This window comes from Lissotriton vulgaris, chromosome 4_1, assembly GCF_964263255.1.
Source record: "Lissotriton vulgaris chromosome 4_1, aLisVul1.2, whole genome shotgun sequence".
Lineage (NCBI taxonomy): Eukaryota > Metazoa > Chordata > Amphibia > Caudata > Salamandridae > Lissotriton > Lissotriton vulgaris.
The window spans coordinates 869371755-869443843 of record NC_141691.1 but is presented as its reverse complement, the minus strand read 5'-3'; positions in this window follow the sequence as shown (position 1 = coordinate 869443843).

The window sequence follows — 72089 nt, the reverse complement described above, 5'->3', positions numbered from 1 at the left end:
GCCTGAGCCTGGTTCAACCCGGTTTCGGAGTACTCTGTTGACAGGACACTGCCATCTTCTTTCAGGGTGCAGGGCAGAGACATCAGACGCTCCGCAGTTGTTATTTTATTTAAGTTGATATATTTAATTTAATTTATTTTCATATATTTCCAAAATAAATACATTTGTCATATATTTTAATTGTCTTTCATTTGTGCACTTTAACACCAAATGCAGACACTACATTTTTTTTATAATTCAGTTATAGTGCCTTGTTCATATGTGTAGGAATAATGTGGTGCATTCAATAGTGGTGACACAAAAAAGGTTAGAAATTGTAATCAGACAATGGCAGATTGATCCTTCTACTAAGTTTTTGCATCAGGTTTCTCAACCCTCTGCATGCCTGTGCTTTTTCATCTTGGCTAGGAGCCTCTCCTGCCTACAGCTCTGCGTTTTTCTTTGCTAATCAATAGAAGGTGTGATATCTACAAAAGGCTACAAAAAAAAGAGATGGCAGAGGCACATCAAACCTATGGTGCTTCTTGCACCCCATGGCTCCTCCTGCTCCTCAGTGTTTCTTATGCCCCACCTGGTGCACATCAGGTTAGAGGATGGATGACATTAAAATGTTGCCCCCCCAAGGAAATATTTCTGTGAACACCCAAGGACCCTCTTAGACAGGAGAGAGACCGCATATCTTATTCTTCTCACTCTCTCTGCAGCATTCAACACTGTGTCCCATCACACCCTCCTACTCGACTGCACCAAATGGGAATCCAAGGGAAAGTCCTCAAATGGGTCTCTGCTATGCTCTCTGAACATATTCAAAGCATCCATCTCCCACCTTTCACCTTGGGACCGGAAGACATTGTCTGCCGCGTACCACAAGGACCCTCTCTAAGCCCAACCCTTTTCAACACCTACATGGCACCCCTGGCCATACTGGTAAGATCCCATAGCATGAACATAATCTCCAAAGCTGATGACGCTGAGTTCAACCTCTCACTCTCCTCATACCAGATCCAAATCTAACTTTCAGCGGTGCATGACCAGTGTCGCAGGCTGGATGCATAGTAGATGCCTCAAACTCAGCACAGACAAAGCAGAACTACTCATATTTGGGTGCACTAATCCCTGTGCGACAATTCCAGGTGGCCAATGGAGCTTGGCCCCACAGTGCATACTAGAAACCTCCAAATGATACTCAACAGCAAGCTCTCAATGAGGAATCACATAAACTTCATCTAATCCATTTGCTTTCTCACCCTGCAATTACTCCGAAAAATCTTCATATGGCTCTCCTTCGAAATCAAGTGCACCGTCACCCAAGCCCTCATCACCAGCCGCCTGGACTCCAGTAACTACCTCTATGTGGTAATCACTGCACACCTACTAAACAGACCCCAGACCGTCCAAAGCGCAGCAGCCAGGCTCATCCTTGACCTCACAGGGTAGAGTCACATTTCCCCCACCTTAAAGTCCCACACTTGCACCCCATCAGCAAACAGTGCCATTTCAAACTGTTCACCCATGCCTACAAAGTCCTTCACAACAAGGGTCCAGTATACCGCAACCACACGTTAAAGATTTGTTCAAATAAAAAGAAGTGATTTGGAAATGATTTTGACTGCTGCATCTTGACCTTGCAATGTGTGCACCTTTCTTTGAAAAAATCGACAGGTTGAACTTCCACCAACCTATCCACATACTTCATTCCTCATTCCTCTTCCTGGCCCACAGTCTCCACATCGACAGAAGCAGGAGTGGTGGCCTTGCCTTCTCACACCCGGCGGCCAAAACCTGGAACGACCTCCCTCTTCACTTCCATACTTTCCGTCACTGCAGGAGTTCAGGAAAGACCTAAAGACCCTGGTCTTCAACTAATTCATCTCAGCAGCAGCATCCTCCCCTCCACCAGAGCCTGTATACCCTCAGGAGTGACAATCAGCACTCTACAAATCTTATTTGATTGATTGATAGATATTAGTGTTGAATAGTGGTAACAGTGTGCATTCTGCTTTTTAAGTGGCTATTTCAAATGTAATAGGGTGTCTACTGACTAATAGTCCCAAAACAGTTCAAAGCTGCATTTATTTCAATTGTACATTGAATAGGATGTTTGTTAAAGCCCTGATGGGTGTATCGTGTTAAGAAAATTATCATATTTTCTGACTAGTTGCTTGGTCTGCTTCCAGACTTTAAAATCTTTCCAAGGGCTTTTTCAATATCATTTCACAAATCCTCCAAACATATCTAAAATACAGTGACATTTAAAAAACAACAATGAAAGAACACGTCTGAAAAATAGTAACTTTGTACAGAACTTGGTAGGTCCAAATACTTCCTGCTAGCCAAGAAATAGCAACAATTGAAGTATTCGCACGTTAAATCGCTGTGTTTGAATCTGTTTGACAAGTTACTGTAGTATATAATCCCAAGAAATAGTTCAGCAAGAATTCTTGTTGTCTTGAGCACTTTTTATGTTATTTTGTTTTTCATTACACCCGTTGACATCAAAATGTATTCCCGCTATACCATTGTTCTGTCTGTTAACATCCTTTTGGAGATCAAAATGCCTATGCTATTTTCTTCTCTTGTTGCAATCTTTGTCAAAGAAATGAACATGTCATGTTTCCTTAGCCCGGTCCCCCTTCACCAGGCAGCAAGCAAAATCAGAAAGATGTTTCTTTGACTCATTTTGAAACTTGTATTTGTCTGAGGAAAAAAAGACAAAAGTCTAAAATAGAACATTCTCACTATGGAACAGGCTATAAAAACTCTTGAATGCCACAACCATTACCATGATTTTGTAAGTGGAAATGTTCCTTTCTTAAATTCAAATGCAGATTTAATCCACTACATTACAAAAATGTGCCTGCTTCATATTGGTTTTGTCGTGGACGTTTCTAATGGTCTTTTCTGATTATCTCAGTGTCGTAGCAATGGTGCCTTGGGCTCAAATGGAAGCAAGCGAATTGGGCCCAGATTTGCAATTTTTTTAGTAAAACAAAATCTATAATTAAGATATAACAGACCCGTCTCTCCACTTCCCCTGGGTCCAGGTTCCGCTGCACCTGCTACACTATTGATGGCTACTGCAGGGAATGAGCTTCATTCCAAATTTAAGTGCAATTAAAGGTCACCCGACATGTTATAAAAATCCTGTGAAGATTTTAGAAAAAACTCGGAAGCACTGTTGTCATCCAATTAAAAAGCACCATTAACTACTTTTTTGACTGGCCTTATTCCATGTTCTTGGTTTTGTTAAGGCAATGCTAACTTCAAACACCTTCAGCCACCCTATTATGAAATCAGGATTCCGGAAGTGTTACATGAAAGTTTGTGCAAATTTGCTGTGTGGCATTTTCTTGGACTGGTGATGAAATATATTGGGGCAGATTTATGTCGGACTTGCGCCGCCGTTGCGTCACGCAATGGCGGCGTAAACGTGGCGCAACCCTGCGACCCATTTACAACGTGACGCATCTAGGCAGATGTGTCACGTTGTAAAGCCCTGCGCCACATGTGGGCGTTCCGGTGCAGGGTGGGCATTCCGGGGCAGGTGCGCCTCGCAAACGTGGCTGAGTGAAATCTACAAGATTTCACTCAGTCACTTTTAGGCCAATGCTGCGTCAAAACCCTGCGCCTACTTGAAGCAGGCGTAAGGCTTGACGCAGCATTGGACAGAAAGTGCACCCCCGAGCCTTGCTGGAGCTGTGTCGCGCTTGCGACGCAACTCCAGCAATGCGCCACCTTTACGGCACAGATGCGTCACGCATCTGTGCCGTTTTTGCCCCATGGTGCGCCGCATTGTAAATGCGGCACGCCTTGGGTGGCGGAGCTGCGGCGCACAATAACTGGCGCATCCTGCGCCAGTTATTGTGAATCTGCCCCAAAGTTTTTTCTTCTGCTGTCTTTTTGTTCTACATTATTGCAAGACAAATTTTTTTGTAATGTGTTTCATTTTGTTTTGTCTACTTCGTTTGAGAAATGCCATGTTATGCTTTATTTCTAAAATGGTAGAACTTAACCCTCTGTAACCACTTAAGACAATAGTCATCCCAACACTGTGGCAGCCGCCAGTGCTCACATTATGTGATACGACTTCTGGAGGTTTTTCTGGCAAACCAAACAGTTGTGATATATTATTTGTGCTTGAATCTATATCAGTTCAGAAGCGTGACTATCAATAGTCTAGCATAAGCAATACCTGTGCTGCTCATGAGTGTGTGGGGTGGGTACAAAACATTTTTTTTTTACTGCCAACCCAGGAATGAACAGCCCATTTTGCCTGCTCTTATTAAGTGCACAAAAAAGTGATGGATGGGATGCTTGAAATAATTTCAGCCACTGTTAATTACTCGGACAGCGTCCCAATCCATCGTATTTTGCAAACCATGCCAACTCAGTTTGTACCCAGCCACATGAAAATCAGTTTTGACCCTGTTCCAATGGGAACAGTCCAGCCCAAACTGCCAGGCCAGGTCCTACCCGATCCAGAACACAAGCAACCAAGAACCAGATTCACCCTAGTTATGGCTCATCAGCCATGTATAATTTGCTTACATGGACAAAGTGTGCCTGGGACCAACTTCTGAGCATGCCCATCCCACCTACAGAGACTCACCTAAGTATACAAAAAAGTAATGTATGACATGCTTGAATTAATCTCCACTACTAATAATAATCCTGAAGGGATGCCCACAAGAGCCTAACCACGTAGTGATGCCTACAAGGTCCTGACCACATGGCTGATGTTATTGTGTTCTCCTCTAAACCTAAAACCTACACAACTAAATACTTGGAAACATTTTGTAACTGTTCCTCCAGTGAACAGCGGGCATCTGCTCCAAATCCATAGGCGCCAATGTTGAAATTCTGTTCCAATGTAAAATGCAGGTTTTCCCTTCTGAAAGTAAGTAGTCCAAATGGCGAGGAGCTTCATCAAGTTCGACACTGAACAGCATCCAAATGCTGACATAACATTTCTGGGCATGGGTTCAGGACCTCGGATGTTTACCTGCTGTCGATGAGGATGGGGGCAAACTTCCCACCAGTGCCAATGACCTGTGTTTCACCAGGCTGCCGTCATCGAGTACTCCATCTCTCCCAATCAGCAGACCCACCAACTTGATGACTGTGTGTTGACAAGGCATTTTCTCAAGAAAATCTTCAAATTCAGAAGGTAAACTTTCCATCGGGAATGTCATGCTGTGCAAACAAATTGTAGTATCCTGCATATTTATTGATGGACGAAATGATGCACACATCAAATGATCACCCCAAGTCAAGATATCTGGGTTAAATCCATTGTTCTTTTGCTCACCATGCCAGCCCAGTTTGGACACACCCATATGCAAATCAGTCTTAATCATACAACTCATAGGAACAGTCTGGCTCGAACTGCCAAGCCAGGTCCTCTGTGGTCCGTAATCACCCCTCACCAGCAAGGCTAGCTTGAATCCAGTGGCACAGAGAGCCCTGTATCTGACAGGCAGTAATTGGTGGTTGCCCATTACTTTTGACTTGGACCTGGTTGAGCACAACCAAATGACCACAATTGGCAGTTATAGGTGCTATTTCGAATTCAATCTTCTAAAATTCAAATCTCTGGTTCCCTACACCTGATTTTTGTAGTTTTGTTGTCTATTTGTTCCTAAAAATTGACTCTAATTTTACAAATCAGAGTGGGATATTTATTGTGTTGAGTTTTACATGTTTAACTGTTTTGGTACTGATAACTATTTTAAACATTTCTCCTCAAACAGTGACCAAGAGTTGAGCTCAGGTTTTGAGTATTGAGACCTTACTGGACCTAGTACAGAATTGTAACATTAGTACTTGGTGAGGACTCACATCCTCTCCAACTAATAATCCACATTCTCACACCACACAACTTGTATTTTGATCCCTGTGCAAACAATTGTTTACACAGGGACTGAAACTTAAGCCTTGCTTTTGTAACAGGGGCACTGTCAAACGTTAATAGCAATATATATTGAGTTTTGTTCTGGATATGCTTCAGTCATAATGACAAAACATATTTCCAATTCATATATTTTAACAATTAATAACAGTTTACAAACAGTGTAATTCATGGCCACTACTTTAACGTTAGTAGAAGAAAAGATCATGTTATTGGGCCAGGGCTAATTATTTTTTACTCAAGTGTAATCTTATGTAAATCCCGATTATTTTGTCTTGCCTTGCGGGAATAAAGCAGTTGGGGGCATATTAACAACGGCCAGCGATAATTATCACTTGCCGTGCTTAGCGATGAATTTTTTATCGCAGGCTATCTCTGAATGTATCGCCCTGGTAGCGCGTATTTAACAACGCGTTTCTCCAGAGCGATAAAAATTCCAGAGATAGCGAGGTTATTGCTGTTTTGCAGGGAACATCGCTGGTTTTCCAGCGATGTTCCCTGCGAAACAGTGATAACCTTGCTGATACGACCCTGTTGTCGTATCAGCATATCCCACTCCCTATGTAAAGCATAGGTAAGTCTGGATTTTAGCAGACGTTAGTTTTTGGCGAAAACCGCTGTTTTTGCCAAAATTTACTGTGTGCTAAAATCCTGGGGGCTGCCTTGTAAATATTACAATGTGAACATCAGCAATATTTTGCAAGGTAGTCCATCCGGGGAACGCCCAGTGACGCCCACTTTGCATCTCATTAGAGATGCAAAGGGAGGCATTGGGAATAAGGGTGCTAACATGGGATTATGCATGTTAGCACCCTCTTGTAAATAGGGCGATATATTTATCTCCGCCTTTTTGGCTTTTTAGGCCAAAAAAGCAGAGATAAAGCCCTTGTAAATATGCCCTTTGGTTGCTTTCAGTGACTGGCAAAAGAGTTCATTGAGCATGCATCTCACATGACTTAAAATGTTCAGGGATACCTCAAGGAGAAATGTTATGCACACGACTATCCAAGTATATTCCGGGTAAAGCATGTCGTTTTAGTGAAAATTGACCTGTGTTGTGAAAGGATGGGCACGTTTTGAAATGTTGCCCATCTTTACAAAGTATGCAGCGGGTTGTATGAATTACGTGAACTCTACCCATCGAAATCATATTATTAGATTAAAGTCAAATTATATGAAATCTTGTTGCTGTTTTTTCCCTGATTTTTGTATATCAATTATTTTGATCTTCCTATAATAGCAGTTGCCAAACGGTACTCAAATGCATGTATCCTTCCTTCAAAATGCACACTGATTTGGTAAAATAATTGTCATGTTTGACACTGTGATAATTCAGCCGTAAAGAGCACATAGAAAAGTTAAATAAATGAATTATGAAGGAGCCACATGGAAGCAGAGGATGCGCCTATATTTCAAAACAGAAGTAAAAGTTACTTTTGCAATGAAAATAATAGATTGAACCCTTTGTACGTCAATTGTTAACTTGCATTAAAAAGTTATTCATATCTACTTATTTCTCACATGTAGCATGAGCTTAGGAGCCTTGTATCGTGCAAGTAACTTGAGACAGCTGCAGTTTTAAAGCAACACTTTCTGCCTAAATTGTGTTCTCAGTGCTTTCTAGGTGCAAATACATTTTTTTAGGTTTAAATTGAGTTTAAAAATTGAAATGTTATATTTGTATCGTATCAGCTTCGAAGATGACTTTTGAAAAGTTACCAAATTACCTGTCTACAGGTTTAAATTGTCAGAGCAGATGGCTTAACTCTTTCACCGTCGTGGATCTGTGAAAATTGCTGTCATTCATACCTCATCAGTGCAGTGGCCAACTGACAAATTTTAAAGTGGAGATACTGTCAGTTCAACCGTCACAAAGGCCAGATCTATCGACCAATGAGAGCAATGAAGTGTGTCTCCTTTGTCAGGAAGACAATCTGTGCTTGCGGTTTGACCATATGTGTGCAGAAAGTGTGATTTTCCTTCGATCTTTTGAAAGACTCTATGAGCTGGTATGTGATTGTCTCAATGCAGTCGAAATATTAGTCTTCATGGGGAATGGTACTTAACCTATGAAAAGTCAGACCCTCGAATTTCATGAAGTTTCAGAACATAGGTTGTGCCATTTTTGCAGGAAATCACATTATCTTTGGGAGAATGTGCTAGAACTTATGGGCGAGGGAGGTGCTGATTATACTATGTTTTTTGCTTTTCTTTTTCCTGGGAAAACTGTATCTGAGTCGCAAAGACCTCCATAACGCCAGACCTGCCTACCTCACCCACTGCCTAGACTTCTACCATCCAGCAAGACAACTGTGCTCAGCCACACTGTCCTTTGCACAGATCACAACCTTCTGCAGAAGTAGGGCTGGAAGCCTCTTGTTCTCCTACAAAACCTGGAATGACCTTCCCCAACACATCAGAATCTCTCCTTCCCTACTCAGCTTCCTCAAGAAACTGATGACTTGGCTCTTTAACTAGATCCTCTTCTTCCTCAGTACCCCCCTGAGCTCCACCTCATCTAAATATCTACCACTAGCACCTGGATACCCTGTATGATGATATGTGCGCTCTACAAATCTACATAACATAACACCCCAGGATATCAGTTAAGACCGTAGGAAAATGCCCCTTTTTGCATGATCAACCCTTTTTTGGAACTGATTCTGTTGGTATTTGGCTTTGTACCGTGGAACCCTACTATCCAGGCCACATTAAATGTGCTCTGACCCCGAAAAACTTGAAAAGTGGTAATAAAATCCTGAAAGTCACATTTAACTTACCTACAAGTCTCTAGTATATGGTACCTTGTTTACTCATGACCTATAAGGTAGATGTCATTAGTGGAATGCAGCACCTATTCAGCCTCCACTGAAATGACAATGCAAAACATGTCTTCAGGACTGACCCTGCAACCTCAGTGTGCATTTTTAAAACTGCAAATTTGACCTGGCAAAATAAAAAGTTTCCAGACCTAAACCTCCCTTATTAATATTGATGAGTCACCCCTCACATGGACCCTAAATGCCAATAGGGCAGAGTGCATTGCATTTAAAAAAAACTGGTCATGTGTACTTAAGTTTTACATGTCCTGGCAGTGAAAAAACTTCGAAACTAATTTTTAACTGAGGTAAGGCTGCCTTTGCCATAGAAAATCATTGGGTTACAATATACCGTATACAGCATAACTTCATTTTGGGAAATAGCAAGATTCATGATACAAGGACTCACATTAACAGTAATTTAAAATCCAATCTAATGGTCAAGTCGGATTTTAAATAACTATTTCTAAAGTGCCACTTTTAGAAAGTTAAACAAGAAAGGAGTTAGGCCCCGAGGGACAAGGAGCAGGTAGGGCCATATATTTAGAAGAGAAAGGGAGATACCTGCACCTTTTATCAATTTTCAGCACCTCACTAGTTGGCTGTATAGATCAAAAAATCATAATTTCTTTTTGATCAGGCTTTTATCAACCCTTATTGATTCATAACAAAAAATTATTTTGTTTTTGCATAAATCTTTTGAATATGAGAAAGACACGCAATCAAGAAGATTCTACCCAGAATTCAATCAAAATAAACAAACTGATTCACATAGTGAACAAAATAAACAAATGGAATCAAACAACACTACAAAAAATACATCAAGAGGACAATTCTTTGACATGAATTCAGAATTTGTACATGATTAATCCATTGGAATATTTCAATAGCCGAAGAGCAATTTATATAACCAGAAGCGAACAATGTTAATATAAGAATGTGAGGGACATTAATTTGAAGCCCTCTACATCACCCCAAACTAAATCATACGTATGAATTAGAGGGCTTCGAATTAATTTCCCTCAACTTCTTATATTAACAGTGTTCCCTTCTGATTATATAAATTGCTCTTCGACTACACTATGAATGCCCACTTGCATTAGAAGACCTGGTCAGTACCAATCACTGAAGAGTCCCTTCTGTGACAGGCTACCTGTGCACAGATACTGGTCTGAGCAAGATTACATTATCATCTGTGCAGTCCATTTAGTATCCAAGTATGTGGCGGACTACATTTGAAAGCCCCCGGAGAAGAACTCTTGTAATTGCCATAGGGCTGAATTTCCCTGACCCTCCTTGGAGGGCAAGGTGGTACTGACACCCGACATCGACCCCCGCATAGCCACCTTCTTTCAGATTTTTTTTTAGGACCCTAAAAAGGGATAGACACACGCTGCTAGATACCCTTGGCCCATTAACAAAAGTTGTAGACATGGCTGAGGAGGCCAAGACATTGGGCTCCATGATTTTTCCTGATACCCTCTCTGCATAGGCACAGTGTGCTATTGTCATTTTGGTGAACATGAACTGCGCGCTATCAACAGAGAAACATTGCTCTTTGCTGATTAAGGTGGACCCCAAACTCGGGGACTTGGCCGACTCGGAGGCGGGTCCCATCGCACAAGGTGACCTCTCTGGGAAACCCTTTATTTGAGAAGCTTTATAAATACGTTTTACCTCCCTGGACACAACACAGTTCTCCATTAAAAAGGATTTCTATTCCCGGATTTTCTGGTGTGCTGGTCGAGGCAGGGGCTGCTTGGCCGGAGAGTCCAATAACCAGTGCAATCATAGAGGGCAAGGCTCCCACCAAGGCCAGGACCAATATTTGGTCATTTCTACACCACCAGAGGACGATGCAGCAGAGGAGCCAGAGGTGCAGCGGCCTCCAGCAATGCGGTGAGTGTGATTCCTTCTTCCCTCGTAAAAGTAGGGAGGCGACTGGCAAATTTTTTCCAGGCTTGGACTTACATCATAGGGACACCTGGTTTCCAAATAGAGTTTTATGGGACTCTCACTCAAGTCGAGCTCCCGTGACCCATTCGCTTTTAAGTGGCAGAATCAGCTCTAGTGGATGAGGAGGTGAAGTCCCTCCTGGCCTAAGGCGCTGTTTCTCCAACTATTCTGCTTCCTAGAAGTTTTATCAGCAATATCTTCCTGGTGAACAAGGCTGATGATGGTCAGCACCCGATCATCAACCTGCACAAATTCAACGAGTGGCTCATCTATTGTCACTTAAAAATTTAGGTTTTCCACTTGTTGCAGAATATACTCAGACCGTGGGATTGGATGGTGTACCTGGACCTCAAGGACGCCTACCTCTCGATTCCAACCTTTCTTCTTCAGGAGGTTCCTACAATTGTTCTGTGGGGGTGGGACTTACAAGTTCAACACCCTATCCTCACCATCCTGGTGCTTTACGAAGGTCCTCAGGCTCGTCGTGGAACACCGGAGGTAGCAGGGGATGAGACTCCTTGTCTACCTCAACAACATCCGTGCCCCAACAAACTGGTGCTGCAACTTTAGATGGCAGTAGACCTCCTGCAGAACCTGGGGTTCCTAATCAATGAGTCCAAATCCCTGCTAGTTTCCTCTCAGAAGGTGATTTTTCTGGGTTTCTTGATCGACTCGGTCAAGACTTCTTTCAGCCTTGTTTCCCAGAAAATAACCAAAATTTGCCATGAACTACGACAGAAGCTCAACAAACCTCAAACATTTCTGAGATAGGTGGCACGATTAAGTGGCGGTTGACCAATGTGGAATTATGCAATATTTGGTTCTGCTTCGGACATCGTCATAGTGTCCGATGCCAGCAGATTAGGCTGGGGCACCCGATGAGGCGATTCTGCTAAAGGCGGTTTGTGGTCTCCTCTCAAACAACCTTTACACACCAACTTCTTGGAACTCCTCGCAGGCTCCTTTGCGATCCAATGTTGGACCCAGGACACAATCCAATCTTGTGTTCTCTTCAAGATGGACAATGTGTTGGCAGTTTATCACATCAACCACCTATGGGGCAGTTGGTTGAAGGCCCTCTCCAACCTCATCTTCAACTTCTGGCAATATTGCCTGGACCGTCAGATTTCAATTACGGTGGAATACCTTCCAGGTCAACATAACCAGGTAGAGGACATTCAGTCCCGCAATTTTCGGGATGCAAGCCTGTGGAAGCTACACAAGGGGGTGTTCTAGGACCTCCGAGACAAGTGGGGTCCTTTTTTGGTGGATCTATTTGTCTCCTGCCTGGAACATCAACTGCCCCAGTTATTGAGCTAAAGACTGTACCCTCTGGCAGGGGCCTCCAACGCGTTTCTCCAAGATTAAAGGGAAGAGATGGGTTATGCCTTTCTCCTGTTCACCATGATCAGGAAGGTCTCGGTACAAGTCTGGCGGCAGTCATTAGAAGTGGTGATGATCACTCTGTTTTGAAAGTCCCTAGTCTGGTTTCCAGTTCTTCGTCAACTTTCTTGGGATTCTCAAAACCCTCTCACCCTGTTTCCAGTGCTACTTCTCAATCCTGCCCACCAACCCCACCCGCTCATCCTGCAGGGGTCGCTGGCACTCATGGCGTGGTGAATTACCCCAGACGATGGTTTGTCCCAGACATTTCGGGCGCGGCTGAGACGTTCATGTCCAAGGAATGAGCAGACAGCACAGTCAAGTGTTATAAGACTACCTGGAGAAGATGGTCCCGTTGGTGCTGAGGAAGGCTTGGCCTACATGTTCATACATACCTTCCGATCTGCTATCTCGACGGGACATGCAGTGGTTGATGGGTCCCCGGTGGGGGAACATCTGTTTGTTTGTCGTCTCTTGTGGGGGATTAGACTGTCCCTTCTCCCGGAGCCTAGGTGCTCAGTGCTCTCTTGGCAACCAAATAGATTCCTGCCCAGAAAGAAGCATGGGGCTAAGCTGGCCATGCTACTTTGTCTGATCTCTTGCAGACAAGTGTCAGACGTCAGAGCTTTGGACATCACTGACTGGATTTTTTCCCCTTCGGGGGTAATTTTCACAATCCGTAAAGATACCAAATGTGGGACACAGGCTATCTCAGCCTTGGCCTTTCCAGGGTCTCCAAAGGTATGCATGGTCACTTGCCTTAAGGACTAAGAAGAGGTGCCGGAGAAATTTCGTCCCAATGGTGAACAGCAACTCCCCAATGCCCTACAGAAACCAGAATGAGCAGTTTCCTCTCCCACAATAGCCCATTGGGGGAGGTGGGTGATGCAAGAAGCAGGCATTGATCAGCATTTGTTTGGAGTTCACTCCACACGTGGGTGATGGCTTTGAAGACATTTGCGCTTGGAGCCCGGTTGGAAGACATACTTAATGCCACAGACTGGCCCTGAGACGCTACGTTCAAATGGTTTTACTTCAAACCGATACTGCAGATGGCTCACTTGGTGTTAAGTAAGCTTTAAACTAGCATAATCCTTATCTCTGATCCTGGCATTGAATAAGAAATGTCCTAGCTATCGTAATGGAAAGTTTCAATTTTATTAAGGACTCGTAGGTGAGGATTATCACACCGAGGAGTATGTGTTGTTGGAACCCTCCCTATGCTTAGTAAGTATTACTGTATTTTGTTGCACCATTTGTATTAATTCAATATATACTACAAACTGTACATTTTTGCCTATACTTATACATGTGCAGTTCTTCACTGACTTAACTGCGGAGTATCCCCACATGTAAGTATAGGTTTTAATAGTGAATGTGGGAGGGACACGGGGCAGTGAGTGGGAAAGGGGACAGGGTTGCCACTAAAAGAGAAAGTATTAGGAAGGTGTAAAGAGGGTCAGGGCATGGAGGGATGTCACCTACCTGCACACAAGCAATACAATTGTATTACTCTGGGGGGAGTGGGGACATGTAACTTAGACTGTGGTATAAGGTTGCACTCAAAGTTTGTGAATACTGAAAATAATAAACTAATAAACTCACTACAGAGTGTAACTTATATATGTGAATCAGGGCCCTTGGATCACAAACATCGTGGACAGAATATTGTGATGTCAAGAATATCATTTGACCTAATACTAAAGGTAAGAATATTGTTTTTGTAGCTTTTTAATATCTTTTTTTAATTAACTGTTTATAATATTGTTTTATTTCATACAGCTGCGTATAAAATTATTTTCATTAGTTGGATAATGTTGTAATATTTAATCAAATCAATTATTACTATTGTATTTTATGATTTTTTTTCAAATTTGTTTTTCATGGCATTTTATTATTGCATACATAAAACAATGTCATATAAGTTAAGCGGCTTAAGCTATATATTTCACTGTCACATGCTGAATTTCAGTTGGGTTAAATTGTTTTAATTCATTTGTCCCAGACCTCAATGAGTGTTTTTTTTCCTGACGTTCCCTCAATCATTTATGTTAAGCCAAACATTGTCTTGTAGAGAAGGTATTACATTGTTCATAAAAAATGGAGCAATAAATAGCTTAAAGGAGTGTGGGGTTCCTTCGTTCCCTTCTGTACTCATTGTTATATTGTTATGACTGATGGATACAACTCCACCAATATGTTCATGTAAACGGAAATAGAAATGAAGATAGGAAAGATGGGATACACGAGAGGAGTGGTGAGAGCACTGAGGTTGAGGGGGTATTGATAGTGTAGGATATTGGTGATACAGGCTTGTGGGATGTCTCTTGTTTGCAGTTGTATTATTTATGCCATTGGGGGAGATAGGGACCAGGTAAATAGGTATCTAACCTTAAAAAGTCTAACTCTCAGATGAATACTATACCCTAGCGCTAAATAATTTGTAGTCTACCTCTATCAATTAATTTGGTTCATTAGTAGAGGAGTCATAGATTGCTGATTCAAGTGTCCTGGTGTGAGGGTCGGAGAATGATGTGAAATCCTTCCTCTCAGAAGTCAGATTTGTCTGTTCCATTTGTCTTTTCTCTGATTTGTGGTCTGTCTACTTGGTTAATTGACATTTCATTTGTCGCCTCCTCAGCTGTATCTGTGCTATTGTCTGGTGCATCTCCATAGTTGAACTCTGGGAGTTCCAATATTGTCACCACCTCTGTCCAAAGATCTGCTATAGGGTGGGCCCTCACCCCGTTGGCCTCATCCCAGATCAGTACTCTTTCCTCAGCCCTCACCCACTGAGTTACCTCCACTCTGCAAGCCATACCTGTGGTCCCACTGCTGCTTTCCAGTCGACCGCTATTCACCACTTGGCCAATCCCAGTGCTAAGTCTATGAATCTAGTACCTACTTTCTTTGAGGTCAGTCTCGGATATAAACCCAAGATGCAAGCTTCTATGGTTTAGGGGGAAGTGCGCTCCAGTGTAGTGTCAAGAGCCCTAAGCACCTCTTCCCAATAGGGTTGTAACCGTGGACATTCCCACAACATATGTGCAAACGCAATATCTAAATGTCTACACTTTGGGCAAGGGCAGAGCTCACCCCCATAAGCTGTTTGTAACCTGTGTGGGGCCATGTAGGTCTTGAATTGGAGGTATTTTAATCTTGTGTTGCTCAGGATTTTCTTAGACGAGGCTAGTATTTTCTGCTATTCAGGCTCCGTCAAATCACGCCCCAGAATTCGTTCCCATTTATTCTGTAGCACGGTCAATGGGCCATGGACCATACCTGTAAGAGATCTTTGGAACCAGGTCACTATGTGTTTGGTTGCACCCATCTTGTAGTTTATGTTTAAAATATTTTAGTATATATTGTGAAATGCCATTTTGTTTTTTATTGAATTAGAAATAGTTAATTCAGTAGTAGGTTGTTGGTTTTGTAGGGAATTAAGGTGGGAAGTTTTTTAATATGCATGTTATTATTTTAATTAATATTTACTTTTTTATTTGCTAGTTTTCTTAATTGTAAATAGAGTATGTAAATATTATTTAATTATTTGTCATTTTAATTATTTTTTTGATTTTTAATTATTGGTTAATTGATTATTTTTAATTGTGTCAAATAATGTTATACCTATAGTTTGTATTATTTTGTTTGTTTTATTAAATTATAATGTAATGTTAATGTATCAATATTTCTATTTCTTTTTCAATTAATTGCAATTGTTTTCATTATTCATCTTTTATTTTTAATAATATAAACATTGTATCTATTAAATGTAATGGTATTTGTTTTATATTTAATAAATACGTTTTTTTTTTATGTTTATTTTTTTGGTTCATATGTCAATGTTTTATTAAACAAATTTAGCAGTGGGAATAGTAAATCTGAGCACACCAAACTCCAACACTTTCCCTACTTTTGCTAATATTAGAGTGGGAATAGTACATTTGACCCCTCTTGAGCCCAAACAAAACTTTCATTACTTTAACTGTATATGTCCCTGACTTGTTAGAGATTCTATTGACAAGAATGAGAAAACAGCAATTGACACATATTGGGATGACACATAATGAGCAAGTCATCGTTGCAGCTAAAGACATTTTTATTAGGAGGTGTAGCACTTTAAACCCAGCAGCACTGCTTCCTATTTCAGGGAGAAGTTGGGAAGGCAGGGCAATTAATGAGAATGATGAAATTGATGATGGACCAATACGATTGCATTGAAGCTACTGAGTTATGCACTAAACCAAGACCAGACATTAGAGAAACTCCTTTAGAAATGGCTTTTCCGACACTATTTGTTGATGGTTCTTTTTTAAGAGACCATTAGGGAACATTTAGAGCTTCCTATGAAGTATGCCCCATTTCTAAGACCCTGAAGCTTATTTTCAGTCAAATATAACTTCACCCTAAGTGGAAGAAGTGGTTCCATTTAAAAGAGCTTGCCAGAAAATGTTATTTTAACAATTAATAGAAACAGCCGGTATGGCTTTGAAGTTATGCATGGCTTTGGTCAACTGTGGTCACAAAGGTATTTTATAACATCTTCTGGAGCTCCAATTAAAAACAGTGCATATGTATTGGATGTGTTGAAAAAAATACAACAGCCAAGGACATTGTGGTTGTCAAGTGTGTTGCTCATTAGATTGTAAAGGGTTTAATTATACGTGGCAACAAGTATGCTGATCAAATGGCAAAATAGTGTGCATTACAAGTGAGATAGATGTGAAAGAAAATGAGAATGGTGAACCAAGAATCCAAACTACTTTGAATGACTTGAGAGATTTTTAAGAGAAAACCTCGGATAATAAAAAAATGGGAGAGATTGGATTACAAGTAAAATTGCCAGGATTTGTACATCAATCCTGAAAATGTAATGTCCTTCCTGATTCAATGTTGTACCCAATGGGAAAATACCTGCATAATCAGAGCCTTTAAGGTAAGAGCAGCATGATATGCATTGTTAGGAAATTATGGGAAGACACATGATTTAGAAATGTTGATGAGGACATTTGCATAAGGTGATATAATCAAGTGGAGGAAATCCTAACAGTAATGAAATATAATGGCAAATCAGAAGGCTCATTTACAAGACTCCAAGCAGACTTTGTAGAAATGCTAGTTTGTACTGATTGAAGTACATCTCATTCATTGTCTGTTTTCTAAATTGATCGAAGTATACCCCGCTTGGAGATCAGGTAGCCTTAGAGCTGACAAATTGTTGAGGGAGCTAATACCTCATTTTGGCCTCCCAATATCTATTGAGACTGATTGTGGTTCCCATTTTAAAAACTAGATTTTACAAATAATGTGTACAACATTCTCGATTAACCAAAGATTTTACTGCAGTTGTCTTCCACAATCTTCAGGTGTAGTAAAGAGGGCTAATGGGACTCTAAAGTAATAAACTAGCTAAGGGCTGTGCTTCAACTCGATTGAGATGGTCCGACACACTTCCTTATTTTATGAGCATGAGAAGTACTTCTGACAAAAAGACTGGTTTATCTCCCCATGAGGTGATCAAGGGAACGTCAATGGGACTCGCTTGCATTCCTTATGCTGCATTATTTTTGCTTATGACATTGTGCTACATTACTGCAGAGGTCTGGCTGATATGGTGAAATTTGTCTCTTATCAGGTGAATTTGGCAACAGCAGCAACAAAGGGCATTCCCTGCAAAGGTTTGATACCAGAAGACTGGGTAGTGGTTTGTAAGCACAACAGTAAGAATTGTTTGGAAGACAGGCAGTGTGGACAATACTGGGTAATATTGGCAATGAACACTGTGGGGAAGTGTGCTAGAGTGCTGCAGTGGACCCACGCTGCTCAAACATAAAAGGTGAATGCAGCAGAAGATGAAGGGGTGGTTGAAACAGCCACTGAATCAGCAGTTGCTCTGGAAAGTCCAAAACAAAGTGAAGTGCAACCTCAAGTTGAAGTTTTCAGCGCAGATCTAGAGGGGGTGAAAGTTTTGAAACTGGTGAAGAAAACAAAAAAGAGAAACATGGCTGTTAGAAATTGGATTTCTGGTTGGCTGAGGCTTGCGCCAAAGCCAGGCAGAAACCACCTCTCTAGTCAGGGCAAGGGAGTTACACACCAAGATAACTTCTGCTTACCCACTTGGCAACATGGCACGAGCAGTAAGGCTTATCCCGGAGGCAATGTGTAAAGCGTTTGCACAACACACACACACAGCAGCAACACACTAGGCACACCAAAAAAAGGAACTCCACACAAGGTTATATATATATAAAAATAGCCTTTGTATTACCATAAACACATTATATCATAATCACAAAGATACACTGTGCCAACAGGCACTGGGCAGTATTTACAGGGGATTATTTACACATGACAGGGCCACGTGGGCCACTGTCAGAATTAGCACTTAGTAGAAATAAAACTTAGTAGAACTGTAGCACAAAATAATAATTGTAGAACACAACCAGTAACCACTGGTAAAAGGTAGGTACACTGTATTACTCTGGGGGGAGTGGGAACATGTAACTTAGACTGTGGTATAAGGTTACACTCAAAGTTTGTGAATACTGAAAATAATAAACTAATAAACTCACTACAGAGTGTAACTTATATATGCGATTCAGGGCCCTTGGATCATAAACATCGTGGACAGAATATTGTGATGTCAAGAATATCATTTGACCTAATACTAAAGGTAAGAATATTGTTTTTGTAGCTTTTTAATATTTTTTTTAATTAACTGTTTATAATATTGTTTTATTTCATACAGCTGCGTATAAAATTATTTTCATTAGTTTGATAATGTTGTAATATTTAATCAAATCAATTATTACTATTGTATTTTATGATTTTTTTTCAAATTTGTTTTTCATGGCATTTTATTATTGCATACATAAAACAATGTCATATAAGTTAAGCGGCTTAAGCTATATATTTCACTGTCACATGCTGAATTTCAGTTGGGTTAAATTGTTTTAATTCATTTGTCCCAGACCTCAATGAGTGTTTTTTTTCCTGACGTTCCCTCAATCATTTATGTTAAGCCAAACATTGTCTTGTCGAGAAGGTATTACATTGTTCATGAAAAATGGAGCAATAAATAGCTTAACGGAGTGTGGGGTTCCTTCGTTCCCTTCTGTACTCATTGTTATATTGTTATGACTGATGGATACAACTCCACCAATATGTTCATGTAAACGGAAATAGAAATGGAGATAGGAAAGATGGGATACACGAGAGGAGTGGTGAGAGCACTGAGGTTGAGGGGGTATTGATAGTGTAGGATATTGGTGATACATGCTTGTGGGATGTCTCTTGTTTGCAGTTGTATTATTTATGGCATTAGGGGAGATAGGGACCAGGTAAATAGGTATCTAACCTTAAAAGTCTAACTCTCAGATGAATACTATACCTGTAACGACCGGATTTTCCGCTTAGATGGAATCAGCCCCTAGGGGCCCCTCTAACCCAGCCGGAACGTAATCACCTCCCACCTTAGAACGTATTTACAATGGGTATGGACGTATATGTATGCACATCCCGTACCTAAGGATGGGGAAATAGCAATAAACATGCATAGGTTTTCTACAATATCCTATTTATACCAACTAGTCTCGCGGCCACTTAGGCCCAGACTAATCTACCCTGGGGCAGATCTGATTATATACCCTTACACACTGATTATTATCAGTGCTCACTCGACACACAATCCGGCGTGTCTACACACATGGGTCTGCAGCCCCAGTGCTCTCATTTACACACGGTTCACAATCCGGCGAACCTAAACACCGTGTCCCCCCGGTGCTCTCATTTACACACGGTTCACAATCCGGCGAACCTAAACACCGTGTCCCTCCGGTGCTCTCATTAACGCCGTGTACTCACGACGATCACTTTCCTATGAATACTTAGGAAGGAAATCTCTCGGTTGTCTACTCGGGATAAAACTACAATAATAGAAATCAGTACGACTTTCCGAATTGATATATATATATATATGTACCTTCTGCTCTTGGCATCAAACGTTCCCTTCCTCCCTCATTGTTCATTCATTCCTTACCTGATCGGGAATCACATCCGTTCATGCAAACAATGCCTGACTAGAAGGTGCGGTTACCTCAATTGAACAAGAATACAAGGCACATGTCGGTTCACTAAGAACTGGGGTATTTATTTGCAATAAACATAAACACAATACTATGCAATATATATATTTTGCAAGGAAAAGGCAAAAGGTTAGAATGCGCGCTCAATATGGGAAAGGGCGGAGGTCACCTGGTTAATATGAAGTCGGGGCTCGGCAGTCATCTAGGTTCCCTTCTCGTCTCTGTGTCTTGGCTCGTCTCGAATCACACCTCAGCCGTCACAGGTACACGTCTGCACCGCTAGACTCAATCTCCTCTGCTCCCCTCCAAGTCACTAGAACCTTGCTCGCTGTTAGCTACCGTCTCTCTCTCTCTGTCTCTGTGCGCTCCGCGCTATTTCTCCTTCAGTCTTTTTCAGAGAGTCTCGGTTTTAGAATCTTTCTCGGACTTCAAAATGGCGACTGTCCGCCTTGGAAATAATTAATAGCATAGATGCTAACGGCTAGCTGCCGCCTACGAACTAACTGACTCATTGCCTAACACTTTCGCTAATATCAAAGCCTGTCCCTTCATGGAAAGTTACGGCCAGTAACCTGCCGCCCACCAAATTCTTGTACCTCCCAGTACCAAGGACACGTTCCCAGCCGGCCGGCCTGAAGTTGTGTCTTCGGAGTGGAGAAAAATACCGTCTTTCGATAAGGGCCAGCCTGAACCGGTTCTCTCCAAGCGAACAACACCTTGAAACTAAAACATCACACTTGACCTAGAAAGCCTCTCGAGCTACCAGGCAGAGGGCAAGATGGAGTCTGTCCCGTTTAAGGCCTGCAAGGCCCAAAATACACATAACTCCATGGAAAATATACTAACACTCTTGCAAAAGGATGGATCATCACTAATACTTATAAATTTATCCCCTAGCTTAAGTTCATAAGCCTTGATCTAAGGAAAAGGGTACCAAAATGCACTACTGTGCCTCATGGATAGGTCCTACTTATAGCCCTGATCCCTATACTATAAGGGTAATAGGCTGGAGTCATTCTCCATCATCCTCCCTCTAAAAAGGGCCGGAAAAAGTCGGTCATTACACTTCACCCTTGACTCCAGTCTATTAATCATATTCTAAATAGAACTAACATCAGTGGAAGAATAATAAGAAACAAAATTAACTGATCTATGTCTCTTGCCAAATATACAATACTGGAGTAGAGAAGGAATGCACTGAATAAAGCAGCAAATAGCTATCAGAACACAAATAGAAATAATAATACCCCCTAAAATATGTCGTAAAGAATGCAAGTCAGGTAACCAATTAAAGAGCCAGTCGAACCAGCCCTGATCTATATGTTGTCTAACTTCTGCAGTCAAGTCGTGGAGTTTGTCAATATGGGCTTGGATTGATTTAGAGTGGTCGGACAAATTAAAACAGCAAAGACCTTCAAAGTCAGAACACTCATGTCCATGTTTTAACAGAAGGTAATCAATCGCTGCGCGTTTTGCAAAATGGCTCTACGTTCGCCCTGGGCATCTAATAACAGGTCAGATAATACAGTAGAAGTTTGATTAATGGATTTAACCATCCAGCAGGCCATCTTGCCAATTGTTTTAGCATTATAAACGGCTAACGCCGGGACACCAATAATAGAAAAAGCTAAACCAAGGTATTCTGATTCAGAGTAAAGGTGAACAGAGGAATTACAGTCTTCATGTAATGACATAGAGTCTCGTACCATACAGGAATGGGAACCAGGGTGTGAGGAAAACATCAATAAACTTAATCTGGTAATAGCACATGGACCTCCAGAAATATTAGCGGGAATATAGGGCCAGGAGGAGTTCCCGCACGAGAACAGCCACCCAGAGGGTAGCAACATTGCACAGTAATAACTAGGAGCAACTAATAGACGGTTACATGTCATATTGTTTTTGACTGAAACACATGAATTCGGAAGTCTTTGTAAACACAGCAATCGTTGATGAGCTGAAAAAGAAGTGGCAGCCTGTAGTTTTAGTTTAATACATTCTGTGATTGCCTTGGGATCACATGTTAAAATGAAGCATAAATCACCCTGCGTAATATTATAGGTCGTGATTTGGGAATGAATAGGGGGATCAGAATCAGGAAGAATAGTACATAAAGGGCAAAACTCATGGGCCGCAAAGTCGCCCAGAATAATATTGGGACGGGCACTTGAGATATTGAAAATATGTCGCAAAGTTTCAGTGGATGCAGGGACAGCAACCAAGCAGATCGCCAAGATATCAGTCACAGACCTCATGGGAGTGAGGCAGAAATGTGGAGAATTAGTCACTCTTTTCGCCAGGGTTATCCAAAAGTTGGACGATGAATCCCACGCAGCGAAGGAACGCGGAACTCAGGTTCTCCAATCAACCGAAGTCGATGGGTTCTCTCCTCTCCCAGCGTAGCAGACCAAAAGGAGTCCAACACCGGCACATCCTGCAGCAGCAGTCCAGAGAATGATCTGAAAGAATACAAACACAGACCTTAATCATTCTCGTAGGTAACATTTGTCAGCTGGGACAGCTTCCCAGCTATCTTTCCCTGGCCTCATCACCAGAACGGTGTTGTCATGACCGGTCGCAATAATATCAGCCTGTTCAGGGGGATTTCTAGGCGATTGCACCCATATTTTAGCTCCAGGAAGGTCAGATGACCCGAAGCCTTTTTGTCCTCGCACAGTTAGCAAAGTTGGGGCAGTGCCTTTCTGAATCTCACCACTGAAGACAGGCATAATCAGCAACTGGGCAACACGGTCAGACTTTTTGATCGGTAAATCAATCTCACTGCTATTAAGCAAGAGAACTTTAATCTCTCCCTGATAATCGCTGTCAATTACTCCTCCGAGTACTTGAATACCTTTCAAGGCAAGGCCTGATCTAGGGGCAATTAGTCCAAAACTACCGGCAGGTATACAGACACCAACGCCGGTTTCAACAATGATTCGATCTCTTCCTTTCAAATTTGCATCATTTAAAGCATGCAGGTCCAAGCCTGCGGAACCTGGGGTCGCACTGCATGGAGCCAAAGCTCCGGGGGTAATTTCCCAATACATAACAGTATTGGACGTAGAATTGGGCTTTGCATCAACATTTGGAGGAAACAAACGCATTAAAGGAGATTCAGCATGTAACAAAGGGCGATTGTTTAATATCAATAATGCCTGAAACAAAAAGTCTCTCCAGTTTTTGTAATGTTCATCAGTCAATTTACACAATTGTTCCTTCAGCAAACCATTCATCCTCTCAATCAGTCCCGAAGCCTGTGGATAATACGGAATGTGAAACACCCATTCGATGTTATTTTCTACACAGAATTCCTGCACCAATCTTCCACGGAAGTGGGATGCGTTATCAGATTGAATTTGGAATGGAACACCATAATACAAAATAAGCAATTCCAGAGTCTTAATGGTATTCACTTGGGTAGCTTGCTTGCAAGGGAAAGCGACCAATAGGCCACTATAAGTATCAACAGCTGTACAAACATACTGGCAGTTTTTGCTCATAGGGAGCGGGCCAATATAATCAATCTGCCAAATTTGAGCGGGCAATTTTCCTCGATGTAAATGACCTCGAACAACATGAGGCACTTTTCTCTTTCTAGAATGCTGACAAATGGGACAATGCAGAATGACATCTTTAATCAAATTTAAAGGAATATGAATTCCTCGGTCGGCAGCCCACCTGCTAGTGGCTTTCTCTCCAAAATGTCCCGCTTTCTGGTGGGCCCAATTCGCCAATCCCGCCAAATCAGAATCTTGCATGTCCACCACTGACTCAGCAATTTTAGATTTTTCATCTGCAATATTATGAAAGAGTTTGTCAAGAGAATCTATCGGGGTGTGAGCATCCACGTGAAAGATTGTCACAGTACTCTGTGGGAGCAACTCCCAAATTTCTTGCCATAGTTCTTTTCCCCACAGTTCTTTTGAATGCAACTCCCAATTATGAGAATGCCATGTTGGTAATTATACCGCCAGTCCATTAGCAGTGGACCAGGAATCAGTGAAAATATGACATGTGCCAGGTAGTTCTTGTTTTCAAACTTGGTAAACTGCATACAATTCAGCATATTGACTACTTTTTCCATCACCAGTTGTACTCAATAATTTCTGGGTGATCGGGTTATAGGACACTGCCTTCCAATGTCGTTTCTCACCAATGAACCTCGCTGAACCATCCGTAAACCACACATGTTTTCTATCCTCCGCGGACAGATCATCAAATGATTTACCCCACTTGACAGGAGATTCCTGTACTACAGGCACAGAACAATCACTTCCAGTCTCATTCGATGGCGCCTGCGCCACTCGCTCATGCAACACTGCCACACCTTTCGGACCCACACGTGCCCTGTCCTGAATGCACCATTTCCATTTAATCACACTCGCCTCTTGAGCATGTCCAATCCGATGGGATTTTGGTGAACTCAAAACCCACTGCATAATAGGAATCTCAGGTCTCAAAATCACAGCACGACCTAGGGTCAATTGCTCGGTATCCACCAGAGCCCAGTAACATGCAAGTAATTGTTTTTCAAAAGGTGTATAACGCTCACCAGCCTCAGGTAACTTTTTAGTCCAAAAACCTAACGGTACTTTTTGTCTGCCCTGCTTTTGCCATAGACTCCAATTGGCATACGGACCTTCCACAGACACATTCAAATCCACATCGCCCTCGCCCACAGGCCACAAATCCAGGGCGTACTGAATCGCTTCTTTCGCCAAATTAAAAGCATTCTGTTGTGGTTCACCCCATTCAAACGCATTCTTTTTACGAGTGACTCGATATAAGGGAGCCAAAATCTGACTCAAATGGGGAATGTGCTGACGCCAAAAACCAAACAAGCCAATGAAACTTTGAGCCTCTTTTCTATTTCTTGGAACTGCAAAATCTAAAATGTTCTGCTTTACCTGTGGGATCACTTCTCTGTGACCTTCATGCCAATTAATACCTAAAAATTTAACATTTTGGGATGGGCCTTGTAATTTATCAGGATTGATTTCCCAACCTTTTGCTCGTAAACAATCAAGGATCTGGTCTAAATGGGACTGGACCTGATCTTGCGTCTCACCTTGGATCAAAATGTCATCAATATAATGACACACCTGTATTTGTGGATTTACGGGCACCTCGGACAAATGCTCCGCCACCAGCCGGTGACAGATCGTAGGACTATGTACATAACCTTGAGGAAGACTCCTAAACGTCATTTGACGTCCATTCCAGGTAAAACTGAATTGTTCCTGACACTCGGGAGCAATTGGAATTGAAAAGAAAGCGTTAGGAATATCAATGGACGCATACCATGTACCTGGATGCTTCTGAATTCTCTGAATCAAAGTAACATTGTCTGGCACTGCAACAGCTAAACGAGGTGTGTGTTTGTTCAATTCTCGATAATCAACAGTCATGCGCCAAGAATTATCACTTTTGCGCACGGGCCAAACGGGATTATTCCAAGCAGACGTGACCGGAGTTATAACTCCTGCGTCAACCAAATCCTGAATTGTGGCACTAATTTCTTCATGACCACCTGGAATACGATATTAATTCTGAGAAACCACTTTCGTAGCTTGAGGAATTTTAATGGGGGGCATCCGTAAACGGCCAACCCGTACAGGTCTGGTCGAAATGTAATGTTTGGTTCCAAATTGATAACAACCATCATCCAAATGCAAAGTCATTCCTTTCAGAATATCAATTCCAATTATATACTCCAAAAGTGGTACGACTAACACAGAATATTCTTTACGGGGAATCCTACCAATTTTCATTTCAAGTGTAGTTTGCACTGCGGGGGTCTCTTTTCCACCTAAACCAGTAATTGTGAAGAATTGTCCTTTGAATTTCTTTGATTTACCATGAATTAAAGTGGCCTCCGCTCCTGTATCTACTAATGCTCGGGCCCTTTGGATATTACGATGTTTCCAAAAAATCTCAATATCTACATAGGGTCTGTTGTCTCTGTGAGCAGACCTGTGTACTGGAGCTTGGCCTATTTCCTAGTCATTTTTACTGCGTTCTGTCAACCAAGACAAATCAGGATAAATGCTCTCAGTTTTCTTGGGTATCAAAATGTCTTGTTCATATCCATCTCCATTACGAAATGGATTTTTGTCATTTTCATAGTACTGTGAATTACGATCAGAAAGCCTGTGACGATCCTCCCTTCTCCTCAGCTCAGGGGAATAATCTCTCTCATCTCTATTTCGGTTGGAAGCACGATCATCTCTCCCCCTTTCTTTTTCCCCCTCTCTTCCTCTCACATTGTCACGATGAGGAGACACATCACGTTCATAACGCCGATCACCACGGCGATCAGAATCCACACGACGCCTCCCATCACCACTGTCATCAGAACCACGGTCACAATCATTCTTCCGCACACGACGGGCACCCTCTTTTCGATCCAAACCACGCTTACGAAATATATCCCACAAGCGATTATTAGGTTCGCCATCAATGTCCTCCCTCTTCACACCATCAGCCAAAAGTGCAAGAAACATATCACGTCTAGAGAATTTATAATCCCCAGCAGTACGACCCTCAGGTCGAGATTGTCTCTCAGGTTTAAACCATTCACCTAACTCACCAAGCTGACGAACAGATTCAAGCACCGTAGACAGAGGATTGCCAGTTTGATTGATCAACAAAGTCATCATAACCTGCTTATAAGCAACAGGCGAAGAACGGATAATGCGATTACGCACAGAAGATGTTAAAAGACCATCCAACAGCCTGTCAGAAGTACTGAGAAAAATCGCAGTTTTCATCACTTCCTCTTTCAAACGTTGCGACGCATCATGCAAAGTGTACCACGGCTTGTCATTGACAGGCCAATCAGATTCAGTAGGGTATTTATGGTTACAGCCATCAGACGCAAGCTGGAGCAGACTAATCTGGCCAGCACCATTATAATTTCGAAAATGATCTTGTACAGTAGAATCAGAACTCAAAGAGCAAAATCGTAAACAATCAACAGCATCAAGCATAATACCGGCAGCGCCCAGTTCATAAAGGCGCACCATCCACGTAAGCAGAGCCTCACCGGGCCGTTGACGAAATCGTTGTAAAATGTCACTAACCTCCTGTTGAGTAAAATCTTCAATACAATCCAAAGCAATACCAGCTGGATTACCAGGGGCTTGTTGTAATTTGCGACAAAATACAGGATGAGCAGAAACCTCCGGAAGAGCTTCCGAAGAAGCCAGAGTCTTAGATTTAGAAGAACAATCAGGGCAATACACATCACCTGAATGGGAAGAGCGACCACGGTCGCCGGGAACAATATCATTGTCACAAGAAGCAGATTTACAATCACGTCCGGAGCGAGAAGACTCGCGCTTGTCACCCTCCTCAGCCGAGGAGTCAGAAGCATTCGAATCCCAGATATTACCATCCCACTCATCAGGGTTCCAATCCAGTCCGGCTTTCGCCACGACCAGACGCACTTTTCGTGTAGACACACGACCACGACGGTGTTTGTATTTATATCTCGCAATGCGAACTGCAGCCCTTTCGGCTATAGTTTGATAAGTCTCAAGTTTGTCGGCAAGCAATTTATTCTGACAGCGCAAAAGAGTATGTGCATTTTTTAGTTCAACACACTGTCCTTCCATATCCGCAAACTGCTTTCGCAACTGAACAAACCTCTCATGAAGAATTCTGTATGCATTGAGCACAATCCAACCTCTGCGTCCTAAAATAGGAAGCTCATCACCCTTCACTACTGGCGCTTTTTGCAAGCATGAAACCACATCAGCAGGCTCCGCCTGCTCCAAACAGGAAGACCAATTTTCACTCAAACCAGTAGAATCGGCCCACTCACGGGCCAAGGCCTCGTAAGGCGTAGACTCCCAGCCGGGAATCTGAATAGGCAATTTGAAAACAGATGTCGATTTTTTCGCAAACATGTCGACACACAAGAAATTTATACACAATTATAAACAAAAAATTATACGTACGAGCCGAGCGCAAACCAACAAGATTAAAACAATACAGCGCACACAGGCTTCGTAAACAGTTCGTGACGCCAGATGTAACGACCGGATTTTCCGCTTAGATGGAATCAGCCCCTAGGGGCCCCTCTAACCCAGCCGGAACGTAATCACCTCCCACCTTAGAACGTATTTACAATGGGTATGGACGTATATGTATGCATATCCCGTACCTAAGGATGGGGAAATAGCAATAAACATGCATAGGTTTTCTACAATATCCTATTTATACCAACTAGTCTCGCGGCCACTTAGGCCCAGACTAATCTACCCTGGGGCAGATCTGATTATATACCCTTACACACTGATTATTATCAGTGCTCGCTCGACACACAATCCGGCGTGTCTACACACATGGGTCTGCAGCCCCAGTGCTCTCATTTACACACGGTTCACAATCCGGCGAACCTAAACATCGTGTCCCCTCGGTGCTCTCATTTACACACGGTTCACAATCCGGCGAACCTAAACACCGTGTCCCTCCGGTGCTCTCATTAACGCCGTGTACTCACGACGATCACTTTCCTATGAATACTTAGGAAGGAAATCTCTCGGTTGTCTACTCGGGATAAAACTACAATAATAGAAATCAGTACGACTTTCCGAATTGATATATATATATATATATGTACCTTCTGCTCTTGGCATCAAACGTTCCCTTCCTCCCTCATTGTTCATTCATTCCTTACCTGATCGGGAATCACATCCGTTCATGCAAACAATGCCTGACTAGAAGGTGCAGTTACCTCAATTGAACAAAAATACAAGGAACATGTTGGTTCACTAAGAACTGGGGTATTTATTTGCAATAAACATAAACACAATACTATGCAATATATATATTTTGCAAGGAAAAGGCAAAAGGTTAGAATGCGCGCTCAATATGGGAAAGGGCGGAAGTCACCTGGTTAATATGAAGTCGGGGCTCGGCAGTCATCTAGGTTCCCTTCTCGTCTCTGTGTCTTGGCTCGTCTCGAATCACACCTCAGCCGTCACAGGTACACGTCTGCACCGCTAGACTCAATCTCCTCTGCTCCCCTCCAAGTCACTGGAACCTTGCTCGCTGTTAGCTACCGTCTCTCTCTCTCTGTCTCTGTGCGCTCCGCGCTATTTCTCCTTCAGTCTTTTTCAGAGAGTCTCGGTTTTAGAATCTTTCTCGGACTTCAAAATGGCGACTGTCCGCCTTGGAAATAATTAATAGCATAGATGCTAACGGCTAGCTGCCGCCTACGAACTAACTGACTCATTGCCTAACACTTTCGCTAATATCAAAGCCTGTCCCTTCATGGAAAGTTACGGCCAGTAACCTGCCGCCCACCAAATTCTTGTACCTCCCCGTACCAAGGACACGTTCCCAGCCGGCCGGCCTGAAGTTGTGTCTTCGGAGTGGAGAAAAATACAGTCTTTCGATAAGGGCCAGCCTGAACCGGTTCTCTCCAAGCGAACAACACCTTGAAACTAAAACATCACACTTGACCTGGAAAGCCTCTCGAGCTACCAGGCAGAGGGCAAGATGGAGTCTGTCCCGTTTAAGGCCTACAAGGCCCAAAATACACATAACTCCATGGAAAATATACTAACTCTCTTGCAAAAGGATGGATCATCACTAATACTTATATATTTATCCCCTAGCTTAAGTTCATAAGCCTTGATCTAAGGAAAAGGGTACGAAAATGCACTACTGTGCCTCATGGATAGGTCCTACCTATAGCCCTGATCCCTATACTATAAGGGTAATAGGCTGGAGTCATTCCCCATTATCCTCCCTCTAAAAAGGGCCGGAAAAAGTCGGTCATTACAATACCCTAGCACTAAATAATTTGTAGTCTACCTCTATCAATTAATTTGGTTCATTAGTAGAGGAGTCATAGATTGCTGATTCAAGTGTCCTGGTGTGAGGGTCGGAGAATGATTTGAAATCCTTCCTCTCAGAAGTCAGATTTGTGTGTTCCATTTGTCTTTTCTCTGATTTGTGGTCTGTCTACTTGGTTAATTGACATTTCATTTGTCGCCTCCTCAGCTGTATCTGTGCTATTGTCTGGTGCATCTCCATAGTTGAACTCTGGGAGTTCCAATATTGTCACCACCTCTGTCCAAAGATCTGCTATAGGGTGGGCCCTCACCCCGTTGGCCTCATCCTAGATCAGTACCCTTTCCTCAGCCCTCACCCACTGAGTTACCTCCACTCTGCAAGCCATACCAGTGGTCCCACTGCTGCTTTCCAGTCGACCGCTATTCACCACTTGGCCAATCCCAGTGCTAAGTCTATGAATCTAGTACCTACTTTCTTTGAGGTCAGTCTCGGATATAAACCCAAGATGCAAGCTTCTATGGTTTAGGGGGAAGTGCGCTCCAGTGTAGTGTCAAGAGCCCTAAGCACCTCTTCCCAATAGGGTTGTAACCGTGGATATTCCCACAACATATGTGCAAACGCAATATCTAAATGTCTACACTTTGGGCAAGGCAGAGCTCACCCCCATAAGCTGTTTGTAACCTGTGTGGGGCCATGTAGGTCTTGAATTGGAGGTATTTTAATCTTGTGTTGCTCAAGATTTTCTTAGACGAGGCTAGAATTTTCTGCTATTCAGGCTCCGTCAAATCACGCCCCAGAATTTGTTCCCATTTATTCTGTAGCACGGTCAATGGGCCATGGACCATACCTGTAAGAGATCTTTGGAACCAGGTCACTACGTGTTTGGTTGCACCCATCTTGTAGTTTATGTTTAAAATATTTTAGTATATATTGTGAAATGCCTTTTTGTTTTTTATTGAATTAGAAATAGTTAATTCAGTAGTAGGGTGTTGGTTTTGTAGGGAATTAAGGTGGGAAGTTTTTTAAGATGCATGTTATTATTTTAATTAATATTTACTTTTTATTTGCTAATTTTCTTAATTGCAAATAGAGTATGTAAATGTTATTTAATTATTTGTTATTTTAATTATTTTTTGATTTTTAATTAATGGTTAATTGATTATTTTTAATTGTGTCAAATAATGTTATACCTATAGTTTGTATTATTTTGTTTGTTTTATTAAATTATAATGTAATGTTAATGTATCAATATTTCTATTTCTTTTTAAATTAATTGCAATTGTTTTCAGTATTCATCTTTTATTTTTGATAATATAAACATTGTATCTATTAAATGTAATGGTATTTGTTTTATATTTAATAAATACGTTTTTTTTTTAAATGTTTATTTTTTTGGGTTCATATGTCAATGTTTTATTAAACAAATTTAGCAGTGGGAATAGTAAATCTGAGCACACCAAACTCCAACACTTTCCCTACTTTTGCTAACATTAGAGCGGGAATAGTACATTTGACCCCTTTTGATCCCAAACAAAACTTTCATTACTTTAACTGTATATGTCCCTGACTTGTTCGAGATTCTATTGACAAGAATGAGAAAACAGCAATTGACACATATTGGGATGACACATAATGAGCAAGTCATCGTTGCAGCTAAAGACATTTTTATTAGGAGGTGTAGCACTTTAAACCCAGCATCACTGCTTCCTATTTCAGGGAGAAGTTGGGAAGGCAGGGCAATTAATGAAAATGATGAAATTGATGATGGACCAATACGATTGCATTAAAGCTACTGAGTTATGCACTAAACCAAGACCAGACATTAGAGAAACTCCTTTAGAACTGGCTTTTCCGACACTATTTGATGATGGTTCTTTTTTAAGATACCATTAGGGAACATTTAGAGCTTCCTATGAAGTATGCCCCATTTCTAAGACCCTGAAGCTTATTTTCAGTCAAATATAACTTCACCCTAGGTGGAAGAAGTGGTTGCATTTACAAGAGCTTGTCAGAAAATGTTATTTTAACAATTAATAGAAACAGCCGGTATGGCTTTGAAGTTATGCATGGCTTTGGTCAACTGTAATCACAAAGGTATTTTATAACATCTTCTGGAGCTCCAATTAAAAACAGTGCATATATATTGGATGCGTTGAAAAAAATACAACAGCCAAGGACATTGTGGTTGTCAAGTGTGTTGCTCATTAGATTGTAAAGGGTTTAATTATACGTGGCAACAAGTATGCTGATCAAATGACAAAATATTGTGCATTACAAGTGAGATAGATGTGAAAGAAAATGAGAATGGTGAACCAAGAATCCAAACTACTTTGAATGACTTGAGAGATTTTTAAGAGAAAACCTCAGATAATAAAAAAAATGGGAGAGATTGGATTACAAGTAAAATTGCCAGGATTTGTACGTCAATCCTGAAAATGTAATGACCTTCCTGATTCAATGTTGTACCCAATGGGAAAATACCTGCATTATCAGAGCCATTAAGGTAAGAGCAGCATGATATGCATTGTTAGGAAATTATGGGAAGACACATGATTTAGAAATGTTAATGAGGACATTTGCATAAGGTGATATATTCAAGTGGAGGAAATCCTAACAGTAATGAAATATAATGGCAAATCAGAAGGCTCATTTACAAGACTCCAAGCAGACTTTGTAGAAATGCTAGTTTGTACTGATTGAAGTACATCTCATTCATTGTCTGTTTTCTAAATGGATCGAAGTATACCCCGCTTGGAGATCAGGTAGCCAACACCAGCACCCTGCTCGACAACCTCGCCAACCTGGGACTCAAGCAACTGGTGTCCACCCCCACCCACCTCGCCGGACACACACTCGACGCCGTCTTCTCATCCACCACAGACATCGACTTCAGCCACGCCACAGAGCTCCAATGGACGGACCACAGCTGCGTCCACTTCACCTTCAAGAGAACAACGACCCACCAACACCAGCAACACACCGCCCGCAGAAGCTGGAACAAGATCACAGCAGACCAGCTCGCCACCTCCCTGAGCCAACACCCTCCTGCCAGCTCAGCGAACCCCAGCCAGGCCGCCGATAACATCACGAAGTGGATCAGCAACTGCGCGGACGAACTCGCCCCGCTGAGGACCCCGCCTAGCAGACCCGGCAGCAAGAAGGCCCCATGGTTCACCGACGAACTCAAGAGCTCCAAGAAGAACTGCCGAGCCCTCGAGAAAGCCTGGAAAAGGGATCCGACACCGGACAACAGGACCTCCTACAAACTTGCCACCCGGAAACACCACCAGCTGATCCGCGCCGCCAAGAGAACAGCATTCAAGGACCGGTTGGACAACAACGCACACAACAGCAAGGAACTCTTCAACATCGTGAAAGAGCTTTCCAACCCCAACGCAGAAAACAACGACATCACCCCATCGCAAGACCTCTGCAACTCCCTCGCCTCCTACTTCCACAACAAGATCACAGACATACACAGCAGTTTCAACAACCAGCCAACGCACACCACGACCGACCAGCCACCCCCCCCCACCGCCACCCTCCACGCCTGGACCCCGATCAGCACAGAAGACACCATCCGCACGATGAACTCAATCCACTCCGGATCACCAACCGACCCCTGCCCCCACCACATCTTCAACAAGGCCGACGCAGTCATCGCACCCCACCTGCGAGACATCATCAACACATCCTTCGACACCGCCATCTTCCCCGAGAGCTGGAAACACGCCGAACTCAGCGCTCTACTCAAGAAACCAACAGCGGACCCCACCGACCTCAAGAATTACCGCCCCATCTCGCTTCTCCCGTTTCCAGCCAAAGTCATCGAGAAGACCGTCAACAAGCAGATGGCCGCCTTCCTCGAGACGAACGGATCCCTCGACCCCTCACAGTCCGGCTTCCGAGCCAAACACAGCACCGAGACCGCCCTCATCGCCGCCACCGATGACATCCGAGCCCTGATGGACAATGGAGAAACAGCGGCCCTCATCCTCCTAGACCTCTCCGCGGCATTCGACACGGTCTGCCACCGCACCCTAATACGGCGCCTCAGCAACATCGGCATCCAGGACAAGGCGCTGGAATGGATCATCTCCTTCCTCGACGGAAGAACACAGCGAGTCCGCCTACCACCGTACAAGTCAGAGGCCTCCGAAGTCATCTGCGGCGTCCCCCAAGGATCATCCCTGAGCCCCACCCTCTTCAACGTCTACATGAGCCCCCTCGCGGCCATCGTACGCAAACACCACCTCAGCATCATCTCCTACGCCGACGACACCCAGCTGATCCTCTCCCTGACCAACAACCCCGCCGCCGCCAGAGCCAACCTACACGAAGGGATGAAAGAGGTAGCCGAGTGGATGACGACCAGCCGCCTGAAACTGAACTCGGACAAGACGGAGGTCCTCATCCTGGGCTCCTCTCCCTCCGCCTGGGACGACTCCTGGTGGCCTCCCGCCCTGGGCACCGCACCCAAACCGACAGACCATGCACGTAACCTGGGCTTCATCCTGGACTCCTCCCTCTCCATGACCAGGCAAGTCAACAGCGTCTCCTCGGCGTGCTTCAACATCCTACGCATGCTACGGAAGATCTTCTGGTGGATCCCCACAGAGACCAGGAAGACCGTCACCCAGGCCCTCGTCACCAGCCGACTGGACTACGGCAACGCCCTCTACGCCGGGACCACCGCCAAGCTCCAGAAGAGACTCCAGCGGATCCAAAACGCCTCAGCCAGACTCATCCTCGACATCCCACGATCCAGCCACATCTCCGGACATCTGAGAGACCTTCACTGGCTCCCCATCAACAAGAGAATCACCTTCCGCCTCCTCACCCACGCACACAAAGCCCTACACGACCAAGGCCCGAGCTACCTCAACAGCCGAGTCAACTTCTACGCTCCCAAACGCCACCTCCGATCAGCCAACCACGCCCTCGCCGCCGTCCCCCGCATCCGAAGAGCAACCACAGGAGGAAGGTCCTTCTCCTACCTGGCCGCCAAGACCTGGAACTCCCTCCCATCCGACCTGCGCCTGACCCAAGACCACCTCTCCTTCAGGAAGAAGCTGAAGACCTGGCTGTTCGAGCAGTAGCGGCACCCCCCCCCCCCCCCCAGCGCCTTGAGACCCTACGGGTATGTAGCGCGCTTTATAAGTGTCACTGATTGATTGATTGAATACCTGCATTATCAGAGCCATTAAGGTAAGAGCAGCATGATATGCATTGTTAGGAAATTATGGGAAGACACATGATTTAGAAATGTTAATGAGGACATTTGCATAAGGTGATATATTCAAGTGGAGGAAATCCTAACAGTAATGAAATATAATGGCAAATCAGAAGGCTCATTTACAAGACTCCAAGCAGACTTTGTAGAAATGCTAGTTTGTACTGATTGAAGTACATCTCATTCATTGTCTGTTTTCTAAATGGATCGAAGTATACCCCGCTTGGAGATCAGGTAGCCTTAGAGCTGACAAATTGTTGAGGGAGCTAATACCTCATTTTGGCCTCCCAATATCTATTGAGACTGATTGTGGTTCCCATTCTAAAAACTAGATTTTACAAATAATGTGTACAACATTCTCGATTAACCAAAGATTTTACTGCAGTTGTCTTCCACAATCTTCAGGTGTAGTAAAGAGGGCTAATGGGACTCTAAAGTAATAAACTAGCTAAGGGCTGTGCTTCAACTTGATTGAGATGGTCCGACACACTTCCTTATTTTATGAGCATGAGAAGTACTTCTGACAAAAAGACTGGTTTATCTCCCCATGAGGTGATCATGGGAACGTCAATGGGACTCGCTTGCATTCCTTATGCTGCATTATTTTTGCTTATGACATTGTGCTACATTACTGCAGAGGTCTGGCTGATATGGTGAAATTTGTCTCTTATCAGGTGAATTTGGCAACAGCAGCAACAAAGGGCATTCCCTGCAAAGGTTTGATACCAGAAGACTGGGTAGTGGTTTGTAAGCACAACAGTAAAAATTGTTTGGAAGACAGGCAGTGTGGACAATACTGGGTAATATTGGCAATGAACACTGTGGGGAAGTGTGCTAGAGTGCTGGAGTGGACCCACGCTGCTCAAACATAAAAAGTGAATGCAGCAGAAGATGAAGGGGTGGTTGAAACAGCCACTGAATCAGCAGTTGCTCTGGAAAGTCCAGAACAAAGTGAAGTGCAACCTCAAGTTGAAGTTTTCAGCGCAGATCTAGAGGGGGTGAAAGTTTTGAAACTGGTGAAGAAAACAAAAAAGAGAAACATGGCTGTTAGAAATGGGATTTCTGGTTGGCTGAGGCTTGCGCCAAAGCCAGGCAGAAACCACCTCTCTAGTCAGGGCAAGGGAGTTACACACCAAGATAACTTCTGCTTACCCACTTGGCAACGTGGCACGAGCAGTAAGGCTTATCCCGGAGGCAATGTGTAAAGCGTTTGCGTAACACACACACACAGCAGCAACACACTAGGCACACCAAAAAAAGGAACTCCACACAAGGTTATATATATATATAAATAGCCTTTGTATTACCATAAACACATTATATCATAATCACAAAGATACACTGTGCCAACAGGCACTGGGCAGTATTTACAGGGGATTATTTACACATGACAGGGCCACGTGGGCCACTGTCAGAATCAGCACTTAGTAGAAATAAAACTTAGTAGAACTGTAGCACAAAATAATAATTGTAGAACACAACCAGTAACCACTGGTAAAAGGTAGGTACACACTACACAATACTAATCACCATAGGTATAGGTCACACAGTGAAACATAAACTCACTAGCATAAACCATACAAGGCAAAACAACCTCCTAAGCATGAAAACACAGTCAGAGGTTTCACAGGCATAAAGGCATTGCACATTACGTATAAATCACATTAGGCATCATGTAATTACCATCAAAAGTACAGAATGCAATCACCTTGCGCAAGAATCCCAAAGGTACTGACCCCAGGCAAGCTGGCCTTCCACAGGGGCTCAAATGCCCGATGTCCAGAAGGTCCAGGCTGGCTGCACATGCAGCAAAAGTGAAGTGCGCCAAAGATCAAGCCTAAACGTGGCAGCTGCCCACAAATTGCTGGGCAGCTGTGGAATACAAATAATGGGCACGGGCTCTCAATGCGCCTAAACGGTGCAGCTGGCACTAATTGCTGCGCAGCTGTAAAGAGGGAAATGCCTGGCACCTCTGGGCCACTGCTGTCCCTCTCAGGGGCTTTCTCAAGAATTACCAAGAACGTTGCAGCTGCCTGCGCTGGTGCGGCGCAGCTGTAGAGAGAACAAATGCGCCCTGGCACAACTGTGCCCTCTGGACCTTGCTGGGGCTCTTTAAAACAACAATGCCCCTGTTGGAGCCAGATATGCAGAGCGTTGGAACCACGCACGGTCTCTAAAAACAATCATGTGCCCCATTTAGGAAATGGCCTCCTCTAGGACATGGGCTCCTCTGGCCCTCTATATAATTATGGCCCAGGTGGCAGCTGCCCTCCAACCATTGGGGCAGCTGGAGACAGAAATACGGGCCCGGCACCACAGTGCTCTCTAGAGCCCCACTGGGGTCCTTTAAACAAATATGCCCCCGTTGGAGCGGCCGGAACAGCGGGGCTCCTCAAGCACCTCTCGCTCCCGTTGGAGCAGACCTCTGTCCAGTGGGGCTGCTCTGGAGAGAGGTACCTGCGTAGTGCCTTGATTTTATTTCCTCTTCTCTCCTCTTCGCCCGGTCCCTCTACCAGGACCGGGTCTTCGATGGAGCTGGTGAGGATCCTGGCAGTATCTTGTGGAGGCAGGGTGGGCTCCCGTCCTCTTCCCCACCCACCTCAACACTTCTCGGTGTCCTCACGGGCAATATGCAGGAGCGCGAGGTGGGCTCCCGTCCGCTTCCTGTTTCCGCTGGCGGCCCTGCCCTCAAGCAGGCAGTCCCGGGCAGTCTCGCCTGACTTCCTGTTCGCCGCGGCAGTCCTGAGCTGTGGCGGTGATCTCCAGGCAAATTGCAGGGTGGGCACCTGCTTAACCACAATAAAAATAAGCGGGGTGGGCACCCGCTAAGGTTGATAGTACAGGGGAATCCCTACACTGGGGATTGCCTCTATCTCCCCAAGTAGCGCGGCGCTGCAGAGATCCTTTAAGGAATCAAGGTAGAGCGCTCCCCAGGAAAGGGAGAACAAGCTCTTCTTTAGGAATGTGAATAAAGTGCTTCCCAGGTGCTTAGATGCAAATTTCCAGTAGAGTCTTTCAGAGGCAGGGGGGGGCAAAGGCTGGGCCCAGGGGCCAGCTCACAGGGCCCTCCAGCAGAGAGGCAGTCCCCAGTGGCGGTCCTTCTGGCGCCCAGCAGCAGCAGCAGGCCCCCTCAAGTCAGGAACAAGGGTGAACACATACATGAGGTCACAGCCCCTTCTTATACACCATTTTCTTTTGTCTGAAGACTGCAGGGCAAGGGAAAAACCAGATGCAACTGGTTCCTGAGCACTTTGTTGTGCTCAGCCCCTCTCCCTATTCACAGGACAGGCTAGGGACATCAGATGCACCACAGGGGGCGGAGCCAGCATTGTGGAGGGAAGACACAGCCCTATTCAGGTCCCAGGTGCAACTCCTCCCTCCCATCAACATGCAGATATCCCTATTCACCACCGGGCAGACCCATCCTGACTCCTGGAGCCAGGCACACCAGCCAGCTCCTGTCAATCACAAGCCAGACAGTCAATTCACATTCACTGCACACAGACATGCCAACTTCTAGAAGTGGCACTCCTCCACTAGACACAATAAATCTGGCACACCATTGCGCAGCATTTATTCTCACGAGTTTGCACTAAGCATGGGCGGAAAATCCGTTTCGCTCGCGGATTTTGCGGATTTTCGGTAAATTCGCAATCCGCAAGATTCGCGAATCTCCCGCAAAATCCGCAAATCCGCGAGCAGCGGATTTTGCTCACACTGTTCGCACTGTTCGCGTGAGTTTGCGCCCCGCGAATAAGTGCAAAATTGCAGAAATACGATCTTAGCAAAACTGAAAGTAACTACTTACCAGGTTCAAAAGTTCAGGCTCATCATTAGTAGCCATTTCCTGTAGTGCTTCCTGAGGGGCCCCTCCAGAGTTCAGTTGCCAGTTGAAACTATTATGTGACCCTGCTCTGAACCTCAGAATAGTTACACATATGCCACAAAGGTCCTGAATTACAGCTAAGGGAGACAAGCAGGAGCCAGGCTGGAAGTTCAAATCCATTAATCAGCCCCTAATGCATTATTGTCAGTTGGGGCAGGGCAGGTGTTGTAACTAATTTTGCAACAATGAAAGCACTTAGCAAGTGCAAAAGATCACTAATCAGGAAGCACTAAGGAAGCAGGTGCCAGCTAAAAAAATATTCTGTGACACATTAATCAGCCCCAAATTAATTCAGGTCACTTGAGGCAGGGAAGGTGTGCTTGCGTTGCCACAATAATATACACTGACTGGAGAACCAGAGGGTGCTGTGATGAAACAGAGGGTGGCATGGGTGGGCCAGAGGGTGGCATGAGTAGTCAGAGAGTGGCAGTGGTGACAGAGAGTGGCAGTGATGAAGAAGAGTGTCCCAAACAGGCTGGACACGTAGAAACAACAAGTTCGCGAAACTTGCGACCCGACAGGTAAGTTCGCAATTTGCGACATTGTAAAAAACCCTCGCGAACTGGCAGAAACCCGCGCAAACACAAAAAAAAAAAAATCCGCAAATTCGTGAGAATTCGCGGATTTTGCGGATTGCGAGTTCACAAATCCGCAAAATTCGCGAACGCGAGATTCGCAAAATTCGCCCATGCTTAGTTTGCACATACCAACCTCGCCCCTGCACTCCTCTCACACCAGGAACTACCATGGACACACATATGCCACATGCATTCCTATGGGAGGGCAAGCCAATCTCACCACACGCACTCAGACTGCGCATGCACTTTACACTGGGACACAGTGTTAAAGTGCGCAGAAGCCAAAAACAACTAACACCAGGTTGTAGTGTAGTTCCTATTTTCCCAATAGGCCCTGCGCATTGGAACAACATAAGCAGTAGTATCGACGTAGAAGTGCGGATCTTCCAGGCCTCCACTGACTATGCTAAACTTAATTGGGTTTGTTACCAACTAGCTCAGAGGTCACTGGAAACTTTCTTCTCTGAATAGGAAGTGATCAGCTTCCCTGGTACAGACAAGAAGGGATTCAGTTTTCCAACAACCGTGCAACATGACAACTTTGCTCCTCAGATAACAGTCAATCTCTAGGGTTGTGTGAAACAATAGACAGTTATTTTACTCAGTCAGTGGTTGTGCAGTTTACTTTCACAATATGTAGAGAATAGAGAGACGGGCGTTTTCAATAAAGGGTAACATTTATTGAACAGTCTTTCTTCTCGTACAAGAGAAATGAATTGCCACAATTGCAAGACTTGTTATTATAAAAAGTACGTACAGTAAGATGAGTATTATGAAATAATACTGTAAAAGCATTGATATGGTTTCTTAGCCATACAATGGTTTAAAATGAATAAAACATATATACATTCATGTATACATTAGGCTAAAATACTCAACTGGTGCTTCTAACTACGCCTACCCCAGTGTACCTGACCTAAGCCTAATACTTGGGAGGGGAGTAAGTAAGTAGCTTTAAGTTAAGTTGGTTTTGCCAAGGTTTGCTTCAAGAATTCTCTGTAAGGGTTTAGTCAACACCATACCTCTGGAATAGAATGATGGAGGTCTGGTATCTCCTTAAGGGGGTCGATATCCCAGTCACCCGCAAGGGTAGACTAGAAACGCCGGAGCTGGATTTCTCTGCAGGAGAAAAGACAGCGTCTCTCTCAGCGCGTCGAGGAGGAGGAGGAGGGGCAGCGTCCCAAGTTCACCACACCATCGTTCGCTAGTTAGCAGCGATAGCAGTAGCGAAAGCAGCTATGGTATCATCAGCATAACAGCAACTTCAGCAGCAGCGAGACAGCGTTTGCTTAAGGCAACGTTGGTAATATTTATACCTGAAAGGTGCCTTGTTTGACGTAAGTTTTTGGACATAAGACGTCAATAAAGATGTCACTAGGAAGTGATCGTCTATCAGTGCTCATTAGAGTACTATTACTAATCAAAACACAGCAAGCGGGGATTTCCAGGTTGCTGAGTTTTTATCTTGTTGAAGAACTCGGAGTGTTAATCTAGGAATCTTAGATAGTAACTTCTGCTATGTCATTGCACTAATTGGTTGCAAAGGATGTGGCAGAGAAAGCGATTCTGAAATGTGGCTCTGTTTGTGTGAGGCCAGAGACGAGTTTCTGAATATTGCACTTGAACGGTTATGCCAATATAGGGAATACATGGATTTATAGCCGAATAGGGGCATAAGGTCACAGTATCGATCAGGGTCCTAGATTAGAACACTACACCCACTCCACGACTTCATGTCCATCAAATTACTAAAACTAGAGCAATAAGATGCATGTGTAACATTGCCCACCCAAAATACATATATGCATTTGAATAGGCGTATATTTCAATACGTGAAAATGTAGGTACTGTATGTTTTTGAAGCATAGAAATCATTCAAAAATTATAGCATATGAAATCAATGAACGATTATGCAAAAATAATTACACATGAAATATCTCTGAATACAGAAGAAGGGCGAGATAATTTCATCACATATAAATGCATCGCAGTAAAATGTGCTAGAGGCTGGTGTAAAGTTATTATGTATATAAAAATAGAGGTAGAACCTTCTGTTCTCTATGAATAGTTTTACTTTAAGGAAAGAATTTTTCGTGCCAGAAAAAAGGTGAATATTAAAAAGTGTTCAATTCAAAAGAATTATTGCTTGAACGGGGAAAATAGAGTTCCAACGCTTTTAGCAGTTTTTGTTGTTCAAAACTGAAGGCTGAATTCAGAGTTCATGGGAACGCTGTGTGTCGGAATGCTTCTCTAAAGTTATTGTTTCTGTTCGGATGAGAACATCCTATCAGAAAGGCTCTCAAAGAATTGGTCTACAAAATCAGGTGACTGTTCGACCAAATTCGATAGTGCTGTAACTTGGCAGGTGTGAGAATGATTGCTGTCATCAAAGGCTGGATCAGCAATGCTCACAGAAGGTCGTACCTGGGTGATGTTGCTTTTGTCACTCGCTCCACTGTTACCACCTAGTCATAGCACAGGAGTTTCAACGAATGCCATCATCAGGATTGGTAGCCGCTGGGGACAACACAATGCGTGAGCCGTTATCGGACTTAGCAAAGAATCGATATCCATTGGTACTGCTGATGGAAGTGCAAGACAGGTGTCCAACACGCACTCATCTCCGCATAGCATACATCGTAGTACAGGTAAGATGCAATTTTGCCATATTGGTCTGAATGAAAGGAACCAGGTCATGTTTAGATCTCTCAGCCTGGCCAATCCAAGGACTCTAGTTATTCTGTCCCGGTAGCGCACTGCTAGGATTGTTTCTTCCATTCCCATAGGAGTCATGTCTGAGTTGTGGCTTGCCATAACGAAGCAGGAGGGTCAAAAATAAAATCCCTGCTGCAAGTCCCAAAAATAGGGGTATGCCGCCAAAAACAGAGTGGACAACATTTGGAACGATTCCCAGAATTGCTTGAAATGGTGTTAGCAGTCCCGTAAAAATCGTCTTAAATATGCCTGGGATGCCTGTGGCACTAGACATGTTAAGGAGTTGGCTCAACATTTCTACAAAATGCACGGGGCAATTTGTTGATAAAAGGTCATGAACCTCCGTAGCTGTCCTTGCAACTAGGAGATCATACGTCTCTTTTGATGACGTTATGGGCACTGTTGTCTGCAAAAGCACAGACTTCATTTTGCTTAAAGTATCATTTCGTATAGAAGAGAAATGCAGACGAGGCCAGATGGGAGTCTCTATGTCTCCAGGCCCACTCGGGAACAATGTTTGCATACAGCATTTGACCATGGAAGTTACGCTTACGAGATAGGCTTTTCCTGGCACAAGGCCACAACATCTGTGATCTGTTCTTAGAATGTAACTCCCATTCGCAAGTTGCATAAAGAAGGGCTCTATCTGCGTTGCAGGTGTGACAAGCTGGTGGCATGAAAGGTTGTTAGAATTACCTTCACAGGCTCCGTGTAAATAATACCCTGGCACAAAAGTATACCGCTTAGTGAACGTTTACAGTTTTCACCACTAAGAAATACATTTTTGTCGCTGTCACTATAGCATGAATGTGTGTATGGTAATTTCCATGCTGACTTAACATATCCTTTACCTAATTGTTCATACTGGCCAGTAGGTATGTATTCAAGGCACTTTTTAAATCGGAAAGTTGTTATCGGAATAGTGATAATTCCGTGTATTATCCATTCAATGACAGGACTTTCTGACATTGTCAATGGTAATCTCTCAAGTTTTTCGATGCTCAGGATTGTATAGTCTGCTCCTTTCTGTGCCAAGCTGATTTGTTTATCAGTAAGGTTAAAAATGGAAAACAATGACGTTGTGTTGATTAAACGCCAAGGCACATAGCCAGAACGAAGATTTTGCAGCGTCCAGCCTAATTGTACAATAGAACGTAATTGCGACTGGCCATGCTGCAACATTAGCAAGTCTCTGTCTATTATATCAAAGGCAGAGGAAACAATATTGTCCAACGAATATATTCTGGAGGACAGAGTCATTAACCCATTGTCCACTACAGAAAGTGATTTTTCCAAATTAATACGATCAATTTCTCGTATTTTTTCTGCTGTTTCAATTTGTGTGACTTTCCAAGCCTCGTTGTATGCAGCATAGATGCTGGCCGCTATGAAACGCTTTTGACGCTGTTTGCGTGGTCCAAGAATTAAATCGCGCAAATCAGCACCCTCTTTAAGTAAAGACAAGTGTTGCTTAATTTCAGCCAGTGTGGATGATCCTAGCCATTCGAGGCAGAGTTTCCCTACACTGTATGTTGTTTCTATCCTTGGATGTTGTCTCTGGGAGTATCTAGGGTCTTGTCTGGTCATTTTTAACCCCTGTGTTTTGTTCAGGAATCTATCTTGACAGTTGTTTGTGTGAGTAGGCCAGATTAACCACATTCAGGATGTGTTCTGTTAAAATGTAACATTTTAGTTACGTCTATCTCAATATCTGTTGTTGCATTTTCAGGTATTGGCTTTGGAATAGATGGTTTGTTTAGGTCTTTGATCTTAGCTAGGCCAAGACAGGATGTTTGGTGAATTGTGTCATTTAAAAACATAATTTGTTCTGGTATCATGCAGGTTCTGAATAGTGCTTCTAGGCCTTGTACCTGCCAATCTTTCGTACCCCAAATGGTTTTTGTTTCAATTTTATTTTTCCAATAATCAAAACCAAATGTCATCATTTTTTCATAAAATGCTTCTGAATATATTAATTTAGTGTTTGTCAGCATTGTTTTCATTCCTGTTTTATCTAACAGTTTGTAATAAAACGTTTCTGCATCACTGGTGTTAAACCCTGAGAAGTACTTGAATTTCTCAAATAATGTTTTAGAACTGCTTTTAGGTGGTGTAGCACAATGTTCCCATTGATTGTACTTAAAAACATTTCTAGGCTGTACAGATTTATGCAAATAATGATCGCCATAATGTGTAAAACAGAACAATTGTTCATAACTAGACGAACCTTGTAAATAATCATGTTCTGTGAATCTAGCTGACATTACTAAATCAGACATCATGTCATTAATACTGTTAAAGTCCCAATCATCAGAGAATGTACTAGGTTTTACAAAGTCACTTAAGGAAACCTTCAGTTGATGAGGATACTTCAGGATCTCGACCGGACCATAGATCTCATAGTCAGTTTTCTCCCATACTACCCCACCGGGTATTGGAATGGCTGTGACATTTACTGTTGACAGTTCTCTTTTCTTCACGTGGGATGATCTGTGTGGTTTGAGGACTAAGTTGATGTTCTGACTTGCTGTGTCCATTCAATTGTAATAAACTTTCCTAAAATTAAAACTAAAACTAGGCATAGTAGGAGTATGAGTACCCCTGAAATAATCCAATGCTCAATCAACGGTGTATCCAGATATAATTCTTTGATTAGTTGAAGGAGTTCTGTTGTATTTTCTTTAAAAGTCATTTTTGTTTCTGGCATCACTTCGGGGTTACTTTGATCCTCGGAAAAGTTGTCGAAGTCGATGAAATAACCAGAGGCAGTTCTGTCAATTGTTGGGATTGTTCTTTCAATCTGTCTTTCGTTAGCACTTTCTGATGCCAAGTTATTGTAGACTGGTGTTTCTTGATGAACTGTTTCAATCTGTGTCTCAAGAGGCAAGAGTTCCATGGCATTATTGCATAGTCCTTCTCTGTGCACTGCAGGCTGATCGAATATGATTAGTCTTTCAGTTTGAACCTCTTGGATTGTTGCAAGTTTGGGTATTCTGTTGTTTCTTGGTCCACTGGGCCTACTGTTGATTATAGGCCACATGCTTGTGGTTTTACCAGGTCGATAGATACAACTCTGTTCTCCTTTTTACCAGCAAGGGGCGGTAGTACTACTGATCTTGTTCCGGTGACTGCCAAGACAGGTACTGCTTTTCTGTAAGAAGGCCCAAATTCCTTCTTCACCACTATTTTTTCTCTGACTAGATCCCCAATCTTTGGAATCCAGACAGGCCTTGCTGGGGCTGTTGCTTGTGGTGCCTTGTCAGTGGTAGCTGGCTGTTGCTTTAACTTTATGTTGCTTAAGGATTTTCTTGTTTCATTCAAGTCCTGTAAAACAGCCAAACGATCTTTGATATCAAAGTCTGTTTTCTTATCTTGTACCACTGATACTTGACTATCTAAGTCCTGAATTCTCATTCTTATTCCGAACAATAGTTTGTATGGGCTGAAACCTTTTAGAGAATTTCTTGGCAAGTTATTAAGACTGGTTTGGACACTTATTAAATGTTTGACCCACCCAGCGCCTGAACCTAATACCTTCGCTGTTATAGATCGCTTTATGTCTCGGTTTTTTCTTTCTACCACACTATTCCCTTCGGGGTGTGACGGACAAGAATACCGCAACCCAATTCCCATGCTGGCCATGGCCTCCTTATAAGCTCGAGAGCTAAAAGCAGGACCCTGGTCAGAATGGAACATGGCAATTACGTATGTACCGATAAAGACTTGCAGATCTTTTATAACCGTTCTGGCGTCAGCCGAGCGCTGGGGGCCACATTTTTTAAGTGTGTTTTGCCTTAAGGATGTACAATGGGACGCGTTTCTCTTTTTTGATAGCGCGGATAGATTGCCTGATGCTTTCTATTAGGGCTTCTAACACTACACTGGCCGGTTCTCCACTGCAATCTCTATTGCAGTCTTCACAGTTTTTTGCAAACTCATGAATACCTTCACTCATTTCCGGCCACCAGTACTCTGATTCTAATTCTCTCAGAGAGTCCCTGATTGTTTGGTGTCTCAAACCCAACCCCATATGTGCTACCTGTAATAGGAAGCCCCTCCGGTCCCTGTTTGGAATTACCCTACCCCCCACTCCAGGGATTCGAGCAAAAGGAACAGAGTTTGCATCGATTATGTATGCATAATTGAGTGGATAGTTCACGGGTAGTGCTGCACAGTCGCCTTTTACGGACATTTTGTCTGCCAGCATAGTTTCCCCGTCTATGTATTTTTCTGCACGCTTTTTTGTGGCTACGGAAGCCGGTTTAGTTGCTTCCGCTGTGGCTGTATTAGCCAATGAATTCCCTGCAACGTGAACGCCATCACGTTGAAGACTCTGTGCGTGTATCACGTGAGTCTTTTGTAGTTCTTTCTGTAAAAGAGCTACCTGTTTCCAGAGCAATTTATGCTTTATTGTGGCATCTGTGTCATCTTTGTAATCGTTTTCAAACCACCTCTGCAGTTTAATATTGTAAGAGTTGACACAAAAATGAGAATCGCACACGATTAGTGTCGGGAATTCACGTTCTGCATTTTCAAGCGCCATCTTTAAACATCTGATTTCAGCTCTCTGAGCCGAACAGTACTTTACTGATTCAGTTTTTGTTACTTTCGGTCTGAATTTACCGCACCGCCAACGACATTTAACAATCGCACAGGTGCATCGTAGGATTTGCTCTCTACGTTGAAATGCTGTTCAAATCTATCTGTATAGAATATACAGGCGTACTGTGGGAGAGGCAGAAGTTCGATTGGCAGAGGATATTCTTCTTCATATTCTAAATCATTCAGTTCTTCGAATTGCGGGGCGAAATAGTATTTCACATCTTCCGCTCCGAGAGAATCTACACACTGTATCCATTTCGGATCCAGTGACACTGTAGGCAGGTTTACTGGGCTGAATAGCGCCTCGAAGGCGGATTCCGCTGTGAGGATATTAATCAGTTTGCCGTGTGCTAATTCTCGTTCATTTGCTAATGCAATTTGCACTGCTTTCACAGTTCTTTCTGTGTGACTGAAAGTTTTTTTCTGCTTGTGTGTACAAGTGAGATTTAATTAAAATTGGTACCTTTTAGAGGTCAGGTACGTGAATCTGCATCCTCCTGGGATGACTCGGATTACGAGATCGCGTGTTTTGTCACGTGTATCTAATTTTGTTTTTGCTAACATGTCTGTTTTCAGTGATCTCAAAATTTCTGTGTGTTTTTGAGTCCAATTGATTTGTTTAAAATCAGGTTTAATTAGTTCGTAGCAAGAATTAAACCTTCTCTGCATAATTTAGTATGTATGTGCTTCCGAAATTCAGAAAACCTAGTATGGATTGTAAATTCTTTAGCGTTTTTGGAGCTTGGAGTACAGCACACTTCTCTAAGAAGTTGTCTGCTAGGCTTTTCCCTTCACTTGATAATTCGTATCCTAAAAATAATACTGTCAGATGGGCAATTCGAGACTTTTTAAAGTTGAATTTGTAACCCTCTGCTGCGAACCCAAGTATAATGGTGTTCACCCTTTTCAAGTGAGTATCCAAGTCGTTGTCTGTGAGATAGATATCATCTACGTAAGAAAATGCCTCATCATCATATATTTGTAGTAACTCTGTTACTCTAGCTGAGAATAGTCCTGGGCTGTTCTTGAACCCCTGTGGGAGCCTACAGAAATTTTTCTGAAACCCCATTACGGAGAAAACGGTCAAATACCTGCTTTCTGGTGCAATGTTTTGACAAAAGAAACCATCAGATATGTCTAATGTCGTTTTATATTTTTTCCTAACTATGTTGTTCATTAGTGCAGCACTATGCGAGTTTTGTACTGCAAAAGTTTTGCAACATGCATTAAGGTGTCTGTAGTCCAAAACTAGACGATATTTGTCTGGCTTGGAGACAGGAAACAAAGGATTGTTCATTTGAGAGGTGCATGTTTCAATCACCCCCTGGTATTCAAGTTGATCTAAGATCTCCCTCGTTGGGCAGTTGGTTCACTTTTTAACCTGGATTTTGTGAGGAGGTGAGTCCTCATCCCATCCTACATGATTTTTATATAATGCCGGTGCCTGGGCTACCGCCCATTTCCTTGCATAAGTATATTTTTGGTGAATCGGAATGTGATTCGAGAAGGCAGGCATAATCATTTCTTCGCCATGAGGGCACTCCCTGACAAACTCTGGGGGCCAATCTTTTTCAGCTAACAGAATATCATAGCCTTTTGAGAGTTTATCCCAAAATAGACCCTTTATTTTCCTAGTCTTATCACCCTCTACACGCAATGGTATTTCGTATATCTTATGGGGCTCGCTAAGTCTGGTGTCGGCAGTTTCAACCTGAATGTATTCATTCGTGTCCACTGTCTCCAGATGACTCATCAAGATCTTGCGGGCTATATTGATTTCTGCTGCACTGTCTAACATTGTCTGTGCCCACTCCCCGTTTTTCAACTGTGTCCTCAGTATTCTCGGCATGGTTGATTACTCTAATACTGTCTACCTTCTTTTTTGGAATTTGAGATTTTTTACTCTGAGCAGGTTCCTTGTCTTTGGACTTGGTGTGCTCTCCTGGGTCTGACCGTCCTCTTCTTTCCGATTTCTGCGAAAAAGATCGAGAGGGACGTGTATCAATACTTTGATATCTATCAGATTTTTTCAAATTATCCCTATTTCTAAGGTTATATCTTTTCTCAGAGGGCTCCCTCTGGGGAGACTGGTGTTCTCGAGTCGGAGTTCTTTCCCTCCGTCGAGGAGACCTTCCTCTGGACTGGAAAACTTTTTCCTTGGGAGTGGATTGTTTATTTCCATCCCAGCCCTTTTTAGGAGTGTTTGAATTTTTTTTAATAAATAATTTTTCTGGATTTTCGAGCAGTTGGGGCTTTACTGGTTTTCCACCCAAGCTGTCTCTACCTAGTTCTTCATAGCATTTCTCTATGATTCTGGCAAGCTCAACTGGCTGATCCGTTATATCTGTTTCCTTCAACTTCTGGCGGATCGCCACAGATGCTGCTTCTCCCTTTATATTGGCTAATAATATAGCCGAGACCTGCTTGAAGTCTTTCAGTAATTTCATACCAAGAGTTAAAGCAGGTTCAGGACCGTATTCATTTTGAATCTGTCGTAGTACATCTGGTATTACCGCCATAGATGGAACACCATGTGTTTTTGTGTAAATGGAAGCAAAGACTGGAAAGGGGCGACCACTCGATCCCCCCGAATGTATGGTGGAGTACCCCGATCCCCCCGGGAAGCCATTTTGGGCGGGAGGCGAGTCCCGGCTGGTATGCCCGAAGTGGCGTAGCTGGGGCGAGCCTTTTCCCGCCCAAGAGAGGGTTGTCCTAGACACCGACAACGCTAGCCACGCCCCGGAGGCGGATTGGAGGTGGGTCCACGCCCGCCCGAAGAAGGATAAAAGGAGCGACAAGCCAAAGAAGCATCCTCTTGTTCCTGTGCTCTGAAGCTGCACCTCCCCGTTGCACGTGAGCTCGAGACAGAACGAAGAGCCAATTTTGAGAATTTAATTTTGTGTTTACTCTTTCAGTGAGTTCGGAGTTTCCTGGCCTAGGACCTCGTGGAGCATACGTTGACGATGCCTAGCAAGAAGGTCGGAAAGAGGGTCGGGACCGATCAGATGCTTCGTATGCTGATGAAGGACATGGCGGATATGAAGAAGCAGATGGCGGCAATGAATGGTGCGGGGGGACCTAAGAGAGTCATCGGACCAGCATTGCCGGGAGTAGTCCCTAACGGGAAAGGTAGAAGGGCCAAGAGGGGAGCGTCGGGTGGGGAGGACCCGGTTCCCGAAGCGCCCCCAGCGCACCCGGTCATCCCGACCGAGGCCCCGACTCCTGTCCCGGACGCGGGGCAACCAATCCCTGTGGTAATCACTCCTGTGAACGGGGAGGATATGCCTCCTGAGCTGGCTGCCCAGTTGGCGGCATGGTTGGGCAAAGAGAACGAGGGGGCCACGGCTGATGAAGCCAGAGCGATAATGAAGCAGTTGCGGCAATCGAAAGATGCTGCGAAGGCACCGTGTCCTTTTGTTTCCCCGCAGGCTCCCGTGGAACAACCAGTATCGGGCGTTGGTTCGGCAGGGACTACGGTCAAAGTTACCGGTTCAGGTAAGCAGCCATTGCCGATGGCAGGGGAGGGATCGGTACCTTCAAGGAGGGAGAAAGTTGTTCAGCATATCCCAATTGAGGTAAAAGAAAGGATATGGGCTGATAAATATGTGAACATGTTTTCCTTGCTGACCGATCACTATGAGATTGAGCATGTAAAGAACCAAAAAGAGTTTCTGCATCCTAGTGTATGGCGTGCCAGGATGGCCGGTTTCAGAGTTGATGAAACAATAGGCAATTGGGGCGGAGCGTTTGGAATGTTCACTGCAATTATGGGGGAACGAAGGCCCGAATTATTGGTGGAATTAGCCGTGTATCAGACACGTATCATGGAATTTTATGAGACATATGGTAGTAATCAATGGTTTTGTTACGATAACATATTTCGTAAGTCCAAGGAGTACGACACATCCCTGACGTGGGATTGTTTCGACTCCATTTCCTGGCAGAAAATAGAGAAGTCAGGCACGGCGAAGTCGCCATCTTTGGGGGGAAACGTGGTCGAGTTTTCCCGCCATTCGTCCGGGGCGCCCTTTCGGGCGGGATCAAGCAATGATCAGCACACAAGGAATAATGGCAACTCAGGTAAAAAAGGGGCATGCTGGAGCTTTAACAGAGGCAAATGTACTAGGCCGCAAGGGTCTTGCAGGTTTAGGCATGAATGTGCAGGGTGTGGGCAGTCCTCGCACCCCGAGACCATGTGCAGAGCCAAGACTGGTGATACGGGAAATAGAGGGGGCGCCAAACAGGTCTGAAATAGTCTGAGGGGCGCCTCTCCCTACCCCGGTTGACATCATGGCAATGATTCCTTGGCTCAACGAATATCCGGATCATATCTCCGCTGGGGTGTTGCGAGATGGTTTTTCGTATGGTTTCCGCATCCCGGCGGGGGGTTTTCAGGGTAAAGCACAATGTAGGAACCAACTGTCGGTTCTGCAGAATACGGCGGTGGTACAAGCAAAGATTTGGAAAGAGGTGACCCGAGGTCGGGTTGCCGGACCATATGACATGCCACCAGTTGCTAATTTTGTTTGTTCGCCTCTGGGAGTGGTCCCCAAAAAGGACCCAGGGGAATTCAGGTTGATACATAATTTGTCAGCTCCAAGGGGTCTTTCGGTGAACGATGCGATAGACCCGGAAGTTTGTTCGGTGCGATACTCATCTTTTGACGAGGCCGTCGCCATGTTGAATCGCCTGGGGCCCGGAGCGCTGATGGCCAAATCAGACATTGAGTCGGCGTTCCGGTTGCTCCCGGTACACCCAGATGATCAGCGTCTCCTTGGTTTCATGTTTCAGGGACGCTATTACATGGATAAATGTATGCCAATGGGTTGCTCCATCTCTTGTGCGTATTTTGAGAAATGTAGTAGTTTTTTGCAATGGGCGTTCACAAGAACATTGGGATTTACACATGTGATGCATTATCTTGACGATTTTCTATTCCTGGGGGCAGCCGGGGACATAGAATGTGCACAGGCTTTGAATGAATTTTGTGATCTCATGAATCGTTTTGGCGTGCCATTGGCACCAGGTAAAACAGTGGGCCCGGCTACTTCGCTCGAGTTTCTTGGAATAGAGCTCGATTCCGAAGAGGGGTGCCTCCGTTTGCCTAAGGAAAAGGTAACGAAATTTAAGGAATCGCTTGAAACATGTATTAGCGAGGTGAAGGTAAATTTGCATCAGTTGCAGCAGGCTGTGGGTCAGCTGAATTTTGCCCTTAGAGTAATACCGATGGCTCGCCCCTTTTCCCGCTCTATTGCTCAAGCCATGGTCGGCCTTAAGGAAGGGCACCACCGCACAAGGCTCTCGGCAGAGGTTCGCCAGGACATGCGCATATGGTTGGCATTCCTGGCGGATTTCAATGGTCGGGTCGTGTGGAACAAACCAGCGGTTTCTTCCGAGGAGCTGGGGTTGTGGACTGACTCGGCAGGGAGTGTGGGTTTTGGCGCCATCTTTGGTAATCATTGGTCAGCACGAACCTGGCCGGCATGGTGGCACGAGAGTGGACTCACAGGTAACATTGGGTTTCTCGAACTGTTCCCTATTCTGGTGGCCTTAAAAACATGGCCTGAGGGGTTTCGTGATCGCTCTGTGGTGTTCTGGTCTGATAATATGACAGTGGTTGAGTGTATCAATAGTCAGGCAGCCCGCTGCAAATGGATCTTGAGATTGCTGAAAGAAATTGTCCTGCTGTGTATGAGACTGAACGTTCACTTTAGGGCAAGACATGTGCCAGGGGTGTTAAACCAGGCAGCTGATGCGCTTTCTCGTTCCCGTATGCAGGCCTTCTGGGGTTTTCTGCCCTCAGCGGACCCGGTGGCGGCACCATTTCCCGAAGCTCTCTGGTCTCTCGGTGCCCCGGACTACAAGACCTCGTGGGAGAGAGTCTAGCACCCAGGACAAGGAAGGCATATGAAGGGGCGTTCCGTTCCTATTGGTCCTTTTTGGGTTCAGCTAGGGGGGAGCTTTGGGGCCAAGAAGAGTATGTCCTGAAATTTTTGTTATCATTACATCAGGCAGGCAAATCAGTGGCTACGGCCAATAGACACCGGGCCGCCATTTCTTTCATGGCACGGGCTCATGGCATCCAGGACCCCACTGCGTCTTTTCTGGTACAGAAGGCGCTGCGTGGGTGGCAACGCCTTGAGGGTAGCAGAGTTGATGAGAGGCACCCGATAGGTCTGGAAATATTAGCCCGGTTACTGTCCGTACTCCCTGGGACATGTTCATCTCAATCAGAGACTGTGCTATTCCGGGCCGCTTTTGCATTAGCGTTCCATGGGGCTATGCGGGTAAGCGAACTGGTAGCAAGGAACAAGCAGGATGCGGGGGGAGGTCAGTGCCGAGAGCACGTTCAAATTAAGGGGGAGACATTGGTAGTCTCATTTGCCAGGTCCAAGACCGATCAGAGAGCGATCGGGGACAGCGTAGTAGTCCAGCGGATTCCGGGATCTCCCATGTGCCCGGTAGCATGCGTCGAGGAGTATTTGGCGCAGAGGGCGGCATCATGGGGGGGAAGCCTGCTGAGGCACGCCGACGCCACCCCACTGACGAGGTTTCAGTTCCGGCGGGTGCTAACAATGGCAATCGCAGCTGCGGGCTTGAACCCGTGCGAGTTCGGGACTCATTCCTTCCGGATAGGGGCTGCTACAGAGGCTACAGCCAGGGGTCTGAGTGTTGAAAAAGTGAAACAGTTGGGGCGTTGGTCCTCGAATTGTTATAAAAGGTATGTGCGGTTACACCTGTTGTGAAGCTAATGTCATGCAGTCACGCTTCTTGTTTTTTGTTTGGTTTACAGTTTCGCGAGCTTACGAGGCGGGGCGGACTGTGCAGTCGACCCGACACCTGGGAACCAGCGGTCAAAGATCACCGGCTGAGGAAAGAGTGGTGTGGGTCGTGGGCCACTCATACATGAGGCGTGCCACAGACGTATTCAAAGCAGGTGACATGATTCACGTGGCTGGGGAATACGGGTACAGGGTGACCTTCTACGGAAGGGGCGGGCTCTGTATTGACCAGTTTCAAACTTTTATGGAGGGTTTGTTAGGGCGGACAAGGTCACCGCCATCTGTAATCATAGTGCATCTTGGGGGCAATGATTTGGTGACTGCTGGTCGATGAGTACTTCTCGAGTTGATACTATCCACAGTAAGTTGGTTGGCGAGAAGGGTTCCGGGGTGCACGATTGCATGGTCACATATGATTCCACGGAAGGTGTGGCGGGGGGCTAATTCAGTGTCTGCTATAAATCATTCGGTGAAGAAAGTGAATAACCAACTTGGTAGGTTGTTCGGTACAGGTACATTGCATTCTATTCCTCATGGATGTATCAGGGGGGACCATATGTATCTGGAGGATGGAGTCCATTTGTCCCGGGAGGGGAATGTTTTACTCATAGGAGACTTCGTAGCTTGGTTAAAGAGTTTGTGCAGCCATGACCTTTAAGTAGGAGTTTTGTGGGGGGTCCGGATAGCCGGTCAACTATCCGGCCTGTGGCGGTAAGGTCATGATCGGTGAGCAGTAATTGGAAGATCCCTAGAGGTGGGGGCGTCACCCATTACGGATGGGAGCGCCCGGGGGGAGGCGGCCATTGGCCCCTCAAACGGGGAGGCGGTCCCCTCTAAGGATGGGGACGCCGAAAGGGAAGGCGGCCATGGGCCCCTCCCTGGGAAGGAGGGGCTACGGGCCCCTCCTGGGAATTTCCCGGGGCCAGGACATCTGCGACGGCAGATGTGGTAAGTTGTGTGGGGTGGGAGGGGGGTCTACGCTACCTTCTAGACACCTCACACGAGTCCTCGGACGACCACTAAGATGGCGTCGAGTTAACAGAGGGCCCCCGCTAAGACAAGGGAAATTGGAAGCAGGCACAGAGGTACAGCCCTCTGTGCGACCGCCCCTCACAAGTGAGGGGGGAGTTCTGGTATGGGGGATCTGACACCGGTTACGACCTTGCCGTTGGCCCGTAATGTTAGGATGTACAATTTCAATTTTGAGAAATGCATTTGCAGGATGTTTAGTATCGGCTAGGAGAACCTTTGTATTAGAGATGTGTTAAGGTCAGCCAAGAACAACGTAATGTGTAAATGAAATTGTACATGATATGAAACTGTTAATTTAATGTTTTAATTTTGTTTAATATTTTAATAAATACGGCCGGGAGGGTAACTCCCTCCCGCCTTCCAAAAGTTCAGAACCGTTTCTGTCTTCCCATCCTTGGGGATTGTGTTGAGAGGGGGTGGCGGGTATCTCAGCCATATGGAAAGGGGCGACCACTCGGTCCCCCCGAACGTATGGTGGAGTACCCCGATCCCCCCGGGAAGCCATTTTGGGCGGGAGGCGAGTCCCGGCTGGTGTGCCCGAAGCGGCGTAGATGGGGCGAGCCTTTTCCCGCCCAAGAGAGGGTTGTCCTAGACACCGACAACGCTAGCCACGCCCCGGAGGCGGATTGGAGGTGGGTCCACGCCCGCCCGAAGAAGGATAAAAGGAGCGACAAGCCAAAGAAGCATCCTCTTGTTCCTGTGCTCTGAAGCTGCACCTCCCCGTTGCACGTGAGCTCGAGACGGAACGAAGAGCCAATTTTGACCCGCCCACCAGCCCCTGATGACAGCGATTTGTTTGAATAAAGTCGAGTGACGTGATATTGTTTCTCTTACAGGTTGTCTGAATAAAAGTTGGTAATTGGGTATGTAATAAAGTTGATAATTTTCTGTTTCAGCATGTGTTATTCAGCAGTAGAGATTATATTTTGACTTGCATGAGTATAATTGTCTTTTCTCCTCTTTAGCTTAGATTGTCGTATTTATTTTGGTCGGGCGGTAAGGTCATGATCGGTGAGCAGTAATTGGAAGATCCCTAGAGGTGGGGGCGTCACCCATTACGGATGGGAGCGCCCGGGGGGAGGCGGCCATTGGTCCCTCAAACGGGGAGGCGGTCCCCTCTAAGGATGGGGACGCCGAAAGGGAAGGCGGCCATGGGCCCCTCCCTGGGGAGGAGGGGCTACGGGCCCCTCCTGGGAATTTCCCGGGGCCAGGACATCTGCGACGGCAGATGTGGTAAGTTGTGTGGGGTGGGAGGGGGGTCTACGCTACCTTCTAGACACCTCACACGAGTACTCGGACGACCACTAAGATGGCGTCGAGTTAACAGAGGGCCCCCGCTAAGACAAGGGAAATTGGAAGCAGGCACAGAGGTACAGCCCTCTGTGCGACCGCCCCTCACAAGTGAGGGGGGAGTTCTGGTATGGGGGATCTGACACCGGTTACGACCTTGCCGTTGGCCCGTAATGTTAGGATGTACAATTTCAATTTTGAGAAATGCATTTGCAGGATGTTTAGTATCGGCTAGGAGAACCTTTGTATTAGAGATGTGTTAAGGTCAGCCAAGAACATCGTAATGTGTAAATGAAATTGTACATGATATGAAACTGTTAATTTAATGTTTTAATTTTGTTTCATATTTTAATAAATATGGCCGGGAGGGTAACTCCATCCCGCCTTCCAAAAGTTCAGAACCGTTTCCGTCTTCCCATCCTTGGGGATTGTGTTGAGAGGGGGTGGCGGGTATCTCAGCCATATGTACCCCAAGTGTCACAGTCCTCCACGTGTGGTGTGATTCCCATAGAAAGGCAGATTGTCAAGATTCTGTGTTTCTCGATAAGGGTAGTATCCGGAAATACTGCCTCTATTTGAGTGATTTTCTGTGCTAACCAGAAAGGAATTTGTTGCCGTTTTATGGGTGTTTTACCAAGACATGACTGTATGTTCTGTGGTGTAATTTTATTAGTGTTCCCCTGATGAGGGGGCAGCTGTGGTACATTAACAGCTGGTTGGATGGTTGCAGTCCACATTACATATTGGACTAATTGCCTATGTATTTTAATAAGTATTTTTAGCTGCACTAACAGCTCTTCTCTAGACATTTTTGCAATGTCCGGATGTGGTGTGTAGTTGGCTAGAACCGGCCACGTTGCTCCTGGTCTACCTAGTGGACCGAGTCTGGTAATATGATCATTATGTTTTAGGGCGCCATTAAACCAGAGCAGGTGCTCTTGGAATTTTAGTGGGATTTCAGTCTCCTCGAAAGGAGCTTACTCATCCAGAGGTTTTTCTATTTTGTAATAGTGAAACTCTTTTGTTCTAGCGTTTGCCGCTGGAAAATCCATGAATAGAATACCTCTGTCTGCCGATATTCGTGTGCCTCTATCACGAAAATTACTGTACCACCTTGTGGTGTCAGTCCGTTTTCTGTAAGTTTTACCGTTATAGACTTTCTTAAATGTACCGGGATGATAATTGCATCCGGTTCAGTAGTCCCGTCGGGACCCTGCTGAGTCGCATCTGCTGCGGCATCAGCTCCGTTTTCTAAGTCTGCCATTTTATTGTCAGACAAGTTTTTGCAGAGTAGGTCTCCAAGGAGACAAAGATTAGGTGCACAATATTATGGAACACTGTATCCTTCAACATTGAATAAACCAGAGCTTTACATAGGAATCTCTTCCTACTGAGTTCGGGCGGATTTTAACCTTTCACCCACTCCAGACGTCTATTGGAGTATTTACGGGAGAAAGGGGGCTGTGTGAAATATGCACGACTGAGTTACTCTAACGTCTTGCGTTAGTTTATCGCCTTACCAAACGTTTGGGCGCCATATAGTGTAGTTCCTATTTTCCCAATAGGCCCTGCGCATTGGAATAACATAAACAGTAGAATCGACGTAGAAGTGCGGAACTTCCAGGCCTCCACTGACTATGCTAAACTTAATTGGGTTTATTACCAACTAGCTCAGAGGTCACTGGAAACTTTCTTCTCTGAATAGGAAGTGATCAGCTTCCCTGGTACAGACAAGAAGGGATTCAGTTTTCCAACAACCGTGCAACATGACAACTTTGCTCCTCAGATAAGAGTCAATCTCTAGGGTCGTGTGAAACAATAGACAGTTATTTTACTTAGTCAGTGGTTGTGCAGTTTACTTTCACAATATGTAGAGAATAGAGAGACGGGCGTTTTCAATAAAGGGTAACATTTATTGAACAGTCTTTCTTCTCGTACAAGAGAAATGAATTGCCACAATTGCAAGACTTGTTATTATAAAAAGTACGTACAGTAAGATGAGTATTACGAAATAATACTGTAAAAGCATTGATATGGTTTCTTAGCCATACAATGGTTTAAAATGAATAAAACATATATACATTCATATATACATTAGGCTAAAATACTCAACTGGTGCTTCTAACTACGCCTACCCCAGTGTACCTGACCTAAGCCTAATACTTGGGAGGGGAGTAAGTAAGTAGCTTTAAGTTAAGTTGGTTTTGCCAAGGTTTGCTTCAAGAATTCTCTGTAAGGGTTTAGTCAACACCATACCTCTGGAATAGAATGATGGAGGTCTGGTATCTCCTTCAGGGGGTCGATATCCCAGTCACCCGCAAGGGTAGACTAGAAACGCCGGAGCTGGATTTCTCTGCAGGAGAAAAGACAGCGTCTCTCTCAGCGCGTCGAGGAGGAGGAGGAGGGGCAGCGTCCGCGGGCAGCTTGCATCTGCTGGGCTCTTGCAGGGGGACGGCTGTTCAGCTCCCAAGTTCACCACACCATCGTTCGCTAGTTAGCAGCGATAGCAGTAGCGATAGCAGCTATGGTATCACCAGCATAACAGCAACTTTAGCAGCAGCGAGACAGCGTTTGCTTAAGGCAACGTTGGTAATATTTATACCTGAAAGGTGCCTTGTTTGACGTAAGTTTTTGGACATAAGACATCAATAAAGATGTCACTAGGAAGTGATCGTCTATCAGTGCTCATTAGAGTTCTATTACTAATCAAAACACAGCAAGCGGGGATTTCCAGGTTGCTGAGTTTTTATCTTGTTGAAGAACTCAGAGTGTTAATCTAGGAATCTTAGATAGTAACTTCTGCTATGTCATTGCACTAATTGGTTGCAAAGGAAGTGGCAGAGAAAGCGATTCTGAAATGTGGCTCTGTTCGTGTGAGGCCAGAGACGAGTTTCTGAATATTGCACTTGAACGGTTATGCCAATATAGGGAATAAATGGATTTATAGCTGAATAGGGGCATAAGGTCACAGTATCAATCAGGGTCCTAGATTAGAACACTACAAGGTCACATTTAAAAGCAAAACATTTAGCGGTGAACCTGCCAAAAGGGCCAAGTCCAACAATGACGTTGTGAAGTTCCACATCAGTGAAAGCTCTGAAAAAGAATCTGAAAGGTCTGATGTCCATTTTCACAGTGGTAATCAGACAGAAGGGTTCTTACTGTTTAAGAGTAAAAAGTATGAGAAGCAGCAAAAAGAAGGAGTCTCCAATTAAATCAATAAGAAATAGAAGCTGAAAGTCTGAGTCACCAGAACCCCAGAGGGAGAAAGAAGTTTGTAGCTAGCCATGTAGACAAGGCTGATCAAGGTTTAAGTTCAAGTCAAAGTCCATTGATCAATGAAGAATCATTACCAAAGACTGTTTGTGAATGAAGAAAAACTGAAAAAGATGTTTGATGGCAGAGAACTTGCAGAAAGAAGCACTGTAGTGTAAACTAGAAAAGCTACAGCTACATGAGAGACAATTAGATTCTGGAACTAGAGAGAGTGAAACATCTGTGCCCAAAAGATTAACAAGAATGAGTATGATTCAACTGAATGGGTATATTTAGATACAGTATCAGAAGAAGAAGAAGCAGAATTAGAAAGTTACAATCCAGTGAATCCTAGTCAGTATAAGATTGAAACTGATTCTGAGAGTGAAGCAGTGACAGAAGAAGAAGAACCATCTTGAAAGAATGAAGAGACTGTTAAGACAAGGTTAAAGTGAAAGATAGAGTTGAAAAATACAGGGAGTGATCTGCAATGAACTCCTGAATATCTCAAGAAAGATTATTTTTGAATTTGTATTTTGTTCATAGTGTTAAATAAATATGAAGACAAGAAGATTTGTAAAAAAAAATGTTGGTTGTTTTCTTATTTTTGGAACTTTATGAGAGTTGTATGAATTGGAAGATGGAGTACAGCCAACAAAAGTAATTATATTGATATTAATATTTTCATTTGACAGCTGGTGTGCTTGGTTACTATGATGGGATACGTTTCTAGTAATATTGAATTAACTACTGTTGAAAATCTATCAAATATAGAATGTCAAAGCTTTTAAGGAATTTAGATAGTGAGTTTCAGAACAATACCCGTACGCAAATTATAGGAGACTATGTAAATATTATAAAAATTAGGAAGTGTTACATATGCAGTGTTTTTCTGCTTCTGCTAGTGGGAGATCTACATATATATGCAACTCCCATTATCTTATTCATTGTCCTGTAATTATTAAATGGGAGTATTTGAGTGGTTTGACTGGAGAAAGAAATGAGTGTAAAAATGAATATAATGAGAGAGTAGAAAGGATTGCGAGAGATTGGATTGAAGGAGATGTCATAATGAAACAGATAAAGGAAGAGAAAGAATTTAGATGGTCAAGTATACATTCTAGATTGAGAATGGAGTTGGAACGAAAGTATGAGCTGTATATGGTAGGCTAAATTAGCAGGAAAAAGTGTGTGTGAGAGAAATTACAAAGTGAATAGGAATTATTTGACAGGTAGAGGGCCTATTCTGAGAGGGATTTAATGTTTGTGGGAATACTGCATATTTCAACTTGCTGTGTAATTGGGTTGGATCTTGTTATCTTGCATTCATGATTCCTAGTGCTGTGAAAGAAGTGGATGATGCAATGAACCGAATAAGAGAGAAACAGAGTTTTGGGAGAGTATTTTCAAATATATTGGGTGCTATGATTCCATCTATAGGTGTGACAATGAATGATGTGAAGATTAGGTGTTTATCCACTTAAGCAGGTATGCTTGCAGTCGACTGAGCTGGAGCCTCGGAACAAGTATTAATTTGTATATTGTCATCATTACTAATACTTCACAAGTACTTGAATCTTTGAAGTGACTGGTTTATGGGAAGCTGTAGGTCCCTGGTTTAGTGAGTTATGGAAGGGTTTTGGCAAGATTGGTGAGTGGATTAATAATCTGAGGGGAGGAACTGAAACGAATTCTAACACCTGTAATAAGTATAATGGCGTGTGAAATTGTTCTGTTTCTTTTGCTGACATGCTCTGAGTAAATATTCAAAAGATGTGGAAATAGATGTAATAATAGTTTGATAAAAAGAAAGAGATCCAAGGAGTATGAACTGGTATGTATGAAGGATTGTATTTACAATCAGCTAAAAATGGATGAGAAGAATTTCAGAAAGAAGCACAGTGATGTTGACTGATTGATTTACTGATTAATATTTATTAATGTATGTAGTGATTATGAAATATACAGATGGGAAAACTGTAGTAGTGCTTTTCTGGGTTTATACTTTTGTGGAAAAAGAACAATGGTGAATAATTATTGTTATGTGAGATCTAATATGCAAATGCTGAATTATTATGATTGCAGTTGAAACAAGTTTAATAGAAAGCACAGAAGTGTGTTTATTAGTAAGCCGGGGTGGTGAACTCTGCCCAGCTCCAGGAGTTTGCAGAATTATCTGCACTCCATGTACATGGAGCTTGCAGAGCTCCGAAAAACTCAGCTACGCATAGTGTAGCAGAGAAAATACATCTCCCGGCACGATTTTTCCTCATTAGCAATCGTCAACATCAAGTTGGTGAGCGCGAGCATGGAAAATCAATCTCCTAGCAAGATTTCTCTACTTGGGTGGTGGGATGTCTCATTGAGAGTTGTTGAGTAACCTTGCGACCGCTCGTGTTGAGGAACTGTCTGTTCGCGTTGATGAAGCTGCTGCTCGAGTACAAATCTACTCGAGCAGCAGAAAAGAAGCAGCACCCTCTTGCGCTATGCATGATGCAGTTCACAATGAATTCGCAGTGAGGACAAGCACCTGGCACTGAAAATCACCACAAACGGCATTTATCTAATGCACTCTGCTGCTCGCAGAGCTTCACATGGAGAGGCAGAGTTTATTTGCACTTTGCCAAGTTCCGTGTCATGGAAGTCTGCGAACTCTGCACAGGCTTATTTATTAGCATGATTTAGTTATGGACACACTCCAAGCCAGGGCCAGGAATATAAGGCTCACAAAGCCTTGCAGCAAAGAAAGAGGTGGGGACAGGACTCTGCTTAGTCACTTTTAAGCTCTGCTTTCTTCCTGCAGCATGATACACACCACAAGCCAGGGCCACAGCTCTTAGGCCCCCAAATCCCTGTACCAAGGAAGGAGGTGGGGACAGGACATTGCCTGGGCACTATTAAATGCTGCTTCCTTCCCGCAGCACGGGTCATCCATGGGACTTTTCCAGTGCAGGGCCAGGGCAAAGACCGGGCCAAGAGCAGGCCTGTCCGCACCTGAGACTGGACTTGAACACCTTCTTTGGCCTTGATTTGAAATTAAAAGGTACTATCTTAAGTTTTTCTGCCTATGTGGTTCTAAACTTCTTTGTCTCTCAGATTGAGAACTGGTTTTATGAAATGGGGAAAATGAAACATGCAAGAACATTTGCTGTCTCCAGCCCCCCCCCCAGTCAAAAGCCATTTGACTGACGAACTGTTAGAAAAATCAGTGGGGGCTACCAGCGCTGAAATTGCTTTGACTGAAAGAAGGCTCTTCATGAGCCCAGGATGCCCCTCTGCACATTTAAGTAGTGACATTTCTCTACCCAACGAAGCACCCTTTTTCTACTTTTTCAACAGTTATGTATACCCTACCTGATTCGGAAGTAACCACTGGTAGTCTTCTTTCTCCAACAAGAGGAATACGTTGTGGACCTTTATTAAAACTAGAGAGGGTGTTTGTCAGTTATTGCCCCTTTACAGTGCTCCCAGCCCTCAGATAATTCTATCTGAAGTGTCAAGCACCCCAAATGCAACTTCGATCTTGTTAAGTGGATAAATATCTAATCTTCACATCATCCATTGCAATCTGTGTTAAAATCAGATTACTCCCACAAGTTTAACTTGTATCTGTGATTGAATGATTAAAAATCATAGAGCCAAAGATTGCTGACAGTCACGGCAGCCATCATGTATTGATTCATCTTCACCTCCTGCAATAGCAATTAATTTGTATCTACATGAAGCTTCATCCACTCCAACCACCTAACCAGGCTTTGACTCGAGACTCAAGGAATTTTTATGAAACGTTGGCCATGGTGATGTGTTTTATCTAGGAACCTGATCAATATTGTGATTTTATGCCCCTATATGGATATAATCAATAAATATCCCTATAATGGCATAATAATCAGAGCCATATTTCAGTAACTCGCCTCTGCAGTCCATGACACAGCAGAAGCCACTTCCTTAGATTCCTAGAGAACACACCAAACCTCCAGCAACCTGGGAAAGCCCTGCTTGCTTTGTTTTGATTAGTAATAGAACTCCTGCGAGCACTGTAAGAACGACCAGTTCTTAGTGACATCTTTATTGACGTCTTATGTCCAAAACTTATGTCAAACTCAGCACCTTTCAGGTATAAATATACCAACGTTACCTTAAGCAAACACACGGTGGTGGTAAATACTGGAGCAGAACAGCTGTCCCCTTGCAGAAAGCCCAGCAGATGCGAGAAGCCCACGGACGCTGCCCCTCCTCTTTGACGCGCTGAGAAAGACGCTGACTTTTCTCCTGCCGAGAAAATCCTGCTCTGGCGTTTCCAGCCTACCCTTGCGGGTGACTGGGATATCGGGTCCTGAGAGGGAGATACCAGACCTCCTACATTCTATTCCAGAGGTACGGTGCTGACTAAACCCTTAGAGAGAATTCTTGAATCAAACTCTTGGCAAAACCAACTTAACTTAAACTGCTACTTACTTACTCCCTCCCATGTATTAGGCTTAGGTCAGGTACACCGGGGTAGGCGTAGTTAGAAGCACCAGTTGAGGTCGTTAGCCAATGTATATATGTATATATGTTTTATCCATCTTAAAGTGTCTTATGGCTAAGAAACCATATCAATGCTTTTACAGCATTATTTCGTAATACTCCTTTTACTGTATGCACTTTTCATTATAACAAGTCTTGCAATTGTTGCAATTCATTTCTCTTGCATGAGAAAGAAGACTGCTCAATAAATAATATCTTTTATTGAAAACGCCCGTCTCTCTATTCTCTGCACCCTGGTGAAATTAAATCTGCACAACTGACTGTGTGAAATAGCTGTCTATTGTTTCACACAACTCTAGAGATTGACTCTTATTCTGGGGAGCAAAGTTGTCATGTTTATGCGGTTGTCTTAAGCTGAATCCCTTCTTGTCTGAGCCAGGGAAGCTGATCACTTCCTATTCAGTCAAGAAAGTTTCCAGTGACCTACAAGCTAGCTGGAGCAAACCTAAATTAAGTCTAACATAGTCCGTAGAGACCTAGAAGACCTCAGTCCTACGTCTACACTACTGTTTATGTTATTCCAATGCGCAGGGCCTATAGGGAAAATAGGAACTACACTACAATGGATGCCCTGTTCCTTCAGCTCCAAGGCCACACAGACACATTCATTTGCATGGAACACCTTTGTGTTCAGAAAGTCTGGATGAGAAAGGTGCTAATATCACATCAAAATCTCTTAGTGCAAATTGAGATGGGGGGGGACGCCTTGAGCCCCAGCTATGTTACTATTAATCTTCCCCTGGCAGCCTGCCCTTATGGTTTGGTCCTAATTGTTGTGCCCTCGCTTCATCATAATCAGGAAAAGTCAGCTAGGGACCTATGTAACTAAGTGTTACACTGGTTGGTGGGAAACAGATACTTTGCTCTTCTTAATGTGGGGATATTTTGTTCACTCAAAGAGTTGGCTGGATCGGGGTTAGACCTATATGAGGAAATATATTGTCAGTTCCACAAGGGTATTTTTATGATCCTAGATATTTTACCCTTTCGCTCCACAGCACTAAGATTTCTACTATGTTCCTAATTGTGCAATGGGACCTCTGCCCCGCTTTTGAATGGACAGACCACAGGCTTTACCCCATTCAGTTCCAAAGAGGTGTTTTCTGTTTCAGTTTACAATCATTTTGACGTTCTAACTGATTGCTCCCAAGTAGATTAACTTTCTGATTCCTTTAAGGGGATACCCTATATAGACTTGCCCAATCAGGAACAAGAAGTGTGCAGGCCTTTAGATGCATCTGTAGATCGTGTTTTTTCTCTTTTGAGTTGGAATATAGCAGGCCTTGAGAAAAAGTGAAATAATCCTACTTGGACCGCCTTTATTGACAAACATGATATTATGGCAATCCAAGAAACTTGGGTCACAGTATCTTTTTCTCTGGTTGGCTTTGTCTGTTATTCTTGCCCTGTAATTTCCTCTCATCGAGGCTGGGCTAAGGAATGCCTCTCCATCTGGGTACATCTAGATCTTAATGTTGATGTATTGGCTATTGATACTAAAAGCTTTGCTTTTCATGCACTTTTTATCAAAGATAATCAGAGTTCTTTTTATTTGATACATTTTTGTGATGATTTTTCATATCCGGTGTCTACTCATTTTACTAAGTTGTTTTCTTTTTTATCTCATTTGAAATCCCCAGGTGTAGAGATTTTTTCGAAGCCTAACCATATACTTGGTGGGTATTTTAAAGCTAAACTTTTGCTGTGCTCTGATGAATGAAGAATATGCAACACATAGGTAGCATGAGATTTTTGTGCAGTAGAGGGAAGGAGCTTGGGCAGCACCCAACTTAGTCGGCCTGGTTCAGCTACTCCGTACCATCTTTTGGATGGAATGGGCATTTTATTGTGTTGTATTTCTATAGGTACTGTTCTACAAACTGAGTGGGGGGATAATAACACTATCAATAGTAGGATAAATGTCTATGCTTAGGGTTAAAATACAGATAATTCTATTTTAACTTTGCAGCCCTCTAATTATGGTCTTAGACTATTCTGGTGTCTGAAGGAACATGTGCCTACTTTCAGCTCTCTTCTGCAGAAACACTTCATTCTTGAACGGTTTGGCCGATGAACGTGGTGACGCTATGCTGATGATGCTATGCCGGCTCACTATGAAGTGTTATGCCTTTGTATTAAAAGCACTTCGCTCAAACCTAACATGAGCAGGAGGGCCCTAGGTGGCTTGGAAAGCAATGTTCTTTAGCAAATTGCTTATTAAGGAAGGCCTTGTCAGCTAAATCGTGAGATGCCTCCAAGATTTGTCTAGAACGTAAGCAACATTAACACGCTTACAATCTAGGAGGCAGCAATTGAATAGAGAAGACAGGGAACTCCTAGAAACTGCTGTACTTTCTAAAAATGGCAAATTGTTTTGGGACTTGGATAAGAAAATTAAAGTAAGGAATGCCCCCAAAAAATCCCATCTTGACTAACAATGTTCCTAGCCCAGTCTGGATAAGACATTTTAAAGCTATCTATGATTTGGTTTAAGAGCACAATCAACAAGAGTTACTATTGATGAAATGATGAAATTGCAATAATTTGTCCATCAGACTAATTGAAGTGGAGGTGGCAATAAGACAAAGTCCAGCTTGTAAAGATCCAGGGCCAGACGGCGTCCCTATGGATTTAATAAAGTGTAATATTGCTATATGGGGCCCTTTGCTTACACATGTATTTAATATTTCCATATGTAATAGGATTCCAAGTTCAATGGCCCTCTCGGCAATAGTCCCCATTGAAAAAAAAAGATGATATGTGTACCCTAAATGTTATTTTTATTTTACGTTACATTGATTTGCATAGTTTACTAATCACCTAAGAGGGGGTCCAGGTGCCTGAGCAGGTATGTTGGTTTGTGGTGCTTATTTCAAAAGCCAAGTCTTCACTTATTGCAAAAGTAAAGAAGTGAGGAAGAAGGTCTACTGTGTCGAGGGAGGTTGTTCCATGTCGTGGGCATGATGTAGGAGAATGAGCGACCTTCAGTTGTGCTTTTGCAGAGGCAGGGAATGTGTGTGAGTGTGAGAGTAAGGCAGAGTTTAGGTGTCTGGTGGGTTGATCAAAGTGTATGCAGCTATTCAGGTATTCTGGCCCTGCGTTTTGTAGGGCTTTGTTTGGGTGTGTGAGAAGTTTAAATTTGCTGCACTTGTGAATGGGGAGCCAGTGAAGCTTCTGGAGGTGCAGTGTGATGTGGGTGCAGTGTGGGAGGTTGATATGAGTCTTGCAGCGGTGTTCTAGAGGGTCTGTAGTCTGTGTAGGAGAGGTTTGGGGATTCCAGCATAGAGAGTGTTGCCTAGTTCAACCTTCTGGTAATAAGTGTTTGTGTGATGGGCTTTCTGGCACTCTAAGGAAAACATTTGAAGATTTTTCACAGTGTGCGTAGGATTTGGAAGCAGGAGTTGAACTCTGCATAGACTTGAGTTGCCATGTTGAGCTTTTCATCTATGACGATCCCTAAATTTCTTGAGTGGTCTGTGGGTGTGGGTGTTGGTTCTAGCTCTGATGGTCAAGAAGTTGGGTCCCATGGGGAGGTCTTGTCGCTGAAGATTAGTACTTCCATTTTGTTGGAGTTGAGGCTGCAGACTGTTGGTTCACATCCAGCTTGCTACAATGCACACTCACAAGACATACAATGTAGGGGTTATCAGAGAAGAAGGACGGCGAGGAGGAGGAAGGAGAGCGGCAATTAGAATTTTGAATTTTTAACATATTTGTAGAGCGCGCTTATACCGGGACGGTTTCATGGCGCTAGGTAGCGGTGAACCAGTGGACACAGAGACTGAGGCTAGGCTGCTAGGGATCTGGAGAACAGGAAGGTCTTGAGATGTTTACGGAATTCCACATAGGAAGTAGAAGCTCTGAGGGTAAAAGGGAGAGAGTTCCAAAAAGATGGAGCTAGGACCGCGAATCTCGTCCCCCCGGACCTCTTCTTCCTAAAGCGGGGAATTGTCAAGAGGGCCTGGTGAGAGGAGCGGAGCTCTCTGGCCGGAAGGTAAGGTGATATGACATCACAAAGGAAGACAGGGGCAGTCCCTGACCTAGCCTGATAAGTCATGCAGCCCAACTTGAAGAGAGCCCTCTCCTTCACCGGTAACCAGTGCAGAGATTGCAACAGAGGGGTGGCATGGTGAAATTTAGGGAGTCCGTAAATCAGGCGGGCAGCCTGGTTTTGTATCTGTTGAAGGCGATGGATCAGGTAGTCTGGGGCGCCATATTATAGACCACATTCCCATAGTCAAGGCGCGATAGCACCATGGCCATGAGGATAAGCTTAAGGGCAGGAACAGAAAAAAAACGGGAAACCTTACGAATAGTGCGAAGGGAAAAGAAACAGGAGGACACCACTGAGTGAACCTGCGTATGAAGAGAGAGCTGGGAATTGATAAAGATGCCCAGGGTTTTGACCTTTGGAACCGGGAGGGGAGGGGGACCAAGTGAGTCGGGCCAGAAAGACGGGGACCAGAGACTGCAACCACGCCCAGTCAAAACCAGTTCGGTTTTGTCGGGATTTAGTTTGAGGTGGTTGCAGTTCATCCAATCTTGGATGAAGAGCATCACCCTCTGGAAATTCTGGGCAGAGGAGGGAGAGTGGGAAAGGTTAAAAATAAGTTGGAGGTCGTCGGCGTAATTGAACACCGAGACCTCCATCTGCTGTAAAGAAAAAATAAGGGGTGAGATGTATAAATTAAACAGCAGGGGAGACAAAGAGGAGCCCTGGGGAACGCCGCATGTCACTCTACGAGGAGGGGCAGCAAAGTCGGCCAGATGGACAGCCTGCTCCCTGTCCGTTAGAAAGGACCGGAGCCAGGCGTGGGCCGTGCCCCCAATGCCCGCCGCCTCGACACGGGTCAACAGAATGTCATGATCCACCGTGTCGAATGTGGTGGACAGATGTAAGAGGACCAGGGCCTGGGGGAGGCAGATGTCAATGCCCTCCCTCAGTTTGTCCATCACCGAAACTACCACCTTCTCGGTTGAGTGCAGCGGACGAAAACCTGCCTGACAAGAGGAAAGGCGGCCAGTAGACTCCACAAAGGAACTCAGAGTCCCGGTAACATGAGCCTCTGAGACCTTCGCCAAGTAAGGGAGAAGGGAAATGGGACGATAGTTAGCGGGCAGAGATGGATCGGCACCTGCCTTTTTCAGAATCGGAATGATAACTGCTGATTTATGAGCGTTTGGGACGATGCCAGTTTTAAGGGAGTGGTTAATTAATGTGAGTGGAGGGGAGTAACAGCTGGAAAAGATCTCTTTCAGGGCAAAAGCCGGGGGTGATGTCCTGGGGTGAACCCGATTTTACCCGGGCCAGTAAAGGGAGGAGGGTTTCTCGTGTCAAAGGGGGAAGCTGAGTGAGAAGTGGAGCAGCGGGGAGCGGGTGAGCGGTGGACGGTGTCAGGAGTGAGGGAGGGATGTTGGCCTTAATGAGAGCTACCTTCTCAATAAAGAAGGAATTAAGGGAATTACAGAGTGATTGAGACAGAGGGATTTTATAAATCACCCTGTCGGAGGCAGCGAGCTCGTGTACCGTGGCGATTATTTCCTTAGATTGATTTTCCGCTGCCAGAATTCTACCAGAGAAGTACTCAGTTTTTGCTTTTAATATGTCCCTTTTATTTTCATTGAGTACCAGGCAGTACTTTGCTTTAAGAAGGGGACAGTAGGTGCGTCGCCATGCTCGTTCTGCTCTGCGCGCCGCCAGCTTCTTGTCCCTGAGGAGAGGAGTGAACCATCTGTTGAGGAGGAGGCAGCCAAGGCAGGTAAGTGCCTTTTTTATTACTTTATAATTACTTTGGGAGGGTGGAAGGGCTAGCTAACTACGCCCCGCCAGGGAGTCGTAGTTTTGCCTAATCTCTGTGTTTGCGATGGAACGCAGAGTAGGAAAAACTATGTGAACTGCTCTGGTGGAGCATAGTTACCCACCTGGGCTTATTGATTTGTCTGTCTGGGAGAGGAGAAGTTAGGTGCCATTGGCATAGGAAATGGTGATGATGTCTTGTGATTGGATGATGTTGTCAAGCAGTGTCATACACATGTTGAAAAGGGTGGGACTGAGGGACGATCCCAGTGGGACTCTGCATATACTTTTCTGGTATACGATGTGAAGGGTGGGTGTCTAATGGTTTGGGGTCTTCCAGTGGAGAAGGAACCGATCCATTTGAGAGTAGATCTTTGTATGCAAATCTTGTGGAGTCTTCTGATGAGGATATTATGGGGGACAGTGTGAAGGCAACAGAACGGTCAAGCAGGATAAGGGGTTCTCTTTCTCCTTGGTCCAGGATGATTGGAATTTCATTAGTGGCTGTGATGAGTGCTGTTTTGGTGCTGTGGTTCTTTCTGAATCCTAATTGAGTGTTGTCTAGAAGACGATGAAGTTCGAGGTGGGTTGTGCGATGTTTGTGGATGGTCTTCTCAATCACTTTGGGTGGATAGGGAAGTGGGGAGGGTGGTCGAAAATTTCTCAGATAATACGGCCTGTTGTGCGCTTCTAGAGAAGGGTGTTAATTTCTGCAAGTTTCCAATCATCCAGGAAAGTAGCAGACATGATGGAGGTGTTGATAATGTGAGTCAGGGTGGTGCTAATTGGTGATGTTTCCAGGTTGTAGATGTTGTGGAGGCATAGATTTGTTGGGGATCCTAAGTGGATGCTCTGCATGATTGCCGCTGTGATCTGGGTTAGTCCAATTTTGCTCAGGTTTTCGAGGAGTGCTCTGGGGCATGGGTTGATTTGGTCTTCCAGGTGAAAGTGGAGATCATCAAGGAGAATGTAGGCTCTGGAGTCGACGGTGAGCGGAGTGACAAATCCAGTGATGAGATTGCTTACTGACCCATTCTGCTCATTGATAGTGGGTAGGATCATTTTAATTGTTTGAGGCCCTGGATATTGTGTTCTCACCAATGTGGTTTTCGAACCGGGTTGGATATAGTTGAGCAATGATTTAATTTATATTTGATTATTGGAAAGAATTCTATTGCCAGGAAGAGACTGTGTAAACCATACTAAACATTGGCTGACATTGTTAGATATGGGGGAGGACAAGACCTTAGTGAATTTTTCTCTTTGCACCTAAGGTTTGATTTGGCCCGTTGGGTGAGTTGACTACTACTTCCTTTTAGATAGAGGGGTACACCAGGGTTGTGGCCTGGCCCCTATGTTGTTTATTTAATGTATGAACAACTTGAGTCCTTTTCTGGTAGCTACCAAGTATGATGTCCTGAAGATAGGGAATACATATGTACCAGTGTTACTTTACACAGAGGATGTGGTAATTATGACAAGGAACTCATGAACAGTCTTGGTGGAGTCTTTTGTATACTTTTTATGAGCAAGATTCATTTAGTCAGTAGCTAAGGGAAGTCTCACATCATTGTTTGTGGCCCAGAAGGAGAAGTGTCTTTGAATTAAAAATTGATAATCTCTTGTTGTGCTTGGTGAATAGCTTTTGTTAACTGGTAGCTATCTTTGATACCTTTGGCTCTTGGCATTCACAAATTAGAAAATCCTGTTTAAGATTAGCTGGTCAGCTGAAACTATTTCAAACCTTCAGCAAACTGTGTGAATGGGATTAAAGGGAACTATTACTCTTCAAATGGACGTATTTATATATATATATATTTATATCAACGAGCAAATGTCCCAAGATGAGAGGAGCAGCAGTAGCTGGTGCTGGCGGCAAGGTTCAGGACACCCTCGCAGTAATTGTTTTCAGCAAAAACTTCTCAAAAACGTTTTTGTTACCGTGATCAGGGACAGCTTCATGTCCGAAACTAATGAAGTAGTGTGCGGCGTTTTTCTCCTTTGAGAAGTTTTTGCTGAAAACATATATATATATATATATATATATATATATATATATATATATATATATATATATATATATATATATATATATATATATATAAATATATATATATATATAAATATATATATATATATATAAATATATATATATATATATATATATATATATATATATATATATATATATATATATATATATATATATATATATATTCCACCTCTCGAGTAGAAAGACTACAAGTGACGAGACTATGTACTGACCATAAAATGTTTATTTCATGTCGCCCTCGGACGCGTTTCACCTGACCAGCAGTAAGCAATTGATCCCTTCAGTTATCGACGAATTCGCTTTTTTAGAGGAGGGGAGGAGGTTCAACCTGAGACCAATACGGAGGGTCAATTACGAAGGCAATCAAAAAGGAAGA